We start from the raw sequence: 72,089 nt of genomic DNA, 5'->3' as shown, positions 1-72,089 counted from the left end.
CAACAAAATGTTCAGACATTCAAAAAAACATGTTTTCTCATACATTCACCCCTGTGAACGCACGCACGCACACCCTAGCTCTACTAGCACCTCCGAGAGACTGAGCCGACATATCATCTTGAGAATGACAAAGTCGCCACAATTGCCTTCGTAGTCAACGGGAATGTCGCCTCCCGTTGAACGCACATCGCCGGAAGGACTGAAATAAATTCAGAAAAATGCGAGCACCAATGTCAAGTCTAAAACATAAACTCTAGTGGGCTGGGGTCACCATTGTCCTCCTAACCATCCATTCATAGGCTGGTTACGCCCTGTTTTAGACAGTTCACTAAATTGTATTTGCACAATTTTTAAAATAGTTTATAACATATAAAAATAATATTTGTACCACATTAACTTTTTATAGAACTTAAAAGATGTTCAAACATATATTCAAAAAAATTGTTCAACGTGTTTATTTAATAACAATTCAATGTGTTCATGTTGTATCGCTTGGATGGCTTTATATTTAAAAGCGGGGCGAAGGCCTATTCTGAGATGTAGAATAGTGAGAGTTTTGCCAGAAAATACCCCTCAGAACCTGTGTGTGGGGGGGGGGGGGGGGGGGGGGGTTGGGGTCAATGAACCTCATATGAGAAAAAAAATAGCAATTCAGGAAGAAGTAAAAAAATCCGAATTTTTTCAAACAAACTTGACCAATGGCGTACTCATATAAAAAATTCGCCAAAGAAAAATTTCCATCAGAAATCTTGGCGAAACCTGACAAAAAGATTGATTAGTAACTCTAATATAGTGTTGATTTTATCTTTTTCACCAACAATACCATGAAAGTTATTTCTTCACAAAAAGTTGAAAAACTGCCAAGCTTGATCAAGTTTGAGCCAAAAACTTTCATCATTTTTCATCCTTCTTTGTAATTACTATTTTTTGTAAGCGGTGTACGTACCACCAGGTTCCAAACGTTTCCCTCTGAGTTTGGCCTCAATATATTCACTGAAGAAACATTGACTGACCAATAGAACTGGCTCAGGTTTATCGAAGAATATTTTTGTGAAGAATGACAACGGATAACTATTCTTGTTTATTATTCTATTGAGAACCTCACATCAACAGGGGAATATAAACTGAGAATGATAGAAAACAGATATATGCTCAACAGTAACTTCCATCTGCACAGTAATTTAGCTGACACATTATCACATTTTATCCTCATATTAATCGGCCTCGAGCATGATTCACTGGAATCTTGAACTTAAATTTCAATGCCAAGACGTTAAAGGATCTTCTCTACATGGATGAGCAATCTATGCCAGGATCCCTTTTCACTGCTCAGGGTTCACCATACCCCATTCAGCTCAGCACTTGGCACACCATACATTTATCCAAATGGATGCTGGGACCAAACTGGTGTTCATAATTGACTGCATAGAGCTATGGAACCTGGTCACTGTGTCCACGTCATGTGAACTTTGAGATTTCCAGGAGCTCTGCCCAAATTTGCTTTGTTTGAATTTCTGCTTGCATGGACTTGTCGAATTCGACAATTATGTCAAGTCCGATTATCCTTGTCTGTGCAAACATCTGCTTCTACTTCAACATTTCTCTCAGCCGCCCTCTTCATTTGGATATTTCCTGCTAGCTGACTTTGTTTTACTGCGGTGGCAGTAGAGACCTTTGGTATTGAGTCTCTAAAGTCAACCCTAACAACTGATTTTGACTCCTCGAGGATGGCAGACGTCAAGGGTCTCAGGACCTGCACTAGTTTCAGAACTTTCAGTGTTTGTTCAAAGCCGATTTATCCCCTGGAACAACATCAATAGCTAGAATACCTTTGAATTTCGTCAGGCGCTTCTCTTTGAGAGTGCACAGACAACTCCTGAGTTTCGGCTTCCCTACTTGATGACTTAAGTGGGGTAACAGCCAGGAAGAGTGCAAAAGCAATAGATGCACAAGACATTAGGATTAGTACAGTATGTGGAATTAGCACAGGGGTTTCAGTGTTCCCTTTCAGGCTGTTTGTCCAGTCGCTGTCACCGAACAGGATCTCCGCCGCGAAGATGATATTTATAAACAACGTAAGACAAAATGCAAGGGAGGCTAATATTTCAACACGCAGAGATACCCTGTAGTTTCCCATTATCCAACTTGATGAGGCGATGCGGAAAACAGGAATAACAGATGAAGGCAGGGTAAACGCCTGGATTACTGGACACAGAATGATTAACTGATATACCCCTTCAGAGCCTGCTACCTTTGCAGAATAGATAGCAGGAATCATGGAAAGAAGCTTAAGTAGCACATGATGCGCAACCAGAGACAGGTTGGCGCCAAAGAAATGCTCTGTAACTACATGGCTAGCAATAACAGATGTCAGTGCGATGATGTGGCTCGAAAAGAGAAGAACCGCTAACAACACAAGTGGTGCCATGGAACTCGTAAATATCTGCAGAAAACAAGAATCCAAATAAACTAAAGACTTCTTTAAACACGCCATTAAAACACCAAAAGTCATGTTTGTGATTCGAAGAGTTGGATTGATACTGTGGAGACAGGACTCACAAACCTCGTTCATTAGCTCGACAGCATCGTGAAAGGTGTGGATCACATTGTGACTAGATTCCGCTGCTGCTGAGCTCAACAGAACATAGTTCACAAGAAAAACCCCAGTAAAAGTAAATAATATTGAAAAAAGGTGGTCATGAAACAGGGCACCCAGTGTATGAACATGAGCCCTCTGAACCTGCATATATGACATTCAAATTAACATGAAAGGATACCTCAAATAAGAAGGAATAAATAGTAAAGTGGGATCCACATCCCATCAGGTGTGCAAAGTGCAAAGACAGTGCTCTTGTCCCATCTTCCGGAAAAAGAAGTATGCATCACCTGATATGTTTCAAAATATCTCTGAACCACCATAACCAAAATTTTAATGGTTTTTTCAATCTTGAAATAGGTGTATTAACAACGTCATAAAAAGCAGAAAATAAACAATGCTAGTTTTGCTATCATCATTCATTATGAACAACTCCATATGACTCACCATGAGTACATGCATCACCATTTGCAGAAATAACATGACCTTTCTTAATGGAAAACTTTGACACTAGTGCACCTTCAGATGTAAATCAATATTCATGGACAAGTTTAACAATGTATGAGCAAGAAACACCGTGAAATACCTGAACAATGGACGAATGGACATAAAAATTGTGTGACATTATGTTTGCGCCCATAAGTGCCATCAGTGAGTAAGCACTTTCTCCACTCAACTTAGGGAACATCACATTCACATGGAGAGGAATCTCTGGTTGGCTGATTAATAAACCAAGCACAAAACAAAGAATCGTAAATCCAGCTATGCATGCATTTAACGTTCCAGCCATCCTCTTGTCCTAGAATGAGCAGAAATAATATAGCATAAGCACACAATATTAGAGGAACTAGAACAAGTCAACATTTTAAGAATTAGTGGATGCATGGTTAGTAATAAACTTACCCTGGGGGATAAAAGATATGGCAATACATTAATTACAACACATGCAAAAATAATGGACGTGATAAAGTCATCCACATCAAACACAAGGTTGTATCCAACTGCTATGCCCAAAATCTGAAACAGCCAAAATAATAAATATTCAGAATTAGATGGGAATCCTCACATCCTCACAACTTAGTTAAAAAGTCAATACGCATAATATGGCAAAATAAATATGGTACAATAGGGTATTGACAAAAACAGTTATATTGAAGTTTGTGTGCATACGTACCATGGTTAGTTCGGAAGTAAACAAAGACATCCCTGCCTGGAGACCAAGGCCAACACATATGAACTGGCTGTACTCCTGGCTGGAAATCTTGAAATTCATGTAAAAACATTCCAAGTAAGAACAGATGGTGGTTGTAACTGAAAAGTATGCAAAATCCAAGGTAGTATCTTGCAAAAAGAACCTACAGAGTCTTTCTCTGCAAGAAAAATGCAACATCTTTTGTCACGTTGGGATATTTGAGAAGGATGGTGTTTTGGCTCCCAAGCTCATGTGCAAATAATTAAGTACATGACATCCGACTTTTTCTGGCAACAAGCATGTTTATGTGTCCTAAGAGCATCTACAACCGGACTACCGATAACCGCCCCAAACACCTGAGCGGGCTGCCCAGTCAGTGCCCGGACAAGTTTTGGCCACCCAACCGGGCTCCCCATAGCCGGGCCAAACACCTGGAATGACTTGCACCGTCCATAGCTTGCAAAAACGTCTTATATTGTGGGGCGGAGGGAGTATTCATCTAGGAGCATATGAGCTCAGGCTCCGAATTGAATTTCCATTTCATGAAGAAATTAATTTGTGGTTCTCTGGATTAAAAAGAAAGAGAATATGTAGTCGCCGACCTTTTTTCTTGCCGTACCACAAATCGTTTATTCAAGAAAAACTGAATGTAATTAGAACACACGAACGTATTTTCTTTTTGCCAAGAATCAGGTTATTTATTAGTGGATTTTTATAAAATTTACTATTCATCCGGGGGTGTATGAGCTCAGACTCAGAACTGAATTTTTGTTTCCGTAAAGAAATTCATTTATTTTTTCTTAGAGCACCCCAAATATTATTTATTCACGAAACTTTGAAGGCAGTTAATTAGAACACGCGAACATAGTTGTTTGTTGCCAAATAAATTCTGTTTTTTAATTATTAATTATCTCTTCGTTCCAAGTTAATTGATACAGAGTTAGTACGACTATGGAGGGATTAGTAGGTTTTTAATTTTTTTTTGCAATTGACCTGGGGACAGCCGGAGCATATCAGCTCGGGCTCAGAACTAACTTCCATATTTGAGACTGATCCCTTCTCGGAAACAAGAGTAGCAGGAATTAGGGAAAGAATTGGGTATGTACCTCTGCAAGATTCTTGCCGGTGACCATGCCGATGCAAGTAGAGAGATACTGATTCAGAACCGCCGAGAAGTTGAAGAAGAGCACCAGCAGCACGAGGTCGTACCCGAAGCGAGCCCCGGCATCAACCGCGGCCACCCACTTGCCGAGATCGATGTACCCCACCGAGATCAGCAGCGCCGTCCCGAGGGTACGGGAGACATGATGCCGGCCATCTCCGCCGGCGAGGGACTCGACGCCGTGCACAGCTTCCATCGCGTCCGCCGCGGCAGCACCAGCAAGTTGGATGGAACACCAGCAGAAGCAGAACCAGTCGAGCAAGTTCACAGGGATCGATATATATCTTCAAGCAGGTGGGAGGAGGCGTGTTCGGCTGAGAGGGTTCGAGGGTGATGGCGTGGGAGTCTGAGACGAGCGGGGAATGTAGTGCGGTGATCGGCGAGGAGAAAAATAAAGCAAGGGGATAAGGGCGGAGGCTGGACGACAAGCGGCGAGGGTATTTCCGGTACAAACCTGTGGAGCTTTTGCCGCTACAAACCTACAAGCCACGTGGGAAACAGCCATTTCGTATGGAGGTGGCTGACTAGTTTATGCTTTCGCTGGGGTTCAGGGTGAATGCCACACATGTGACGCAGAAAAAGCCTCCACCGCTATTTGGTAATTAACCTTCGGGAACGGGAGTTTACACGAGGAAGTGCTAGGAGGGATTAGGTGTGGGAAATACTATATGTTTTTACTCTCGTTTAGCTGATTTTTTCGCGAATACGCGAAAGGCTTGCGTATCATTGCATTGATAGAAGGAATGGAGTTTAAATGTTACTGCGGTAGTCTCGCAAGCACATACGCAACAGGCGGTGTGAGCAAGATGTGCAAAAGCGCGTAAGAAGGGTAGGCGCAACCCTAGTACAACAGCCTACGTCTCGTCGATTAGCTGACCAAGGCCCTTTGGCCCTTGCGCGAGCCCATGCTCTAGCGTACGAACCGAAGGCTTGTCCTGATTGAACACGCAACCATTGCGGTGCTTTCATAGCCTCCATGCAGTGAGGATGATCATGGAAGCTAGGCCACAATGGAGCGAGTTAGGGGAGTCGCGGATGGAAGTAGAGAAACAGTCGCGGAACTCGTTTTTCGGGCTGGGAGGGAGTATGTGGTGTGACACCAGGAGAGAATCTCATGCCATACTTGGCAGGAGAAGGAGCATCCAGCGAGGAGGTGCTGCATCATCTCAGGCTCTTGGTCACATAGCAGGCACGACGGCGCGTGCGGGAGCCCACGGCGAACCAATCTATCGGTAGTCCAGCAACGACCCTGGTAGGCGAGCCAAAGGAACATCTTGACATGCAGCGGCGCCCAAGATTTCCAGGTTAACCTCCACGAAGGCTCGATGGTCGAGCCAGAGAAGAGGGCCTGGTAACAGGACCTGGCGGAGTACGCGCCTGAGGTCATCCATCGCCAGGAGATGCGATCCGGAGTGTCAGAGAGGATGATGTCGTGTAGCTGGCTCCACAGTGAGATGTACTGGAGAAGCGCCTCAGGACCCAGGATTCCATGGATGACACGGATCCAGGAGCGGTCGTGGAGGCCATCGTGGACAGACAGGCCTTGCGCCGACGCTTGGGGACCAGGGCATGCAGGAGTGGGGCGGTCTCAGCAATGGAGGAGCCCTGAAGCGAATGATCATCCCGAAACCTGCAGGTGTTGCCATCGCCGATGATCTAGACTGTGGAGGCACGGACTATGGAGTGCACCTCGGGCGCGCACGGGATATGCAGATGCTGCCAAGGTCGTGAGGCGTCGGTTTTGCGAAGCCACAGCCAACGCGCCTGGAGAGCGAAGCCAAATCGCTGAACATCAGGGATGCCCAAGCCCCCAAACGCGAGCGGTCGAAAAACACGACCCCAACTCATGAGACAATGCCCACCATTTGCTGTCTTGCGTCCATGCCAGAGGAAAACGCGGACCGGTTAATCTTCTTCAGGATGGGGGGGGGGGGGGGGGGGGGTCAGCGCCATGGCTATCATGATGTGAGTTTGCATGGCGGAGAAGACGTGGCACAAGAGCGCAAGACGCTCACCACGGGAGAGCTTGGAAGCCCACCAGGGAGAAAGCTTTTTCTCCAGCTTTTTGATGTACGGTGATACGTCTCCAACGTATCTATAATTTTTTATTGTTCTATGCTATTATATTATCTGTTTTGGATGTTTTATATGCATTAGTATGCTATTTTATATTATTTTTGGGACTAACTTATTAACCCACAGCGCAGTGCCAGTTTCTGTTTTTTCCTTATTTTTGAGTTTCGCAGAAAAGGAATATCAAATGGAGTCCAAACGGAATAAAACTATATGATGACTTTCCTTGGACCAGAATACACACGTAGGACTTGGAAACCAAGTTGGAAGAGTCCCGAGGCGACGGCCAGGTTGTAGGACGCGCCCCGGGGGGGTGGGGGGAGGGACGCCCCCCTGCCTTGTGGGTCCCTCGGAGCTCCTCTAACCTATTCTTTGGCCTATAAATTCCCAAATATTCCCAAACCACCAGAGGCGCCCACCAAAATACTTTTCCGCCACCGTAACCTTCTGTTCCCGTGAGATCCATCTTGGGGCCTTTTCCGGCACCCTGCCGGAGGGGGATTCGATCACGGAGGGCTTCTACATCAACCCTATTGCCCTTCCGATGAAGCGTGAGTAGTTTACCACAGACCTACGGGTCCATAGCTAGTTGCTAGATGGCTTCTTCTCTCTCTTTGATTCTCAATACCATGTTCTCCTCGATGTTCTTGGAGATCTATCCGATGTAATCTTGTTTTACGGTGTGTTTGTTGAGATTGATGAATTGTGAATTTATGATCAGCTTATCTATGAATATTATTTGAATCTTCTCTGAATTCTTATATGCATGATTTAATATCTTTGTATTTCTATTCGAATTATCGGTTTTGTTTTGCCAACTAGATTGGTTTTTCTTGCAGCGGGAGAGGTGCTTAGTTTTGGGTTCAATCTTGCGTGATTTCACCCAGTGACAAAGTAGGGGTAGCAAGACACGTATTGTATTGTTGCCATCAAGGATAAAAAGATGGGGTTTTCATCATGTCATCTTACTTAAGGCGTTACTCCGTTCTTTATGAACCTAATACTCTAGATGCATGCTGGATAGCAGTCGATGTGTGGAGTAATGTAGTTGATGCAGGCAGGAGTCGGTCTACTTGACACGGACGTGATGCCTATATTCATAATCATTGCCTTGGATATCGGCATACCTTTGCGCTTTTCTATCAATTGCTCGACAGTAATTTGTTCACCCACCATATTATTTGCCTTCAAGAGAGAAGCCTCTAGTGAAACCTATAGCCCCGGTTCTATTTTCCTTCATATATTTTCAGATCTCTATACCAAAAATACCTTGCTGCAACTTATTTACTTTTATTTACTTTTACGTTCTAGTAATCTTTTATATATATATATATCTCTATCAGATCTCACCTTTTCAAGTGACCGTGAAGAGATTGACAACCCCTTTTTCGCATTGGGTGCAAGTGTTTGATTGTTTGTGTAGGTGCATATATTGGGGACTTGCATGTTTCTCCTACTGGATTGATACTTTGGTTCTTAACTAAGGGAAATACTTATCTCTACTTTGCTGCATCACCCTTTCCTCTTCAAGGGAAAAACCAACGCAAGCTCAAGAAGTAGCATACGGCTGCAACACGTTGGAAGAAACCTTCCGGATAGAAAGAGGGAGACCCAGATATTCGGCGGGGAAGTCCACCATGGGGCACAAGAAATTGGCGGCAATGGACTAGCGGTGCAAGGGAGGGCACCAAATCGGCAGGGCGGAGCATTTCGCCAAGTTTGTGTGCAGCTCGGATGCCATGCCAAAGTTTGTGTGCATTTCGCCAAACGTCATGAGGATCTCGCGAGCGGCCGCCAAGTCGGACGCGTCGGGGTGGCAGAAGAGCATGACATCGTCGACGTGTACGGAAAGGCTAGAGGCCATATGCCGATCGGAGAGCCTCTTCATGACACTGGGGTCCATGGCCTTGCGGAAGAGTTGATTCAGGACGTCGATCACCATGACGAAAAGCATGGGCGAGATAGGGTCTCCTTGACGTAGGCCTTTACGATGGAAGATAGGCGGGGCTGGAGCACCATTGATGAGCACCCATGTGCTGGCCGTGGATAAAAGGATACTGATCCAGTTCCTCCAACGGTGCCCAAAACCAATATGCTGCATGACCTCGAGCAGGAACAGCCAGGAGACAGAATCGAACGCGCGCGTGATATTGAGCTTAAGGAGCACGCACGGATGGTGAAGGTTGTGTAGCTGCCGCGCGGTCTGCTCAACCAACATACAGTTGTTGTGGTTGTTGCGGCCTGCGATGAAGGTGCTCTAGTTGGTGGAGATCATCTCATGGAGCCGAGGGGCGAGCTGGAGGGATAAAACCTTGGCCACGAGCTTGTCGGTCAAGTGGATGAGGCTGATCGGGTGGTACTCGGAGAGGGCGGCCGCTTTCGACGACTTGGGGAATAGAGTGATGAACGCCTCGTTCAGCTTATGGAAGCCCATGCCATTAAGCTCATGAAGCTTGTGAAAAGCCTCGATCATGTCGCCCTTGACCACATCCCACGCGGCACAAAGAAACTCAGCACTAAACTGGTCCGGACAGGGAGCCTTGCCCTTGGGCATGCAGAAGACCGCTTGCCACACCTCGTCACCTCCTCCATGGTGAAGGGAGCCTTGATGGAAGACAACTCAAAGGAGGGAGCGTTGATCGCGCCAAGAGCAATGGAGGTGGTCCTAGAGTCAGTTACACGAAGCGGGCTCGAGAAGTGCAAGAACGCAACATCCGAAATGCTCGCCGCGTCAGCAACACCGATCGAGTCGCTGACACGTAGCTCGAGGATGTGGTTCTTCTGATTACGATGGGAGGCGCGCAAGCAAAGGAACGCGACGTCCATGTCGCTGGCCTTGATCCAGGAGAGACGCACGCGCTGGCGGGCAATGGTCATGTCGAAGCTAGCAAGGCCAAGGTACGCCCGCTTCAGGCTGGATCGAAGCCAGGTTTCCAGGGGCGATAGATGCATGCAATCTTGTGCCGTGTCAAGGCGCACGATCAACTCACGGGAAGTGGAACTGGGTGGCAACATGGCCAATTCAACGCGAGCTCCAACATTGGAGGTGGCGCGCGGTGCACTTAAGGCGCGAGAAGAGGCGGCGGAAGGGATTCAGGTCCACCGGTGCGGCATGCCACGCTTCAGAGACTGCGTGGTGCAAGCTATCGAGGGTTGTCCAGAAGCGCTCGAAGTGGAAGCGCCTGGGCCCTGGGGAATGCCGGGTGCAATCCACGAGAAAAGGAGCATGGTCAGACGCGACGGAAGACATGCACCGTAGGAGACAGTGGGGGTGCGTAGTTTCCCATCCGGGGGAGCAGAGGACACGGTCGATGTGCACGAACGTGGGTGGGACCCTCTTGCTGGACCAAGTATAGCTCCGACCATGGAGGTAAATATCTCGGAGCTCCTAGTCAGCGAGGAAACGTCTGAAACGGCGCATCGGACGGTGGCGCAGCCTATCATTATTCTTGTCGGCAGCTGAGGGTATCATGTTGAAGTTGCCACCGACGAGCCAAGGCCCGATACGGGAGGCGCGGAATTCATGCAGCTCCTGCAAGAATTCATCCTTGGCCGCTTCGACCTGTAGCCGTAGATGCCCGTGAACCACCATTGGGTGACGCTGCCTGACATGGAGATGCAGGCGGACAGGTGGTGCACCCCGACGAAGGGTTAGAGAGAGAGATATCGGCGGAGCACCAGGCGAGAATGATACCACCCCTCGTGCCGTCGGCCGGGAGGGAGAGGAAGTCAGCGAACTCGAGGCCTAAGGTATCTGTGATAAGGGACGATGAGACCACAAAAAGCTTAGTTTCCTGGAGGCAAACAAGCGTCGGGCGCACGGAGGCAGGGCTGTTGAGCCCATGCACATTCCAAAAGACTACCCGAAGGTTGCAATCCATAAAAACAGGGAGGTGACGCTGTAGAACGGGTGTAGTCAGACCGCGATGAGGCAGTCAGAGCCCAAAGAGGCACGTGCCTCGCCCATCTGTAGAAATCTGTCAGGGCCTGGACAGTGTCAGTAGCTAGCGGCTTGGCGAAATGCAAGGCGGACTTAGCCGAGAGCTCCAGTACGAGCAGCTCATCGTCGCGAAGTATGCTGAGGCGGTGGAGAAGGACACGCTTCGCTTTGGACTCAGAATCCAGCCCTCGGCCTACACCTAGGGCAAGAGGAAGCTGCGGTGGGGGTGAAATTGGGAGGCATCGCGTTGCGACGGCGGGTGGTGAGTGTAGCCAAGATTGGCACGATCGGAGCCTAGACCAGACTGGGGAAACTGTCAAGCTCGAGGGCGGGGGTTGGAGGTATTGTGCATGGGCTACTTTCGAGGGAGCTGGATTCCAGTTGCGAGCGATTAACGCACAGGGCAGGGGCGGCACCGCGCAACAGTGGATCATGGTGGGGGCACACGTCCATCTCAGGCCCGGGCGGCATGGTCCCCAGGTTGGAATCATCATGTAAGGGTTCCTGTCGGGAAATTCCGAGGGCGCCGGGGAGGCGGGGACGCGCGTCGGGCTAAGGCTAGGGCTCGGCTGATCCCAGTGCAAAAGGCGTCGCAGCAGCGGGCTCCTGGTCAGAAGAGGGCGACTGACAGTCCAGGACAGGGGACGCGGGACTGTAGGGCCTGGACGGCTGGGCAGGGAATCCGAAGCAAATAGTTTCTCTCATTGATATAGTACGATGGGAATTTGTTTCGGATACAGCATGAGCACGACTTAACATGATCTTATGAAAATAAATCCTGGGAATTGGATCCCTAAACTATCATTCCCCCTCCCACTTAAACTCCTGTTCTCTTCAACTAATCAATGGATTTTTAGTCTCATCACCCCTCAACTCCAATTTCCATCTCCAGTTCTCTTACAACTCACCAATTCAAGCTCATGGTAGTATTTGAATATGGCAACCGTGTTTCAAAATTGTATTTCTTGTTAGGTATGCTTTTACCCAGATGAGCGAGGACATAGTGTACAGATAGGCCCTACACCCTGTAGTCGATGCCATGCTGTGATGACGTCACAAGTCCAAAACTGAAATCATGATCGATGTTGGCTCATTGTAAATCTGCACTGATAATTTGTTCTTTTAGTGGTTGATCATCATGGATTTCTATCGAACATTTCAGTTAAGACAAAGGCAGCTATATTTCTATGGGCAGTGCTAGCCACAAGTCGACCCGCTGAATCCTAAATTGCTCTCCTCCTACGCCGTAAATTACTCTTTTCCTTGGTCGTTGGATCTCAGCACACGCGCATGAAAAAGGGAACGGTGGCCGCTAGAACGTGCAGCAGAGAAGTAAACAGTAAAAGTCAACCCCCACGCCTGTCCTCTCACTCCATTCTGTCCCCTTTGCCATGCTCTCAGTACTCGCCGGCGAGCTTGCAGTATACGCCGCCTCGGTCGCCGACCATGGGACGCATCGATGAGCTGGCAAGGATCACCTCTACCTTGATCACCTAGGAGTTCACTGGCGTCTAACTGCGGGACGGGCAGCGACATCGGCCCTCCACCCCCAGCGTCGTATGGAATGAGCGACATCGCTGGCGATCACCCCCATAACCGTGACTCTAATGCCAATTGTTGGGGTTTTCTTCGGCCCTCCCTCGCGCCAGAGCTCTCTCTCTCTCTCTCTTTCACTCTCCGTGCTCTCGCTCGAAATATCAGAGGAAGAAGAAGGACATGAGATAGTGAACAGGGATGGTTTTCCGGCGCTCAAACGCCAGCCACTCGAAGTGCCAACTTTCTTCCCAGAGCACGAACTCTGTTGCCTCAGCGATGACAATGATCAGCTCGGGGCTTTTATACCTGGGTCTGCACTGGGGCGTGATCCCCACGCCTCCTACGTACCCAGCCAGGCGCCCGATCAGACTGCTCCGCCCGCGGCCACCACATGCATAGCTCGCGGCGAGCCCGCAACGATCACACCCACCTCGCGATTCACTAACCGCCTAGACCTAGTGCTGCACACTCCCTCTGGACGCGCACACACACGCACACCCCGAGCTACATCACGCACGCACACATGCACGCTATCTGGACACGCCCAGATAATGGCCATACACTAGTTGGACAGAGCATGTACAATGCCCAGACACAGGCTTGATGCGACCACGGACCGCACCCGAGACGCCCAGTGTGCGCGCACACACACACTGCACATGCCCGTCGTGGCTTATTTGCTAACAGATCTCAGCACACCCACACGGAAAAGGGAACAGTGGCCACTCGAACATGCATCACAGAATTAAACTGTAAAAGTCAACCCCCACCGCTGTCCTCTCACTCCATCATGTGTAGTGCTTAGTCCCCTTCGCCGTCCTCTCAACACTCGCCGGCGAGCTTGCAGTATTCGCCGCCTTGGACGCCGGTCACAACACCCATCCACGAGCTGGCAAAAACATGTCGCCACGGTCGCAGTTTGTAGCACCATGGCTTGCCCCCGTAGTAGCTCCAATAGTCAGCAGTCGTAGCAGAAATGTTTGTTTGTCCCAGCAAAAAATGGCTCATGCTCGCCAATCATGGCAAAAACGGCATGCTGATCCCAGGAAGAAAACTCGCCGGTTGTAGCTCAGTATCATGTCGGTTGCAGCACCTTGGCTCGTCGCTGTGTAGACAACACCTCACTCCAGCATCGGGGGTTTCCAGTTGCAGCACCGGTCGCCATCGTCTGGTGCTGGTTGCAACACTCGTCATCGGGTGGCACTGTATCCAACAACGGCGGTTGGCAGTTGCAGCTCCGGTGGTTGCCGGTTGCAGCACCCATGGAAATCCCCATCGCAGGCGGTTGCAGCACCCGTGGAAATCCCCGTCGTAACCGCTTGTAGCATCCCGTGGAAATCACCATCGCAGCTCGTGTGGTCGTGGCCCCATCCAGCGCCTCTCGTAGTACATGCTCGCCGTGGCGTGACGGAATGACCAGGACAGGCTCACGACGTCTCCGGGGAATATGTTCATGCTGATGTGCCCGAAGTGGGAAGGAAAGCTGAGGAGGTGGCTCATCCGCCATGACAAGGATGAGGGTGGGGCGAGTGCGATCATGAAATCAAGACGTTGCAGTGGACTTGCTAGAGTGCGAGGTGGGATGGGATTGCGCCGGGAAGAAGGTGCTCAGGAAGAAAGTTGCGCTGATGCTAGCGTGCGAGAGGAAATCTGAGGAAGAAGGTTCTCTAGATAAAAATGGATGTATGAGAAAGATCAAGAAGGGATAAGGCAAGCTTCTACTCCCACTTGGGTTCGGTGGGCCAGGTGTCGTAAGCTGAGTAGGTGGGGCGACACGCGCGTGAAGTGACCGGTGCTTCGCGAGACTGGTCGCCTGATCATGGTTACTATGATGAAGCATTTTTTTCTTTTAATATTGTTTCAAATCTCTAGTCCACAACGGGTAGATCTATAGGGCATACGCAAACACCTACTTCACAAGCAATATATTGATCAAATTCGAAATTGATTCACCCTCGGAAACACTCTGGTGTGAATTTTCTAGTTATACTTGAAATAAGTGAACACACTTCTAAGGGCAACTTCAATACGGCTCATGAAAGCACTCGCAAATGTCCGAACTGGATGGTCCAGGAACTTAAACTCATCTGCCGGGAGGCATCTAATTTGTCCAGACCGATCACCAAATTGGAGGAAGGTGTGGGGGAGTCCGGGCGTCCTCCCGACCCAATGTTAGTTGGACCACATCTTCGCGCAACTCATGTGTTGCACTTGGCGTTTTCCTCTCAGTCCACCACGCTCACTGTCAGTCATAATGCACTATCCTAATTTGACGACTACTGCTGGCTTGTCGACACCTCGCCCGATGTCTGCTGACATTTGGTGTTATCTGTTTGGTGCTCCCCATTGGAGTTGCCCTAAGCTTTTGAATCTCAAGAGCAAATTAGACTTGTTGGATTTCCATCTTGAAGGTGTTGCTATCAGAGAATTCTTTCGTACTTCATGTGTTTCCAAGGGTGATCGTGGTGTTGATGCTTGTTTGCTTGTTGTGTGTCTTTGGTCACCTCTACTCTCTTTATTTTCTAATTTTCCTTTTTCTGTCTGTGTGCATACTCAATGTCTCGACTAGCTCCAGACATTGTATCGTTGTGATGACGAGATGGAATTGGTATCATCTTGATTTTAATATATTACCCTTTGTTGAGAAAATATATTGCTTTCTCTTTCTTCAGCCACCACATCGCACATGTAAGTAACATCATGTTGCTAGCTGCATTTTGAGTATGGACTGCAACTTTAGACATAGTGGTACGCCATTATAGTTGTGTGCTTGACTGAAATTTATATATAAATAAAATGAAGCAACTCAAAAGTAGAAGACTGAGGTAATAAACAGACCAATGGTTCACCTTAAAAGAAGCAAGTACTACATATTTTCGACTGTTTGAAATGCACTTAGTGTTCACACGACATCTCCACACAGGAAGACTTGCTGACCCTAGCGCCAGCTGCCATGTTCTTGACAAATGATGAGGTCAAACCAGAGTCCTAGTACATCACAGTACATATGATGAAGTACAAATGCATAATGTGTGTTACAAAGCAGACTATCCATCAGCTTTGATCAGCAGGGTCATATGGGTAGCTTGGGTAGGGTAGGAAAGAGGCAAGGGCAATGGCAAGTCTGTTCCATGTATCCGATCAGATGCTCCGTTGTCACCGTGTCTTCTTCAGCCATCTTCTTCATCTGCTCCTTCATCAACACCAAGCTACCGTTAGCCTTTGCCACGTGTTCCATCATCACTCTTTCAACCTCAGAAATTTCAGGGCTAATTAGTGCACGCAGCTCATCCCGAAACTTCGCTTGTGCACTTAGCAGATCATACTGAGAATGATATTTTGCAAATAGCATACATTCTTCCCTCGATGCCTCAAACTCAGCCAACTTAGCTTCATAATACTCATGCACTTCCTGCACCGGCAGGTTAATTGAGATGAGAACTTGTGATATGTATAATCCACATCCAGCAAAAGAAAACCTCTTCTATATACACCAAATTATACAACTTAATAGCACTTGAATTTTTAATGTCCATCACCAACCAGATGAAAATCCTGTGGTTTATAGGACGTTGGTAGGTTGAGTCGATCTAGAATGGGGGATGTAAACATAACATAACAAGTCCCAGCAATGATAGCCTCCATCACTATGCGTTAACAATAATGTGCTCAAAATTTAGAAGAAGAAAAATAATGTACGGCAACTCTATGTCAATGCCACTAGTCGCACCTGCAATTCTGCTTATGCCAATACTTAGGTCTAATTATGAAAATTTCATTACTCCATTGAAACTTCTTACATCTTCCGAGATTAGGGAGAAGACCAATAATGAAAAGAGAAGGTTGCCTTTTTGGCAAAAAAATACTAACACGTGGGGCCAGTAAACCGGTTTGAAGGATGGTAACGGCCCAAGAGCAAAGGCGGTGGCAAAAAGGAATGACATTTTCATAAATGGCTGAAAAGCAACATCGTCCTACTGTATCCAAGTATTAAAAGTATAACCTGAACACTTTCATGTCTCAACTATAAACTATCATTGAACATACAACTTGAGCACACCTACAATTCTAAGTACAGGTATTTCTTTAAGATGCGCGTTGGGATATAAGTGATGTGGGTATAGGCAAACGAACAATCAACATAGCATGGAGTGTGAGGGACAGCTGTTAATGATTTAGAGACAATATAAACTGATGTGGACTGGTGATAGAGACAACTATTGTTTCTGCTATACGAGAAAACAAAGAAAGCAATAGTCCACAATGCAACACCCAGTGAAAGTACAACGGACAAAAGAATCAGAACCTGACACAATGGTGCATGGAGGTTGATAAGATTGCCTTCGAATTCTTCCGCACATTGAGGGCACTGGTTAATATGCATTCATAAGTAGAGAAATCTCAGGTTCCCATGATTTGATTCATGAATGTAAGTTAATATGAAGTACATACAGAATGTGGCATGTTACCTTGAGATTCTCATTCCTTGAAAGCTGATCCCTGAGCCACCTTATTAGGCACGACCAGCCGTAGACATGCCCACAAGGAATACAACTGCAAGTTGGAGATGGGAGATGATCTAGAGAACACAACCCTGTCTATGGATACTGTATAAAATCTAGTAACCCCAAGACAAGAAAAATGAAAAACCTCTGATCTGGTCACCAAATGAAGTAAGCACCATGAAAGGTCCAACAATGACTGCCCTCCTACACTATATGATCATTTGGTGCCACATCCTCAGCATCCTCAACCCATACCCGCCTAATATGCATACACAGTGATCACCTATCTCGATCATGTCAAATGGATAATGAATTCGTGATCCAGAATAATTCAACAATGGATTGCAACTATGCCTATAACAATTGTCTAGTTGATGGCGAGAAGGAAACATTATTACTAATTCAATCGCTATAGCTAACCTATCATAAACTTAAATCTTAACATTACTCAAAACACAAGCGTTATTCCTCTCGGTGAGAAAAAAAAAGGATCAGAAACAATGGATTGTTAAAGCTGTTGCATGATGTTAAAAAATCAGCTGCATCCACTAGGAGTAGTTGTAATGATCCCCAAGTGGTGGCTACTGCATATATATATATATTGTCATGATAAAATTCGAATCCCAACATGGAGATGGTATTAATCAAAGCAGGACATTACTGAAGTTATTTCAGTGAGCTAGCATATGGGGCTCACTTTCAGCACAATATTAAGACGTCAGTTTAGTAGCATATACCCAAAAAAATCAACAGTGTAAACCATATTCCTCACCAGATGTGATGCTCGTCTGTGGAGGTCCACGGTTCCATGCAGATAGAGCAGGTTGGCCGTGCTGGTGCCTTAGCATCAATGCCTTTCCCCCCTTCAGCTGAAGCCTCCATGTTCGCACTCACCAGCATCCTATTTGCTTCTTTGTTGGAGATGTTCGCATTATATTCACCAAAGTAGCTACTCTCTCTGTATGAGCCATCGGTCTGCTCGCCCGGACCAGATAGAGTATGATTTAACTCATTGCCTCTGCCATCCCGTTCACTAGCTTCCACGGCATGGGGACATGGCCCCTCTCTGACCATAATTTCGACATTGGCAATCTCATCCCATCCTTCCATACCAGGTGCTGGTAAGGACGAGAACACGCACGACACACAAATCATCAGCTGAGGGCAATTCTGCTCCATGAAGACTATCATATCCTTTGGCACCATCTTTTCTTGTTCAGCCATCTTCTTCAATCGCTCCTTCATTAACATCACGTTGGCCTTAGCCATTGTCACCTTTTTGTTTACTATTCTCTCCATCTAAGCAACCCGTTCTCTAAACCATTGTTGAATCTCAATACACGTTGCCCTTACTGCAACAAATATATGTTCGTAAAACGCTTTAATTTCCTGCAGTTCAGGTCAATTGAGCAAAATAAGAATTTATGAGATGTAATCAACATTAAAACTAAAGAAGCCTCCTAACAACGATACTAGTTATAATAATAAAAACATTAAGGTGGATACTGCTACAGTTGATTATATGTTTATAACATTTTTTCCTATGCCTGGTTACCAATTCAATAGGACCTAATATAAAGTAATTTACTACATCGTTACTACTATGCACTCCCTCTGTAAATAAATATAAGAGTGTTTAGATCACTTAGGTAGTGACCTATACGCTCTTATATTTCTTTACAGAGGGAGTACTAACTAGTAAGGGTGAACATGTTCAATTGCAATATCATGCATAAGGATGGTTTTAGAAGACATCCAGAATGAAAAGGATGAACCTAAGTGCTTCACTTTGTAAGTAAATCTAAATTCAACAGGTCGTATCCAAAAGATAAACTGAATGAGGTCGAAAGTCTCCAACATGATCGTATCCAAAAGATAAACTGAATCAGGCATATATACATGCATATAAACTGAATGATGATTAGGTCGAAAGTCTCATATATACATGTATTAACTAAAAAAATAGACAAAACACCACAACTTCTCCAACATGATCGTATCCAAAAGATAAACTGAATGATGTTTAGGTCGAAAGTCTCCATATATATGAGAAAAGGCATGTATATATGCCTGATTCTTCTCTATCGCAGATTATGTTTCCTCTTTGACTCAAATCTGATACATGCTACCTATTGTAAGCCGTAAGGCCGGGATGAGGTGACAACTACTTGTTGATCCCCTAGATTATGAAAGGATCCTATCATGCATCCTTGTTTTCTCAGAAGGGTTATGGACATAAAAATTTGGTGTCTCATGTTGACCATTTTTGTTCTTGTCGGATTTTAGCAGCAATGAGACTAACCAGGGTGATGGTAGAGAAAACTAATGTTTCTACTATTGGAAAGCCACAAAAGATAGCACGTAATGTGAAAAGGTTCTAAGAGATTTTGCAGCGCTCCACCTTACCACACTAAAGCTAAGGCAATATTAAAATCTGAGCAATTGATTGATAGGCCATTGTTAAAATTTAATGGCCATTAATGGTCAACTTCTGAACATGGTCCAAATTGATGATTTTTCATTATGTTTTAGATACTTACTCATGGATAATTAACTGTAAATTTCAAACAACTAATATTCAGAAGTACATAGGTAATGTTTCAATTTATTTTTTTGAAATAGATTATCTACATATCCAGATTAAATTGCTAAATAAGTCAGATATTGAATTAACCAGCAAATTCTAAAATTAATACTAACTTTCAAAGTACCAAATATATGTGTTTCTTTAATAAGTAAAGGTTTAAATTGGAATGGGGTATCATTTTGCTGCCAAATTGTACTCATGCAAGACCCGAATTGTGAGAAAGAAATAGGGAGAAATGGATGCTATTGATTCTAGTGAATTATTTGTTTCCGTTCCCAATATCTTGATTCTATGTAATTTTTCGCTATTAGTGGGGGTTGAATATGAAAAGATACTATTATTGCTTATAGAATTGAACCAAAAGGTCCGGTTATCTCATAAAAGGTAGGAAAAATATCATCATATATATAGATCAACATAAACCAACATCCTACATCTAAAGTGGATGTCTTTAAAAACAAACTCGACACATCTATAGATGTACAGCGGATGAAAGAAACAGAACCTCAGGACTGCAGCAACCCTCCAAAATGTTTTCCGGTGCGTAGAGGTTGATTATAAGCTTCTCCTCGAATTGTTTGCCACACTGAGGGCACTGGTTAGAAATAAATATCAACAGTCATGGATAAGTTGAGAATTTCCATTCAGATATCGGATATATATCTTTGATATAGTCTGTTCGCTGAGTATATGCAGACCCACTCACACTACCTTGGCACTATTCTGGCCAGAACGACCCAGCAACTTCTCCATACAAGATCTGCCGTACACATGCCCACAAGGAATGCAACTGCATTTAGAGATAGATGATGATTAGTATTCCAAAAGTATCACTAGTCTCATATAGTTAGAATACAAGCCATGCATATGTATGTAGCGTGAGTGCATCTATTTGACATGAATAATAGAAACTAATATGCGATGCTATAGCGGAAGCTAAACCATTTAACGGATTTTGAAAAGAAAATATGGACCATAAACAAGGAATTTTTAGATGAAACATAGATCCACAAGCTCATAAATATTTATTGTGGTCGGGTGTTCAGTGAAGGGCCAGAGTCCTGATTAGAGCCCTCGTTCCAAGATGCACCTTCCAGCGAAGCAGACATCTCTAAGACACCGAATTAATTGATGGTCCGAGAGGTGCGAACTGGCAAGGGCCACGACGTTCACGCTGGTTCACTGATTAGGTCTTGACTCGAGCTGCCGCCTGATGGAGAACGGCACGGCTTCTTTTCTGGCGATTTGACAAGCAAATTTTCAAATAGCAGCGCTAAGCTCCTCCGACTGCTATGGATTTTAGCGGAGGTTATCAGCCCTTTTGCGCTTGTGCTGCAATAGCCGTAGAATTTACGTCATTGTAGCGAAAACTCATCTAGAAGGCTATTGTGGCGCCCACTACTTTTTCTTCAAGCATAGAAGAGAAAGAATAGAATATCATTGTTAAAATTCTGAAGGGAAAGTTTTTGAGGTCCTGAGATTAGAGAAAATATAGTATTTGGCCCTCCCAAATATCTGTATTTTCTGATTCGCCCCCAAGAAGATCTTGGCTAGCTCCGCCACTGCAGGGGACTATAGAAAGGGAATGCAATCCTCTTCAATATCAGATTAGCAGTGGTGTATGGACCTTGCAAAATCAGATCTCATGCCATATCTAATTAGCCAGTGCAAAACAAATACGTTACTCTGTGCTGATAAGCCCCAATCCAAAAGGAAGCCAGCGTGATGGTACTAGGACCATGTCCCCCGCAGAAAAACCATGAAACCCTAGGCCCCAACAGAGACGCAACATCACCGCCCGAAAAAAGAAGCAGCAGCGAAATTGCACTAGGCTGTGGGAGTGGAGGTCCTCGCTCGCTCACCACATGCGATGAGGGCCGTTGCTGCTCCAGGGCTCCGTGCAGGCGGCGCAGATGGTCGCCGGCGACGGCGTCGCCTTGGCCTCACCGACGGACGATGCTTGGTTTGACTCGACAGCTCCGACGTCTCCTGCTGCGCCGGTGGTGTCCGCGGCGTGCGGACGCAGCGCCTTGACGTCGGCGATCTGCTCCCTACCAGATGTGGGCGGCGGGGACGACATTGGAGGGAGGCAGAGGAGTAACGGAGACGAGGTTTTTTTGGGGGGAGGTCGAATTCGGGAGGAGGGGGTGTGGAGTGGGGTTTCTTCTTTTGACGGGAAGGACTGGAGTGGGGTTAGGTCAACTCCACGGGGCCGGCTCCATATCGGCTCATATGTGTGCGTTCCTGTGGGCTTATTTTTCAGACCAAAAATCCTTTTCAATGGGCTCCCTGCTCCTATATTATGTGGATGGCCCATTCCCCTAATTTGAAGAAATTAATTCTCAAAAATTGAAGAAACAAGGGACTTTGTCCACCGCCATGTAGGACTGGGCCTATATGCACGTGAGATTTCCCGTGTCTCTCTCATGCATCTTCATTCTAAGCCTGACCCAGATCCCTCCTACCGCACGCCCTCGCCGCAATGTTTCCCTACTCACAACTGCATTGGCTTTGTCACTGCCACGTTGCCCCCTCCCGGTTCATTATCTGGATTCGTCTGACCCAACTATGCCGGCTCAAGCCCTCTCACCATGATCCGATCTCACCGACAATGTCCCGATCCCACTGGATACGTCCCAAAGTAGTCCTCCACTGCTACCCTCGCCGCACACACCACATGTTTAGTCACTTTCGGGTTCTGATCCTCCTCGAGTTCGTCCGTCTGGTTGTAGTCGACGGAGCTCCGACGTAGATTCCTGCCATCTCTTTGGGGCGGTGAGGTTAGGATTTCTCGTCTTGTGGCGAGATTTGGTGTCAGATACTTCAGATCTATGCAAGGGTTCACGGGCGACTACTGCGGCTCCAAGGCGCTGGCCCTTAGGGGCCACGTGCATGAAGACTTTCCATTTGTTATGGACAAGGTCAAGCCGGCTCCAGTTGGGGAGCAGCGACAGCGGCGCATCGATGGCTCGTTCTGGCGACAGTAATGGTTGTTTGGGGTCTTGGAATCTCAATATAATTTTTATTATGTTCGAGATACTTTGTACTTCTTCTAAACTCTGATAATAGATCTGAATCATTTTCACACAAAAAAGGGAGTCGATTGCTGAACATATATCTAATTCTTTCAGTACACCATATACATTTTAGTGTACATATGAAACATTTTTTTTGGAACAGGTTACACATTTTTCGAATATACAATGTACATATTCTTTTAATAGATGTTTTGAAAACTTTTTTGAATAAAAGAAATACATTTTTGACATGCACGTTGAACATTTTTTATGGCGATAAACTTCTTTCTGTAAATAAATGCTTAACTTGTTTTCAAACATATGTTTTTAATGTCTACTTTTTCTGGACACATTTGAACATTTTATGTATACATTAGGAACAATTTTTTATACATGCTTATTATTTCCTAGTACATGATTAAAATTCTCTAAGTCTTATATTATTTTATGTAAAGTTTTTGTATAAAGATTGTACATTTTTTGTATACATTAGGTACATTTTTATATGCTTTTAAATATGTAAAAAGACATGATTAAATTTATGAAAATCTATAACATTTGGCTTCTCCCTTCCCCATACACATTGTAAAAACTTTTAACATATCAGGAACATTTTTTATATACACGTTTAATATTTTTTAAATACATGGGTGACATTTTTTTAATATATAAGTTCTGATGTATACTATTCTGAAGCACAAACATTTTGCATACATCAGGAACAATTTTTATGTACTCATTTCACATTTTCAAAATACATGATTAGTATTTATTTCATACACATTTTTTATATTTTCTAAATTGTGATTAACATTTTTTAAATACCATACAATATTTCAATACATAGTTGCCATTTTCTCTGTACGCATTTTAAGATTATTCAATGCTTGATAAAAAATTCAAATAATAGATTTACATTTTTTTGTACATGGTCAACATTCTTTTGTGCACATTCATTATTATTCCAATGCTTGATTAACATTTTTTCAAATGCAAGATTAAATATTTTCCTATACATAGTATACATTTCCTCTATGCACATATAGCATTTTTCAAATGCTTGACTAACATTTTTCAAATACCTATTTAGACCTTTTTCAAAACTTGATTAACATTTTTCATAATAGATTATCAAATTTTCATCCACATTGTATTTTTTTGTAAACATGAGAAACATTTTCTCTATATACATTTAGCATTTTCAAATGCTTGATCAAATTTTTTTAAATATTTTTATGAAAAGTATTCATTTAATATATTTATTTCGAATAATTGGAAGTATAAAAGAGTTTTTAAAAAGCTGAAAAATAACAAATCCGAGGAAAAACCCGAGTCGGTCGCGTCTTGTGCACCTGGGCCGGCCCATCTCGCGCCTTCCTTTAGGCGAGGCTTCCCTCTGTCTCGCTTAGAGCGAGACAGTGTTAGGAGGCTTGTAGGAAGGATGTCGAGCGGGCATTTGGTATGCTCCAATCTATGTTTGCTGTTGTCCCGTACCTCGCTCAGATCTGGTCAAAATCACAAATGTGGGAAGTGATGACTAGCTGTGTCATCTTGCACAACATGATCATTGAGAGCGAGTAGGAAGAGCCAGTGTTTGACACTGAAGCATATTACAGGAAGGGTCCTCTTGCAACTGTTGATCACTAGGTACCGGCATCATGGGCTGCCTTCCTCAATATGCGATCCGAGACCCACAAGTGCATCTAGAACTGCAGCACGATTTGGTCGAGCACCTATGGAGGCTCAAGGGCAAGACCTACACTACCATGAAAAACCTTACACACAGAAGCTTATCAATAGCGCGGGCTAAAATGAGGCACTACTACTCATAGCAGTAGCGCGTGTATACAAAGAATGCTACCACTATACATGCCACACCGTTGCCAACAGGCTAGATATAGTAGTAGCGCCCCTGTGGGAACCGCGCTACTGCTAACTAGATAGGAGTAGCGCCGGGTCGTGGCTCGCGCTGCTACTAAGCCGGCCATATCCCCCCGCCCCGCCCGTTTCCTCACTCTCCCCGTCTCACAGTCACCATCGCGGCCGTTCTCTTCCTGCCATCGCCACCGTCGCTGCATTGCCGCCGCCGTCACCGAATTGCCGCCACCGTCGCCGCATTGATGCCGGCGTCGCTGCCATCCCCGGGCTCGGTAAGCCTCCTCCTTCTCCTCTTCCTCCTCCCTCCTCCGTCCTCTAGCAGCCCCTCCTCCCTCCTCTGCCCCACTCCTCCCTCCTCTAGCCGCCTCTCCTCCTCCCCTCATCCCTCCCCCTAATCCTTCCTCCTCTAGCCGCCCCTCACTACTGCAGGATGCTGCTAACGGGACACTACGATCAGAGACCCTTTGACAAAACTATGACGCGACACTACGGTGATGTAAAAAATGTCAAAAAAGATGCAAAACGTTTGCGATGGCGGAGCCATCAAACACGGTTCCGATTTTAGTTGCCTGTGCGATGCAGGGCATACGGTTCAGTTCAATTAATTATTTGCGATGAGGAAGTAGTATAGAAATGGGCAGCCAGATGAAGACGTGTGCGATATACAACATACAGTTCACTCGGATTAACTGTTTGTGATGAGGCGGAACAATAGAATCGAGCAGCCAGATGAAGGTGTGTGCGATTGAGGGCATACGCTTCAGAATGATTAACTATTTACGATTAGGCAACAGAACAGAAACTGTCAGCCAGATCAAAGTGTCTGCGATTGACGGCATATACTTCACACGGATGAACTGTTTGCGATTATCCACAACAAACAGAAACAGTTAGACAGATCAACGTGTGTGCGCTAGACGGGCACACATTCTAATTAAAAGAAGCATGCACGATGGTTATAACAAGCGCTTACGGTTGTTGGAACAAGAGGTGTGCTGACATTTCCTAGTGCGGCGCACCCTATAGTGCAAACGCCACGTACGCGGTCGAGAAAGCATGCCCACATTACGCCATCCGGGAATAGTGCCGCACTTAGAAAGTATAGAACCGTCAATAAATTTTGAGCCGGCGTCCCGTCACATAGGGGTGGCTAGAGGAGGAAGGAGTAGGGGGAGGGATGAGGGGAGGAGGAGAGGCGGCTAGAGGAGGGAGGAGTGGGTGGAGGAGGGAGGAGGGGCAGCTAGAGGAGGGACGAGGGAGGATGAAGAGGAGAAGGAGGAGGCTTACCGAGGCCGGGGGATGGCGGCGACGCCGGCAGCAATGCAGCGACGACGGCGATGGTAGGAGGAGGACGGTCGCGACGATGACAGTGAGACAGGGAAAGTGATGGAATGGGGAGGGGGGATAAGGCCGGCTTAGCAGCAGCGCGGGCCACGGCCCGGTGCTACTACTATCTAGTTAGCAGTAGCGCGGTTCCCACAGGGGCGCTACCACTATACCTAGCCTATTGGCAACGGTGTGCCATGTATAGTGGTAGCATGTTTTATTCTTGCCGCGCTACTGCTATGCACATAGCAGTATTGTTCTCTGTATACACGCACTACTGCTAATGAGCAGTAGCGCCTTAGCCTGCGCTACTGATAAGCTTCTGTGTATAAGGTTCTTCCTAGTAGTGATGGTGCAAATCAAAAGTACTACTAATCCAAACTAAAGTGATCAAGTTTGATTAGTAGTACTTTGAATCTGCACCATGTTGCCTCCACTTAGAATCTAATCCACGTCTCTTTCACCCACTCATATAATAACTCATCATGATCATAAAATCATATGATGAGACTAATGTATAAAACATGTACAAATTCAACGCCAATACGCAGAAGAAAAAAATACAGGAAATTTTAGTAGTAGCGCTGGTTGACCAGACGCTACTGCTAGGTAGGTTTAGCACTAGCGCTGGATGGACAAGCGCTACTACTATGTATGATAGTAGTAGCGCGTGTCCGACCCACGCTACTGCTAAACATTAGTTGTAGCACCGTAGCAGTAGCGCGGGTGCCCATGCTATTACTAGGCTTTTCCCTAGTAGTGTTAGTGGAGTAGCAGTCAGGAATAGTGCAAAAGCAAAAGATGCACAAGACATGAGGATCAGTAAAAAGTGTGGAATTACCATAGGGGTTTCAGTGTTCCATTTCAGGTTGTCTGTCCAGGCGCTCTCACCAAACAGGATTTCCGCCGCGAAGATGATATTTACAAATAACGTAAGACAGAATGCAATAAAGGCTAATGTTTCAACATATAGAGATATCCTGTAGTTGCCCATTATTGACCTTGATGAGGCAATGCGAAAAACGTGAATGACAGATGAAGGCAGGGGAAATGCCTGGATTACTGGACAAAGAATGATTAGCTGATATATCCCTTCAGAGTGTGATAATCTTGCACAATAGATAGCAGGAATCGTGGCAGGAAGCTTAAGTAGCACATGATGCGTAAATAGAGACAGGTTTGTATCAAAGAAATACTCAATAACTACATCGCTAGCAATAACAGATGTCAATGTGATGATGTGGCTTGAGAAGAGAAGAACTTCAAAGAACACAAGTGGTGCCATGGAACTCGTAAATATTTGCACGAAACAATAATATGGAGAAACTCGGGGGGAAAAATCAACATGCCATTAGACCCCCACAAGTTATGGTCTAATTTTAGGAGTTGCATTGATGTAACGGAAACCAGACTTACAAGCCTTGTTCATTAGCTCTACAACATCATGAAATGTGAGGATGACATTGTGACTAGATTTCGCTGGTGCTGAGCTCAACAAACCATAGTTTACAAGAAAGACCCCAGTAAAAGTGAAGAATATAGAAAAAAAGGTGGTCATGAAACAGGGCGCCGAGGGTACGGACAAGAGACCTTTGAACCTGCATATATGACATCCATTTCATAACTAAATGATAACTCAAATAAGCAGGAATATATAGTAAAATGGCATGTTTTATGAATGACCATCTCATCATGGTGTGCAAAGTTCAAAGGCAGTGCTGCTGCCGGGTCCCTCGGGAAAATCAAAATTTTAATGGCCGAAATGTACAACACTAGTTTTGCTAGCATCAATCATTCTGGACATCTTTAACTACGTATGGGCGAGAGACGCTGGAAAATACCTGAACAATGGACAAATGAACATAATAATTGTGTGATACTATGTTTGTACCCATAAGTGCCATCAGTGAGTAAGCACTTTCACCACTCAACTTAGGGAACATCATTTTCACATGGACAGGAATCTCTGGTTGACCGATTAATAAACCAAGAACAAAACAAAGAATTGTAAAGCCAGCTATATGCATGCATTTAACGTTCCAGCCATCCTCTTGTCCTAGAATGAGCAGAATAATATATCATAAGCACACAGGGTCTTAGTGGAATTCAAACAAGTCAACCTTTTAAGAATTAGTGGGTGGATGGTAGTAATAAATTTACCCTAGGGGAGTAAAGATATGGTAGCACATTAACTACAAGACATGCAAACCAAAATATTAAATGTTCAGAATTAGTTAATTAACAAGTCAATGCACATAACATGGCAAAAAATAAATATGGTACAATAATATAGCGCTTGCAAAAAATAGTTATGTTTGAAGTTTTTTCACATACTTAGTTCTGAATTAAACAAAGGCATCTCTGCCTGGAGACCGAGGCGAACACTTATGAACTAGCTGTGTGTGTGTGTGTGGGGGGGGGGGGGGGGGGTGGGGGGGTCTTGAAATTCATGTAGAAACATTACAATTAAGACCAGATGGTGGATGTAACTGAAAAAATACACAAAATCCAAGGGAGCATCTTGCAAAAAGAACCAACACAGTCTTTCCGCGCAAAAATAAAAAATGTAACAGTTTTTAAAATACTGAAATTCAGTTCTGAGCACGAGCTCGTATGCTCTCCCAGATGAAAAGTAATTTTAATAAAAAAATCAACTAGTTAATAGTGTGTTCTAACAGTGTCCAAATTTTGCGAATAAATAATATTTGTGATGCTCTCATGATAACAAATCAGTGAGCACATATTATGTTTGTTTTTACTGAGAGCACTCTGAATTTAATTTCTTCATGGAAACTGAGTTTAGTTCTGTGCCCGAGCTCATATGCTTTCGGGTAAATAGTAAATTTGTAAGAATCAGCTAATCAATATATAATATGAATTCTTTTTGACAAAAAAATATGTCCCAGTGTGTTCTAACTGCGTTCAAGTTTTCGTGAATAAATAACATTTGTGGTGCTCTAAGAGAAAAACAAATTGGTGAGCACATATTTTATTTCTTTTATCCAGAGCACCACCAATTTTAGTTCTTCATGGAAACAAAAACTCAGCTCTGAGCCCGAGCACATATGTTTTGTATGAACAGTAAATTTTAGAAAACTTTACTAATATATAAATAAACTTATTTTCTTGTCAACAAGCAAATATGTTTGTCTGTTCTAATTGCATTCCTTTTTTGTGAATACATAATATTTGTGGTCCTCTAAGAAAAAATAATCGGTGAGCACATCTTATGTTTTTTTTCATTGTCTAGAGCACCTCAAATTTAATTTCTTCCATGGAAACATAAATTCTGTTCTGAGCCCGAGCTCAGATGCTCCTGGATGAATAGTAATTTTAGAAAAATCTACTAATAAATAAATAAACTGATTTTTTTATCAACCAGCAAATATGTTTGTGTGTTCTAATTGCATTCAGTTTTTTTTAATACATAATATGTCTGGTCCTCTAAGAGATAAAATTGGTGAGCACATCTTATGTTTCTTTTCTTATCCAGACCACCTCGATTTTTTTCATGGATACATAAATTCTGTTTTGAGCCCGAGCTCATATGCTCCTGGATGAATAGTAATTTTTAGAAAATCTACTAATAAATTAATAAACTAATTTTTTTGGAACGAAATGAATATGTTCGTGTTCTAATTGCGTTCCTTTTCTGTGAACAAATAATATTTCTGGTGCACTCTATTAAAAAAACAAATCGGTGAGCACATTTTATGTTTCTTTTTTATGCAGAGCACCACAAATTTAACTTCCTCATGGAAATTTTCACAGGGTTAGAACACATAATCATGCCAGGGACTCTGGATGCGGCACACAGCTTCCGTGGCGCCGCGCCGGCCGGCCGCAAAAGACCTTAGATGCAAACAGTCAGTCCAGATAGTTATCCATAGGGAAGCTGGTAGGGACTGAAGACATAGACAGCGAACCTTGAGCTTCGGTGGGAAGAGACGTGTTCTGCAGAGATGGACGGTTTGAGTGTGATGGCGTAATGAGGTGATCTGTGAAGGGAAGAAAGAAGGAAGAGGATAAGGCCGGAGGCTGGAGGCAAATTAAGCGGTGAGAGTATTTCTTGTACCTTGCGCCTGAATGAATGGGAACGAAATCTGTTGGGCCGTTTCTATGACTGGATCGAGCAGTACAGTTTTTGCCGCTAGAAACCTGCAAGCCAACTGGGAAACAACCATTTCGTAGGCAAGTGCACGACAACTTATGCTTTCAGTAGGGTCTAGGGTGTATGAGAGGGACACATCACACATGTGACCCAGAAGGACCATCGCAGCCTATTTGCTAAGAGCATCTCTAACAGCCGCCCAACATGCGGCGTGTTAAAAACTACTTGACATCGCGTCCATCGCCTGGTTTGCACTAGTAGAAAAAAGGTCTAATGTGAAACTCATTAGTCCCGGTTTGTAATTGAACCGGCACTAATGTGACCATTAGTGCCCTTTCCAACGGCCAGGCGGGCGGCGCTCATTAGTACCGGTTAGTGGCGAACGTTTAGTACCGGTTCGTGCCACGAACTGGTACTAAAGAGGTGGTGGCCTTTAGTACGGGTTGGTGGCTCCAACCGGTGATAGGGGGAGTGTCTTTAGTACCTGTTGGAGCCACCAACCCATACTAAAGGTGGTGCGCTGTCACCCGCAGTGCACAATGTTTAGTCCCACCTCGCTAGTTGAGAGGAGCTCACACCGGTTTATTAGCCCCGCCGCGGCTACCGTGTCGAGCTCCTCTCTAAGCAGGCCTTTGTGGGCCTATTGCAAGTCTTCTCCCTGTGGGGCCTACTGGGCTGTACGGGCCTGCATCCTGGCCCAACTAGAGATTGGGTTTCTAGTCATATGCAGGCCGTGCCGGCCCAGTAGGCTGGCTGTTTTTGCTTTATTTCAAAAATAAAAATAAAAAAAATCCTTACCAACCGGGACTAAAGGTCCCCCAGACCACGGCGCGCCTCGTGCCACATGGTGGGCCTTTGGTCCCGGTTCGTGTTGAACCGGGACTAAGGGGGGACCTTTAGTCTCCACTCTTTAGTACCGGTTCCAGAACCGGTACTAAAGGTCCTTACGAACCGGTACTAAAAGTCGTTTTTCTACTAGTGTTGGCGCGGCGGGCAGTGCTGGCTCCAGCAGCTGCGCTAAAATGCAGCGCGCGCGCGTAGCTCCAGCAGCGCGCAAAAATACAGCGCGCGCGACTCGCCGGTGCATGCTATATGTTGTATTTTGGACACAAAATGAATTTCAAACATTCAAAATGCAATGAACATGGCATAACTAATTTCACACAAACAAGTTGATGAATAAAAGTTCATGCCCACAAGTTCAAATTCATGCCCACAAGATCATCCAACCAAGTTCAAAATGCAAACCAAGTTCATGACACAAACGAAAGGCACATCAACAATCAAGCCTCGTCCTCGTCTTCGTCCTCATTTTCCTCCGATTCATCCGACTCCTCCGAAGACGATTCTTCCTCCTCCTCATTGTCGCGCGCCGCATCATGTGAAGCTCGAACGATGTTGGCAAGAACTTCAACGGCATCTTCATGGAAAGGTGTGTGAGGCACACCGGAAGACATTCCGCCCATGGCGGTCGGAGGTGCACCCATGCCTCCTATGAGAGACGGAAAACTCATGCCTCCCATGCCGGCCATGGCGCCCGGAGGTGCTCTAAAGCCACCCATGCCTCCCATGGTCTCCATGGTATCTCCAAAGCCACCCATGGCACCCATGCTGCCCATGGTAGTTCCGAAGCCACCTATGCCTCCCATGCCGCCAAGGCCACCACCACCCATGGAGCGAATCATGGCTCTTTTTTGGATCAAGGCTTCTTCACGGGCAAGATTGATATACTCCTTTTGCACCTCATTGAGGATAGATGTGTCCAAGAAAAACAAGTGCTTCTCCCAATCCAACAATCTAGATCGCTCCTCCATGCTGACCTTCCTCTACTCCAAAGCCACCTTCCTCTCCTCGGCCGCCACCCTCCTCTCCTCGGCCACCAACCTCCTCTCCTCGGCCGCGACATCTTGGTTCCTTGCCATTTTCCTCACCTCGTTGGCTTCTTTTCTTGCCTTCACAATAACTTCCATAGCATTTTTGAGCTCATCATCTCCTTTCCTCTTCTTCTTTTCTTTTGCATCTTTCTTGGTTCCATCCGGTCGTTTTGGCTTCGAGTATGAAACCGAGTTGGGTGTGGGGCTTCTCTTGCCGTCATCACTTGATGCGTCCTCCTCATCATCGTCATCCAACTCAATTGTTCGCTTGTGTTTGTTACTCAAATCGAAATCATCTATATCATCACGCTTCTTCCATTTCTCATCATCCTTCAATACGTCCTAGCAATGAGGCAAGGTAAATGGCCTTCCTTTCTTGATCTTCCCCTTCTTCGTCCTCTTCTCCTCTCCTTTGAACAAGTTTTGTGCAATATTGTACTACATGAAAACAAAACAAGTTAGCACTCAAACACCAACAACAAGCATGACGAACAAGGATGAAATTGCACTTACTCTATCGTCCTCATTAGTGCCACTTGGGTTCAACTTGTCAACCGCCTTTTGTGCGGCCGCCCATTTTTGACAATCCTTGTTGATTGTCGACCACCGGGAGCGAAGAGATCGATCGGAGCGGTCAATTCCACTCTCGTTGCGGACATCAAAGTGTTCCTTCATCTGAAGCCAATAAGCATCTCTACTTTGATCTCCTTCAACGGATGGATCCCTCGACACTTGCAACCAAGTATTGCATAGTAAGATGTCTTCAACGTTGGTGTAATTGCCTGCTCTTCCTTTCGGTGCGTCGGCAATGCCCTCACCATCCTCGTCCACCTCGAACTCATGGTCATCGAAATGCATGTCATTGGTTTGAGACCAATGCGAATTGTTGGAGCCAACACCCATAATTGACATGTATGCCTCATCGTTGAGACTACAAAGTATATAGAACAATGCAAATAAACTATCTATATTTATGCATCCAATGCGAACCAGAGGAGAAGAGGTCATTACTTTGAGCTGGTGTGCTTCCGTGGGAGGACACGTCTTCTGCAGAGATGGCGTGGAGGGAGTCCGGAAAGAAGTATAGGTAATGGCGTACCACCGTGATCTCTGAGAGGGCAAAGAGGAGAAAAGTGAAGGAAGAGGATAAGGGCAGAGGCTGGACACAGATTAAGCGGTCAGGGTATTTCTTGTTCCTTGCGCCTGAATGCATCTGTTGGGCCGTTTCTACGACTGGATCGAGTAGTACAGCTTTTGCCGCTAGCGAACTGGCCACGTAATAGCGGTCAGGGTATCCAACATTTTTGTAACAGGAAGACATCTCTACTCTATTTGCTTATGTAGCCAGCTAATAAGCGACTCTCCATTAGCACGTTGACTCAAAAGTTCATTAAATCAAAATCACATCTCTAAAACTTTGGATCAACATCTAATCATCTTTGAACCGAACTCACCACAGACTGCAGTTAAATGTTATTTAACTCACACTTGCTAGCTACGTCACGTGGCTGAGTGGTATTACATGAGTGTGATACATAAAATTTTCAAGCACCTGAACATTAGGAAATAAAAAAATAGAACAAGAACCTGAAAAATACACAAGTGAACATGGTTTCACGCGCACCCACATTAATACTAAATTCGAAGGATACTAGAGTGGTATTACATGAGTGGGATATCAAACTTGGTTGACCATTCTACTCACATGCGAATTTTCCGAAGAAATGACACCCGTGGTATGAATTTGGTCTGGTTTAAATGAAATAAATTTGGTCCGGTTTAAATGTAATTAATTTGGTCTGGTTTAAATGAAAATTATCAAAATTATTTGGTCTGTTCAATACCATTTGAAATTTATGTTGACACGGTTGACCGGGCGGCTCCCGTATCACTGTCCGTGGACGCATCCGGACGCTTCGGCAGACATATACCATCTCTGTTTTAGGGGTCTGCGTTGGAGATACCTTAGATGAGCGTGATACATAAAATCTTCAAGTACCTGAAAAATAGGAAATGAAGAAAAGAACAAGAGTGCGAAAATACAGAAATGAACACGGTTCCATCCGCACCCACATGAGTATTAAATTTGAAAAAAACTAGAAAAATTCCAAAAAATCAGAATTATTGGGGTATGAAACTTGGTTGACCAATCTACTCACTTGTGAATTTTGCGAAGAAATGAAACCGGTAAAAATACAATCAGAACCAGACAAATACAATTGGGACCATACTATTCATCAAATTCTATTTTTAATATAGCTTTGATTTTGTCATTTTTGCCCTGGGTAGCACAGAAGTCTCTTTTAGGTGAAACTTCATACGCGAGTACCGGTGGTGTATGTTACAAAAAAAATCCAATTATTTTATTTCATGTATTTCTTTCTAATTTACTATTCATAAGGGTGCGTGTGGAACCATGTTCACCAAATTCCTGTCCAACATGAGTGTACCTAAAAAAATAAGTAGGAAGTACCACATATTTCTGATAGTTTGAAACACCATTAATGTTTATACCACATCTCGACCCAGGATGACTTGGTGGCACCAACTCCAGCTAACTAGCTAGCTACCATGTACTTGATAAAAGATGAGGTCAAACCAGAGTGTCCTCGGACATCACAGTAAATATGATGAAGTAGAAATAAATAATGTGCGGTAGAGTATGGTAACCATTCACCAGCTTTGATCAGAACGGGCATGGGGGTCGGCTGGATCGAGTAGTACAGTTTTTGCCGCTAGCTAACTGGGAGACAACCATTTCGTATGGGAGTGCACGACAATTTATGTTTTCAGTAGGGTTAAGGTGTATGGGACACATGTGATGTAACCCAGAAGGACCTTCGCAGCCTACTTGCTAACCTACGGACTCATATGTAGGAATGGAGGGACTAAGAAGTAGTGCATATTTCTGATAGTTTGAAACACCATTACTGCTTATACAACGTCTCGACACAGGATAACTTGGTGACACTAGCTCCAGCTAACTAGCCAGCTACCATGTACTTGACAAAACATGAAGTCAAACCGGAGAGTCCTCCGACATCACAGTAAATATCATGAAGTAGAAATACATAATATGTTGTAGAGTATGGTAAGCAGTTCGCCGAGTTGCACAAAATAAACCATTCACCAGCTTTGATCAGAAGGGGCATGAGGGTAGGCTGGGTAGGGTATGGAAGAGTTGATGGCAATTCAGTTCCATGAATTCGACAAGATCCTCCGTTGTGGCCTCGTCTACTTCAGCCATTTTCTTCATCTCCTCCTTCATGGACATCAATCTAGCGTTAGCCAGTGCCACGTGTACAGTCGCCACTCTTTCCATCTCAGCAAAATGACTGTCAAGTAGTGCACGCAGTTTTGCATGATGAAGCTTGCTTAGCTCTTCGAAGTGAGAAGTTAATTCTGCATACCGCATACAGTACTCTATCGATACCCCGATCTCAGCAAACTTAGATTCATAATACCCATGTACTTCCTGCACAGGCAAGTTAATTGGGCAAAAGAAGACCCTGTGAGATATAATCAATATCCAGCAAAAGGAATATATTCAACATGTTACAACTGAGTATAGCAATTGAATTCTTAATGTCCCTTCAGCAACCAACTGAACATAAGGCGGTTTACAGGACATTGGTTGGTTGAGTGGTTTAAGAATGGGGATGCAAAGATAACAGAAGAAGTCCCAACCATGATAGTTTGCATCACTACTTATTAACACATAATGGGCTTAATATCTAGAAAAACAAATGAACATTTTATGTCAATGCCGCTAGTCGCTCCTGCAATTCTGCTTATGCCACTGCTTTTGTCTAATCATCAAAATGCCATTACTACGACGAAACTACATGCATCTTTGCCACTGACATCTCAATCTCATCTTGGCCATTATCTTCCATTTCACGAAACAGGCTTCTGCCCGCTTTATAGATAGGTAAACGATTCTAACCGGTCAGTCGGCCGAACCTTCAGCCGGTCGACTCGTTCATCATGCGCGCAGCACTGGCATACTTGAGTCGAGCCACATCATCCCCGTAGGCCCGCGCAACCGCCCACCCCGTGTCTTTTCTACCTTGCCACACATTTCGACACTGAAACTGTCCCCCTTCCTGATCCTTTCTTCCATCGCCGCTCTAGCATTGCTACTACCGCTCCTTCCCCTGGTCGCCCCTTCCCCTAGAGCTGCTGCATGGACGTGCCCCCATGAAGCCGACCGTTGTCGTGTTTGTCGCCGCGAGCGCCGTGGTGGAGGCTTTAAGAGGTCAACACAGGGAGCTACAACCAGCGCAAAAAGAAGCTACAACCGGGCGCTGCATCCTGTGATGCGCCATTAGCGTCAATGCTCGAACCGAAGCAGCGTCCGGCAGATCACCGGTCATGCGTGTTATAACAGCGGCCGTCACTTTTTTTTAGTGCTTCAACTAGCCGTTGAAAAATCTACACCCGGCCATCGAACAGCTGCGACAACGGCGACCTGCAGGGATGCAATGCTCCTGGAACTGGGGTAGCGTGATCCTAGAACCAGTGCTGTTTTTGCTACGATGGCAGTAATTTTTTGCTGGAACTATGATAGGTTTTGCTCGGACCGACGGTGGTTTTTGCCATGAGTGCCGTGATTTTTGCTGAAATCGGTGATTCGTTTTTGCGGGAATTGATGATTCATTTTGCTGGAACCAGCAAATGGGGATGATGAGATGCTTGGATGATGGTTTTTGTTGGGACCGACGGTGGTTTTTGCTGTGACCGGCTGTGTTTTTCGCTGGAACCAACATTTCTTTTTTGCTCAAACCAACAAATGGGGGTGATGGGATGCTGAGGGTGGCACACATGGTGAGCTTAAACCGGCGATGCCCGGTGTCTCGATTTTGAACCGGCGACAGACGGTGCTTCAACGGTGATGGTAGGGGGATGAGGTAGCACACGCAATTGCTGCCATTACAGGGGGCAGGCTCTACATCAGCGAGACAATGTGTGCCGTGATGGCCTCCGGCGGCAAGATTCAAACGGCAACAGTGGCGACCATAAGCTGCAACTAACAGCGTCAGGCCAGCAGCGCGAAGAAGCTGGCGTTGCCGAGGACAAAGGCGATGATCACTATCGATCCAGCCACGATGAAGGAGATGATAAGGGGAAATCCAACGGTGAGGGAGTTGGGGGCTGAAATCAAACGGCCGTGCGGCGACCGGCCAAAATTTCGGCCGGTCCACTAGCGCCTAGCGGCGACCGTTATATAAAGCACAAAAGAAAGTACACGGCAGAATGATACGTCCTAGACAACCTAACACATGACTACTTTGCCGAGAACTAATAGAAGGCCCGGATAGAATGCCATGATATGTCCTAGACAACCTAAGATCCACGATAACGCCCGCAGGAGCGCAAATGGCGCAAACCGTCGCCACCACAAGGCACCTAGGACATCAACGACGAGCACAGACCTCTAGATCCTTTTCCGGGCGCCACCACTATCAACAACAGAGTTCGATCCCGAGCCCCCCGCCACTACAACTCTCGCCCCCGTACGACCATGTGGCCTAGCCACCGCCATCGCCACCGACAGGATGCCCACCGAAGAGGGAAACATGCAGACCACCACCTAGGGCAGCCGCCCCGGCAATCAAGACTCAAGGCTCCAACCATCCACATCCCAGCACACTAACCACGGTAGGAAGAGAAAAAGTCACCTCCTTCCACTCCTTCCCCGTCGTCAGCCATCAAGTCCACGTACAAGCCTCCACTAAAGGAAGCGCGTTTGCGGTTCCACCTAGCCCTGCTGGATCGGGGGAGGCACTACTCAGTTACTGCCGACGGCTGCCGTCGAGCAACCCTCGGCCATAGCAAACTGGCCATGGCTCGGCCGAGCTCACATGACGCCATGCCCTTGGCTATGGGCGTCAATCCGTACGACAACATAGTGCCACCAGTACACCCCGCGTCCCCCAAGGGTGCCCGCACACCATAACGCCAGGGCAGCCTCCAGAACACGCCAGAGCACAACATCACACCACCACCACAACATCCGCCTGCAGCCAGTCTCACCCATTGCACCCAATCCCGACTCCGCACACCTGCCCGCACGCGCATCGAGAAGCCGCCATCCACCTCCAAGGACCCTACTGGATAAGGGTCGGATTCCCGGCCACCCTCGCTCCACCCGTGCTGCACCCAAGTACCACACACACCATGCGTCGTCCCGCCCAGGCTCCACCATACAGGAGCCCCAGGTAGCTCCCAGCGCCAGCGTCCAGATCTGGCAGAACCAGGTCGATCCGCCATGGCCGCCCACCACGCACCATCCAGGCAAGGTCGATGCCACCGCCCGAGCGCCGCACCACGACGCATGCCGCCACATGGAATAACGCCACCATGCGCCTCTCCCCGGAGACCACGACAGAGAACAAGCGACCCCCGACAACACCTTCCCCACCGCTGCATGGCTTCGTCGGCAACTCCGGAGGTGGCAGCGGCTACAGTTCCCCCATGTCACTAGATGCGGGCGACGCTCGGGAGAGTGGAGCATTTTTCGTATCTTCTATTTCTCCGTTAGTGCGACATGTATTGACAAAAATAACTCTACCAGAGAGAGAGAGAGAGAGAGAGAGAGAGCCATAGGGTGAGGGCTAGGGGGGGGGGGGGAAGTTAGGTGATGGGGTCCACCACAAAAAGCCAAATTTTACAAAAAAGGGTCTACATTAATGGTGTTGTTCCAAAGCTTTGTGAAAGAAAAATTGAGCGGGCAACTAGACGAAGGTGGAGATCCGCTACGCCGACGGCGGGGAAGAATGCCCCAATTTGGATACTAGTATGCAGGGAACATGACGATAGCTAGGTCATCTTCCTCATGACTATGTGTGTACTCTAAAGCAATGGCCTAAAAGCAACAACAGTGCCAAAAAGCAAAGGCATTTTCATATATAGCTGAAATGCAAAGGCATGGTGAAAGTTGCATAGGAGACTATTATCATTGACAGAATTTTCTCGTCACTATTAATGTCTAGTGTAAAAATTATATTTACAAAATATAACTTTTGTTGTTAAGACATCCAGTGTTGATAAAACTTTGTTGTTAAGACATCCAGTGTTGAAAAAAAAATCTGAACACTTCATCAACTAAAAGCTATTGTGGATCAGGCATACAATTTCAGCAAATTTATAGTGCCAAGTACATCGAAAATCATTTTCTGAGCCCGGGCTCATCTGCACCTGTGTTGAATAAAAAAATCAAAACAAATACTAGAAAAATTCAAAAAAATCCATCTTTTCCCATGGTAGAAAATTTGATGCGAGGTCCGCCCCAATTTTCAAATCATTTGGACAACTGAGAAAATTTCGGCAAAAAAGACAAATTCGGGGTCCGTAAAACAGTTTACTGTTCATGTACTGTTTTGACCCGATTTGTCTTTTTTGCTGAGAGCTGCTCAGATGTCCAAATGAGCTAAAATTTGGAGGGATCCTCATGCAATAAATTGTCTATAATGGGAAAAAAATTAGAATTTTTTGAATTTTTCTAGTATTTTTTGTCAATTTTATTTTGGCCGGGTGCAGATGAGCCTGGGCACATGTCATAACTATCAGGTCATATTTTCTTTAAGAGATGGATTGATACAAGTGCTGTCGCCATGGCAAAGTCAAATGCAACAACCGACATAGCACAAGTGTGTGGGCCAGCAGTTAATGGATTAGAGGCAATAGGAGCTGATCCGGACTGGTGATAGAGGCAATTATTGTTCCTACTATAAGAGATGCCAAATAAAGCAATGATCGACAGTGCAACACCCTATGAGAGTACAACAGAAAAAAGAATCAGAACCTGACAAAATGGCGCATGGAGGTCGATAGGCTTGCCTTCAAATCCTTCCCCGCATTGAGGGCACTGATTAGAAAGATAAATATTTGTGCATAAGATTAGCAATTTCATGTGCACATATCATCATGATTCACGAACATCTGTTAATATGACGTATGTATCCAGTAATGCATGTTACCTTTACACTCCCATTATCAGAAAGCTGGTACTTGACCCACCTTATGAGGCATGACCAGCCGTAGACATGTCCACAAGGAATGCAACTGCATATGGGAAATAGGAGAAGAATTAGAGCAGCCGCATTTATGAGTACATGTGTAAAATCTAGCACCAAGAAAAATAGAAGAAATGATGGCTGATCTTATCACCAAGACACAAAATACAACAAGCACCATGAAAGGTCCAACAAAGCTCTACCAGCGGCAGTTTGCTATCCTACACTAAGTGATCGCCTGCTGCCACCTCCTCAGAACCTCAACCCAACCTTCCTAAACTACATACACTGAGATCACCTAACTCAATAATGTCACGTGGATAATGAATTCATGATCTGCAATAATTCAACTAGAGGAAAGAGATTAAGCCAAAATTGAAACTATGCCCTATAGTAGTTGCCTAGTTGATGGTGAGAAAGAAACAGTCTCACTGATCCATTGGCTACAGATAACCTATCATAAGATTAAATCTAAACTATTGCTCAAAACACAAAATGGTGCTCTTTTCAATGAGAAAAACATATCGCAAAAATAATGGAATGTGAAAGCTGGTGCATTATAAAAAAAATCAAAGTACATCCACTAGTAGTAGTAGTTACTGTGATGACCCACAAGCGATGGCTACTACGTATACTGTGATGTTCACATTTCAATCCCAACATGGGGAAGATATAACCAAAGTTGGACACTTGAAATATGCTTTCGCCCCACTTTATATATAAAGCAACATCCGAACAGAGTATAGAGCTGAATTATACAAAATGGTGAGGCAGCCCCCACAACACCGATCTTAGGATAACCGGATCACAAAACGCCACCGGAAAAGAAAATAGGAAGAACTGAATACAATGTCACACTACGCCCTAACACACCTAAGCTCCATGGCAAAGCGCTCAGGAGGAATAGCGGCGCAAAGCGTCACCACTCCCGAGTCCAGAACAGACAAGGGTTTTCACCCGGAACCCTAACTCGGATAGAAGCACCTCGACAACGTCTTCAGAAACGGAACGACGCCCTCGAGCGTCACCGTGCCACCACAAGGTCTTCATGGCAAACTCGATGAGACCAGCTCCCTAGGTCCAGATTGTGGCGTCGTCCCTGCAAATGAACGCCTGAGCCGCCCACCACTGCACCTTTCATCGTCACGACCAAGAGGGATAACCACCACCACCAACATGGAGCGCACCGGAGATCCATCCATGTGGACCTCCATCCGGAGCCGCCTCCCTGGCATCCATATCCGAGAAACCGCCAATGACCGCCAACAAAGCATCCCAACCATGGTAGAAAGAGTGAAAGGAGACTTCTTTCACTCCTAGCCCGACATCAGTCCCGAAGCCTGGGAGGACACCTCCACCGTAGGAGGTGTCCACGCTTGCATCCCCCGTCAGTCCCCGTGGACCGGTGGTTAGGGGGGACACGGCCCCGTGACTACCAATGGTCGTTGCCAAGGAAGCTCACAGCCCATTGCCGCGGAAGCCAAGCTGGCTGACCATGTAGTAGTATTCCGACAGCCACCGACGACCACCGCACCTACGAGAAGGACCTCGTCACTCGTGAGTACGTACCACCCAGACCATGCCTAACCCAGCCTACCGGGAGCGAGACCTCCGACCCGCCTCCGGTCCAAACTAGTCCACCTGAGCGCGAGCCCCAAATCTGGAACAGCCATCACCACGCGAGTTGCTGGTGCCGGCCGTCCGGCACCAGGCCGGCGACATGCATCGCTAGCCGTTCACCAGGAGAAGAGGGGCGACCACGACGCCCCTACGCCACCAACAACGATCCGAAAGCCACCACAACACCACCGCGCCCGCCACCAGCAGGCAACCCCCATCGCCACACCAACGGAGGCAGGCCACCGCCGCCAGAGCCACAACAGCCACGCCGCCAGCACCGGTGGCCACCACGAGGCTCCCCTGGATCTCGACGAGGCGGATCTGGGCAGAGGGGATGGGGTGGTGGGAGAATAGCTCCGGCTGCTAGAGTTTTCCCCCTCGGTCGATCGCGGGAGCGACGCGAGGGGGGAAGGGGAGAGCATCAAAGCAAAACATCACTGAAGTTATTTCAATATGAACACAAGATCATGGTCTCTTGGTAGACAAAGGTCCCGTTCAGTAGTATGTACCAAAAATAAATAAACCGATAGTTGAAACTATCTTCCTCACCAGATGTGATGCTCTCCAGTGGATGTCCAAGGTTCCATACAGATAGAGCAGGTTGGCCCTGCTTCTTGCTTGCTCTCGACGCATTCACGACCTTCAGCTGCACCCTTCATATTCGTACTCGGCAACATCCCATTTGCTTCTTTGTTGGAGTCATTGACATTATAGTTCTCAGAGTTGCCACTGTCAGCAAAGTGCCTGTTGTCCACGTCCTCAACCACTCGTCTATATGAGCCATCGGTCACCTCACCAGAAACCAATGCGGTATAGTTCCCCTCGTTGCCTCTGCCACCCTGTTCATTGACCTCTACAGCATGGTTATATGTTCCCTCTCTGGCCACTATTTCGACATCTGCGAGCTCCATGTCGTCCATACCACGTGTCGGCGAAGACGGGAACAAGCACGACACACGAATCATCAGGTGAGGGCAATTCTGCTCCAGGAACTCTATCACACCCTTCTGTACCATCTTTTCTTGTTCAGCCATCTTCTTCAATCGCTCCTTCATTAACATCAAGTTAGCCTTAGCCATTGTCATTTTTGCATTCACTGTTCCCTCTATCTGAGCCACACGTTCTGTAAATAGTTGTCGCATCTCATCATATGTAGAATCACTGGATGGTTCCTCAGCAACAATATAGTCTGGATGTTCCCTAATTACTGCAGCAAATATAGGCTCGTAGAACTCTTGAATTTCCTGCAGTGGCAGGTCAATTGAGCAAAAGATGAATTTGTGAGATATAATCAATATTAAAACTAAAGGAACATCCTAACAATGATGGTAGTTGTCATAAAAAATCTTGATTCATGTGGAAAATGTTACAGTTGATTATATGTTTAGAGCATTGTTCTTCAGTGTCTGGTTACCAAATCAAAAAATGAAGTAATTTACTTTTTCAGTACTACTAAGTACTAATTAGTTAGGGAGAAATCTTCAAATGTAATATCAGGTATAAGGGTGGGTTTAGAAGACATCCAACATGAAAAAAGATGAATCCAACCTCCTTTTCCAAACAAAAAAACACAGAATGGTGAAAAGATCAACATGTCATTTTAGGCCCGAAAAAGGACAAAAGTGCTGCAACTATAAGTGTTGGAAAACAGTATCAACCGAAGCACGCCCGAGTCCTACGGCGGCTCAGTCAGCACCAGCACCAGTTGCCACGGCCACCACAGCCAATGCGCTTACCAAATGCACGTTGCGCTGGCCCTTCGCGCCTAACGCGCTCTATTGTAAGTTGTAACTATCTGATATACATGTATATAATGCATTGCCTTATAATGATAATGTATTCGGAGAATTCACAACTCTTCCATATGGGCAAAGAAAGATATGCTACTTTCCCACTAGGCTTAGCAGTTAATACTTGCATTTTCTGTAATAAATTTATTTGTGTAACTATGCCCACTTGCCACAAGCGAAATCCACCCTTGCTTAGAGGGGACTGTATATATAGATGTATTGCTTAATTTTTTATTTCAAATACCAAAGAGAAACTAAATGATGTTTAGGTCAAAAGTTTTTCATATGTAATCAGAACTCAAAGTGAGAGACCAAGGACTGTGAGAAAAGCATTGTTGGCCCTATTATTCCCCATCGCAGATTAGGTTTCTCCTTCAAATCAAGTTACATACAGGTTCCCTCACAAAAAAGAAAAGTTACATACACATTACCTATATATTCCTGCTGTAAGACGTACAAGATGAGTGGAAACTATTTTTAATTTCCTTGATTATGAAGATTCAAGACTGCTACCATGCATCCATGTTTTTCTCCGCAAAGGTTATTAATGTAAAAATTTGGTGCCTAATGCTGATCTACTCTTGTTTGTTTCCTTGCCGGTTTCAAAGAGAAAATAGACTAAGCAGAGTGATGTTAGGAAAACTATCGTTTCTACTGTTAAAGACCCACAAAACAGTGATGCAAAATATGAAAGAGTTAAGATATTTTATAGTGCTCCACCTTACCACACTAAAGGTAATACAATAGTTAAATATGAGCAATTGATTGACAGGCCCAGTCCTCAAAATGTATTGAAGAAATTATCTATCCATTAATAAGTTGTACATGAAATAGCATAGTGTTAATCAGAATGTCCTTCCATATCGAGTAGGTGACTGATACCATTAAAAATTGGTCGGGATTGAGGTTAAAATCACACAATTTAATGCCCAACTTCTGAACTTTGTCCAAACAGATACAAATTTTATTACATTCTAGATATTTAATCCTCGATAATTAACAACAAATATCAAATAGCGCATACTTTTAAAGTTCATACGCATTGTTTCAATTTATTTATTTTTGAAACGGATTAAACTACAAATTAAGTCATATATTAAATAAACTATCAAATTTGAAAATTGATCTGTGTTACCCTCAGCAACATCTATAGATATGCACAATGGATCATCATAAAAAGAAGCTTCATACACGATAAAAACGTTAGATTTCAACTTCATATATACATAGAGAGAGATAAATCAATGTCCTACATCTAATGTGTGTCACTATAAAATATAAATATAAACTCGGAACATCTCTATGGAGATGTACAATGGATGAAAGAAACAGAACCTCCGGACTCCAGCAACCCTCCAACATGTTTTCTGGTGCGTAGAGGTTGATGATAAGCTTCTCCACAAATCCTTTGCCACACTGAGGGCACTGGTTAGAAAGAACAACATTGATGCATAAGTTGACCAATTCGATGTAGGTATCCTCGATTGAATCTGTTCACTGAGTATGTGCAGAATCACTCATGGTACCTTGGCACTCTCCTCGCCAGAACGACGCAACAACTTCTCCAGACATGATCTGCCATACACATGGCCACAGGGAATGCAACTGCATGCATGTAGTAGATACAAAGGACATGATCAGTGATCCCTAATTCTCACAAGTCCCGTAGTTCCTACTTGAAGCCATGAACGCACATGGTGTATGCATCTGACATGGAAAAATGGGAACTAATATGCCTAAAATAAAAGAGCAAAAACAGCAGAATCAGAGTAATGTTCCCCACAAGAATAATAACAGATGCAAGCTTCTTCAGTATCCAATTAGTAGCGGTGTATGTATGGCCCCCAAACCCAACACAGAGACGATACTGCGCTACTAGCCCCCAATCCATTACAGAGACGATATACACTGTGCTAATGCTAATAGGCAATCGACCCCAATCCCAATCCCAAAGGAGACCCACATGGCTGCCCGCGAGGCCGCGAGACAGAGAAGACAAAAATTAGCAACAAGAATGCACTGGGGCCGTGGGGGTGGAGGCCCTCGCTCACCAGATCCGATGCGGGCCATCGGTGCTCCAAGGCACCATGCAGCCGGGGCAGATCGTCGGCTGGACCTCACCGCCGGACGAATCGGCACCACCGACGTCTCCCGCTGCGCCTGTAGTGTCCGCGGAGTGAGGACGCGGCGCGTCGAAGTCGGCGGCCTCCTCCATACGGACCGACCGCGGCGGGGACGACATTCTATGGAACCGGAGTAGGAGCGACCGAGGATTCCCTGGGGTTCCGATTTCGGGAGGAGGGAGAGTTGGGTGGGGGTGAGAACGACAAGCGTCTTTTGACTCCTTCCTTCGTCACTAAGCTTTGGGACAGAGTTGGGTAGGTGGGTATTAATTCTGCTACAGTACAACTCCCTCTGTATCACAAAATATAAGCGTATTATATATTTTTTGCAACCATTGAAGACTCGTAGCAAGACGCGTCCAACAACGCCAGCTTTTAAGAATAAGAGAGTTTTATTGCATCGAGCATCGCCAATAGATGATTTAAATGTATAAATAATCACTTTTTACATCACCAACACCTAAAAACGAAGCTCCAACAGGTGGTGTATATGTAAAAAAATACATAACCTATTGCAAAAGATGTAAAATACTACACTTGAAGATGTAAATATACATGACCCGCCGCCGCCTGATGTGAAACAGCCAGCCGCGCGCGAAGCCCCAACTGCCATTGGGAAACTTCCCACCGCTCACCGCTCACCCACCTGTCTCCTGTCGCCGATGGAAACACCACCGTCGATGCGCGTCTGTCCATCCACGACCCCACCGCGACCCCGCAACCTATTCCCACCGCTAGCCGCGCCGCCATAGCCAACGATGACCCGCCGATTTGGATCCGCCCTGCCGCCATTTTCTCGGGCGATTCGCCTGTTCGTTGGAGCTCCGGCGGCCGTATGGCTCTAGAGCTCATGGCCGCCTTACGTGTTAGCGCTGCCCGACACCGGAGCTAGCAGTGGCAGCTGCGCGGACCACCGCAACCCCATCGAGTAGGCGGTTCTTTGGTCGTTGCCGCAAGCGGAGTCCTCCGGCAACCAATAGCCATCCAGAAGTCGTTGAAGCAGCCGTCTCCCACCCCTGACGGCATACGTGACTACCGTCAAGCCTCTGACCAGCCACCGTCTGGTTTCTTCCACCTCGCACACAACGTGTTCGACAAAATTCCAGCAAGGTAAAATTTCATGGAAACTGGGTGTTTTTTATCGGGCATGAAGATATAGTTCGACGGTGATTTCTGTCTTGTAGATGAGCTCATGCCAATCCTCTTTCATGGACGATTCCTCATCGAATGAGGAACTCGATTTGACTGAAGAAGAGGACATTGTTATGCTAGTGGCGATGCACAAATGCACAACAGGAAGAAGCCGGAGCACTGCGGTTCCATGTTTGGCCGTGAGTTCATTCGAAGAGAACGTGCTGAAGTGCACGAGAGGTTGATGCACAACTATTTTGGTACACCACCCGTTTTTTCATAAAGGTACTTTCGTCGCCGGTTCAGGATGTTCAAGGATTTGTTCATCCACATTTGCAATTCCATGAAGCAACATGATCCAGCCTTTCAACATTGTGCTGATTTGCTTGGAAATAGCACTGAGCGGAAGGTCACTCGGATTTGTGCATGATGGTCTATGGTGTTTCGACAAACTACATTGGTGACAATTTGGCAATGTCAGAGAGAACTTCTATCTTTTATGCCAAATAATTTTGCAAGGACTATGATACAAGTGTATGGTCCAGAGGACTTGAGAGCACCCAGTGCTCGGGACACTCAGAGGCTTTTGGAGATGAACAAAGCCCGTGGGTTTCAAGGTATGCTTGGGTCTATTGATTGCATGCAATGAAAGTGGAAGAATTGTCCTAAAGCATGTCATGGACAGTGTGAAGGACGCTCCAAGGATGCCCCATCATTCTTGAGGTCGTTGTCGATCAAGAGATATGGATTTGGCATTCATATTTTGGGATACCTGGATCTTGCAACAACATCAATGTGCTCGACCGGTTGATACGTCTCCAACGTATCTACTTTCCTAACGCTTTTCCTCTTGTTCCGGACTCTAATTTGCATGATTTGAATGAAACTAACCCCGGACTGACGCTGTTTTCAGCAGAACTACCATGGTGTTGTTTTGTGCAGAAATAAAAGTTTTCGGAATGGAACGAAACTTTGCGAGGAATTTTTGTATAATAAATAATAATTTCTGGAGCCAACACCTACCGGAGATGGGCACCTGGGTGGGCAAAACCCACCAGGGCGCGCCTCCCTCTCCTGGCGCGCCCAGGTGGGTTGTCCCCACCTGGTGGCCCCGCTGACCTTGAAACCGACGGTATAAAATCCTATTTTTCCAGAAAAAATCAAGGAAAAGAATTATCATGAGACGGAGCCGCCTTCACCTCTTTTTCTTCATCGGGAGGCCAGATCTGGAGTCTGTTTGGGGCTCCGGAGAGGGGGATCTTCATTCTTCGTCATCACCAACCCTTCTCCATCGCCAATTCCATGATGCTCCCCATCGGGAGTGAGTAATTCCTTCGAAGGCTCGCTGGTCGATGAGGAGTTGGATGAGATTCATCATGTAAACGAGTTAGTTTTGTTAGGGCTTGATCCCTAGTATCCACTATGTTCTAAGATTGATGTTGCTATGACTTTGCCATGCTTAATGCTTGTCACTTTGGGCCCAGGTGCCATGAACTCAGATCTGAACCATATATGTTATCATCATTATATCCATGTTTTAGATCCGATCTTGCAAGTTATAGTCACCTACTACGTGTTATGATCCGGCAACCCCGGAGTGACAATAGTCGGGACCACTCCCGGTGATGACTGTAGTTTAAGGAGTTCATGTATTCACTATGTGTTAATGCTTTGTTCCGGTTCTCTATTAAAAGGAGGCCTTAATATACCTTAGTTTCCAATATGAACCCCACTGCCACGGGAGGGTAGGACAAAAGATGTCATGCAAGTTCTTTCCATTAGCACGTATGACTATTTACGGAATACATGCGTACAGTATATTGACGAACTGGAGCTAGTGCCATATCGCCCTAGGTTATAACTATCTCATGATGAATATCATCCAACAAGTCACCGATCCAATGCCTACGAATTTATCTTATATTGTTCTTGCTGAGTTACTACTGTTATCATCACTGTTACACTTGCTACAAAATTACTGCTATCACTGTTACCGTTACTATTGCTGTTGTCACTACTATCAAAACTATCATATTACGTTGCTACTGATTATTTGCTGCAGATAATTAATCTCCAGGTGTGGTTGAATTGACAACTCAACTGCTAATACCTTCAAATATTCTTTGGCTCCCCTTGTGTCGAATCTATAAATTTGGGTTGAATACTCTACCCTTGAAAACTGTTGCGGTCCCCTATACTTGTGGGTTATCAAGACCCTTTTCTGGCGCCGTTGCTGGGGACCATTGTTGTGGAACGTAGTAATTTAAAAAATTTCCTACGCACACACAGGATCATGGTGATGCATAGCAACGAGAGGGGAGAGTGTTGTCCACATACCCTCGTAGACCGAAAGCGGAAGCGTTAGCACAACGCGGTTGATGTAGTCGTACGTCTTCATGATCCGACCGATCAAGTACCGAACGCACGACACCTTCGAGTTCAGCACACGTTCAGCCCGATGACGTCCCTCGAACTCCGATCCAGCCGAGTGTTGAGGGATAGTTTTGTCAGCACGACGGCGTGGTGACGATGATGATGTTCTACCGACGCAGGGCTTCGCCTAAGCACCGCTACAGTATTATCGAGGTGGACTATGGTGGAGGGGGGCACCGCACACGGCTAAAAGATCAAATCAATTGTTGTGTCTATGGGGTGCCCCCTGCCCCCGTATATAAAGGAGTGGAGGAGGGGGGAGAGGGCCGGCCCCTATGGCGCGCCCTGGAGGAGTCCTACTCCCACTGGGAGTAGGATTCCCCCCCTTCCAAGTAGTAGGAGTAGGAGTCAAGGAAAGGGAAGAGGGAAGAGAAGGAAGGAGGGGGCGCCGCCCCTCCCCCTAATCCAATTCGGACTAGTCAATGGGGGAGGGCGCGCGGCCTGCCTCTCCCTCTCCCCTAAAGCCCAATAAGGCCCATATACTTCTTCCCCCGTATTCCCGTAACTCCCCGGTAATCCGAAAAATACCCGAACCACTCGGAACCTTCCCGATGTCCGAATATAGTCGTCCAATATATCGATCTTTATGTCTCGACCATTTCGAGACTCCTCGTCATGTCCCCGATCTCATCCGGGACTCCGAACTACCTTCGATGCATCAAATCACATAAACTCATAATACAATCGTCATAGAACTTTAAGCGTGCAGACCCTACGGGTTCGAGAACTATGTAGACATGACCGAGACACGTCTCCGGTCAATAACCAATAGCGGAACCTGGATGCTCATATTGGCTCCCACATAATCTACGAAGATCTTTATCGGTCAAACCGCATAACAACATACGTTGTTCCCTTTGTCATCGGTATGTTACTTGCCCGAGATTCGATCGTCGGTATCTCAATACGTAGTTCAATCTCGTTACCGGCAAGTCTCTTTACTCGTTCCGTAATACATCATCCCGCAACTAACTCATTAGTTGCAATGCTTGCAAGGCTTAAGTGATGTGCATTCCCGAGTGGGCCCAGATATACCTCTCCGACAATCGGAGTGACAAATCCTAATCTTGAAATACGCCAACCCAACAAGTACCTTCGGAGACACCTGTAGAGCACCTTTATAATCACCAGTTACGTTGTGACGTTTGGTAGCACACAAAGTGTTGCTCCGGTAAATGGGAGTTGCATAATCTCATAGTCATAGGAACATGTATAAGTCATGAAGAAAGCAATAGCAACATCCTAAACGATCGAGTGCTAAGCTAACGGAATGGGTCAAGTCAATCACATCATTCTCCTAATGATGTGATCCCGTTTATCAAATGACAACTCATGTCTATGGTTAGGAAACATAACCATCTTTCACAAACGAGCTAGTCAAGTAGAGGCATACTAGTGACACTCTGTTTGTCTATGTATTCACACATGTATCTTGTTTCCGGTTAATACAATTCTAGCATGAATAATAAACATTTATCATGATATAAGGAAATAAATAATAACTTTATTATTGCCTCTCGGGCATATTTCCTTCAGTCTCCCACTTGCACTAGAGTCAATAATCTAGTTCACATCGCCATGTGATTTAACATCAATAGTTCACATCTTCATGTGGTTAACACCCACAGTTCACATCGACATGTGACCAACACCCAAAGGGTTTACTAGAGTCAGTAATCTAGTTCACATCACTATGTGATTAACACCCAAAGAGTACTAAGGTGTGATCATGTTTTGCTTGTGAGATAATTTTAGTCAACGGGTCTGTCACATTCAGATCCGTAAGTATTTTGCAAATTTCTATGTCTACAATGCTCTGCACGGAGCTACTCTAGCTAATAGCTCCCACTTTCAATATGTATCTAGATCAGGACTTAGAGTCATCTAGATCGATGTAAAAGCTTGCATCGACGTAACTCTTTACGACAAACTCTTTATCACCTCCATAATCGAGAAATATATCCTTATTCCACTGAGGATAATTTTGACCGCTGTCAAGTGATCTACTCCTAGATCACTATTGTACTCCCTTGCAAAACTCAGTGTTGGGTATACAATAGATCTGGTACACAGCATGGCATACTTTATAGAACCTATGGCTGAGGCATAGGGAATGACTTTCATTCTCTTTCTATCTTTTTTCTGTGGTCGGGTTTTGAGTCTTTACTCAATTTCATACCTTTGCAACATAGGCAAGAACTCCTTCTTTGACTGTTCCATCTTGAACCAATTCAAAAGCTTGTCAAGGTACATACTCATTGAAAATCTTATCAAGCGTTTTGATCTATCTCTATAGATCTTGATGCTCAATATGTAAGCAGCTTCATCGAGGTCTTTGTTTGAAAACTCCATTCAAACACTCCTTTATGCTTTGCAGAATAATTCTACATTATTTCCGATCAACAATATGTCATTCACATATACTTATCAGAAATGTTGTAGTGCTCCCACTCACTTTCTTGTGAATACAGGCTTCACCGCAAGTCTGTATAAAACTATATCCTTTGATCAACTTATCAAAGCGTATATTCCAACTCCGAGATGCTTGCACCAGTCCATAGATGGATCGCTGGAGCTTGCATATTTTGTTAGCACCTTTAGGATTGACAAAACCTTCTGGTTGCATCATATATAACTCTTCTTTAATAAATCCATTAAGGAATGCAGTTTTGTCTATCCATTTGCCAGATTTCATAAAATGTGGCCATGATTCGGACAAACTTAAGCATAGATACGAGTGAGAAACTCTCATCGTAGTCAACACCTTAAACTTGTCGAAAACCTTTTGCGACAATTCTAGCTTTGTAGATAGTAACACTACTATCAGCGTCCGTCTTCCTCTTGAAGATCCATTTAATCTCAATTTCTCGCCGATCATTGGGCAAGTCAATCAAAGTCCATACTTTGTTCTCATACATGGATCTCATCTCAGATTTCATGGCCTCAAGCCATTTCGTGCAATCTGGGCTCATCATCGCTTCCTCATAGTTCGTAGGTTTATCATGGTCTAGTAACATGACTTCCAGTACATGATTACCGTACCACTCTGGTGCGGATTGTGCTCTGGTTGATCTACGAAGTTCTGTAGTAACTTGATCCGAAGTTTTATGATCATCATCATTAAGTTCCTCACTAATTGGTGTACGCATCACTGGAACTGATTTCTGTGATGAACTATTCTCCAATTCGGGAGAAGGTACAATTACCTCATCAAGTTTTACTTTCCTCCCACTCACTTCTTTCGAGAGAAACCCCTTCTCTAGAAAGGTTCCATTCTCAGCAACGAATATCTTGCCTTCGGATCTGTGATAGAAGGTGTACCCAACGTTTTCTTTTGGGTATCCTATGAAGACGCACTTCTCCGATTTGGGTTTGAGCTTATCAGGTTGAAACCTTTTTCACATAAGCATTGCAACCTCAAACTTTAAGAAACGATAGCTTAGGTTTCTTGCCAAATCATAGTTCATACGGTGTCGTCTCAACGGATTTAGACAGTGCCCTATTTAACGTGAATGTAGTTGTCTCTAATGCATAACCCCAAAACGATAGTGGTAAATCGGTAAGAGACATCATAGATCGCACCATATCTAATAAGGTACGGTAACGACGTTCGGACACACCATTACACTGTGGTGCTCCAGGTGGCGTGAATTTGTGAAACTATTCCACATTGTTTTAATTGAAGACCAAACTCGTAACTCAAATATTTTTCTCCGCGATCAGATCGTAGAAACCTTATTTTCTTGTCATGATGATTTTCCACTTCACTCTGAAATTCTTTGAACTTTTCAAATGTTTCAGACTTATGTTTCATCAAGTAGACACAACAGGAATCAGCTATTTTGCCGTCTGCCACGGCGGACGGCAAAGGCACGAACGGCGGACGGCAAAGGCCTTTGCCGTCAGCCCCGGACGGCAAAAGGCTCCGGCAAAGTAGGCTACGGTAAACAGCTACTTTGCCGTCTTCTTTCTGGCGGCTGACGGCAAAGGCCCTTTGCCGTCTGCCGCGGACGGCAAAGAGGGCGGACTACAAAAATTGTGCTCTCAGTCCGTTAACTGGCTAACGGCAGGCCTTTGCCGTCCGCCGCGGACGGCAAACTTTCTAGTGCCTTTGCCGTCTGCCATATGATGTCATCTACACGTCACTACATGGCAGGCCTTTGACGTCCGCCGCTGACGGCAAACTCTTTGCCGTCTGCCACTGTAGGCAAACTGACCAAATGGGTCAGCTCCCAGGAAGCACAGCTGGATGCCACGTGGCTTCTTTGCCGTCCGCGGCAGACGGCAAAGGGCCCGTTGCCGTCGGTGGCAGACGGCAAAGAGCCTGCAATTGGGTCTTTTTTCTGTTTTTTATTAAATCCAACAATTTTCACAGAAAATATATATGGCATATATAGATATATTTCACAAGGCAGAGTTCCATCACATAAGATATATATGACAACAATTTTCACAGCAAACATATAAGATATCCAACATGCATAGTTCCATCATACATAGTTCCATCACATAACTTCATCACATATGTTCCATCCAACAACCAAGTTCCATCATACATAGCATAGTTCATCCAACTACCAAGATACATGCATAGTTCAATGATACAAAAGAAACAGAGAAAGGGATAAGGAGCACTCCATCTATGCAAGCTTTCGTCAAGTGAATGAAATCTGCAAAATGAAAAATAAGAAAGTTAGAAATAGGTGACTAGAATAAGAAGACTAGAACAAGAAGAGTAGAACAAGAAGAAGACTAGAACAAGAAGAGTAGAACAAGAAGAAGACAAGAACAAGAAGAGTATGTCATTTATGAGCTAACTTACGTGAAATGGATCATATATGAGCTAACTAAGTTGAAATGGGTCGTTTATGAGCTAGCTAAGGTGAAATGGATCATTTATGAGCTAACTTAGTTGAAATGGGTCGTTTATGAGCTAACTAAGGTCAAATGGATCGTTTTTGAGGTAACTAAGGTGAAATGGATCGTTTTTTAGCTAACTAAGGTGAAATGGATCGTTTTTGAGCTAACTTAGGTGAAATGGATCATTTATGAGCTAATTTAGTTGAAATGGATCTTTTTGAGCTAACTTAGGTGAAATGGATCATTTAAGAGCTAATTTAGGTGAAATGGATCGTTTTTTAGCTAACTTGGTGAAATGGATCGTTTATGAGCTAAATTAGTTGAAATGGATCGTTTATGAGATAAGCTAGGTAAGATGGGTCATTTTGGAGTTAACCTAGTCGAAATGGGTCATTTTAAAGCTAACGTAGGTAAAATGGACCATTTAGGAGCTAATCTAGGTAAAATGGGTCATTTTTGAGCTAACTTGGATGAACTGGATCATTTATAAGCTAACCTAGGTAAAATGGGTCATTTTAGAGCTAACTTAAGTAAAATGGATCGTCTATGAGCTAGCTAAGCTAATTAAAGCTAAGTCTAGGTCTTTATGCATGTGTTAAGCAAAACACTAGATAAACTTACCAAGATCCAGGAGGTGTAGGAGCGGGGTGGCTCGTGTCGGTAGCTGGAGAAGGATCGTGCGATGCTTGTCTGGAGTTACGCTGCACCAAAGATCATTTCCAATGTCTTGTTAGCATGATGACACTCAAATGTTAAGACTAGCAAGTAATGTCCATTCAAATAAAACTCACCGTGGTCCCAGGAGCAATCACTGGCATCGGCGGAGCGGTCTGACCTGTCTTCTCGCACACAGACTGCACATTTGGTTTCGACGACTCAGTCATACTAGTTAGTAATGAGACAAACACTACATGAATGTTTTGGCTAATCTGCAGAAGAAACTTACCACAAGGAGCTCGTACATGGCCCTTGCCTGCATGTCATTCCGTGCCCTCTCCTCCTCCATCATCTTTGTCGTCCTCTCCTCCAACTCCCGCTGCCTCTCCGCCGCCTCCGCCAGAAGTTTCTCCGTTCTATCTCTCTCACTCTGTATAGCAGCCTGCAACACCACTCACATGACCATTTGTAATCATTGATGGAAGCGCACACAATGTAATGGAGAAAGATAACTGACTACGTATCACTAACCTTGATGGCGAGTTGCACTGGCCGTTCACGAGGCCTTATCTCAGGAGCGGAGCTCGACTAGCGCGCCTTGATCTCCGGGAGAGTGCTAGGACAATGGATAAGTCCATCTCCAATGGCTATGGAGCCATGGGACCTCCCGCCACCAGATATCATCACCAGCTCTGGATCAATGGGACCCTGGCTCGGGTTAAAGTCCTCCCCTTTCCTCGCCTTTCCCTCATCTCTATATCTCACGGGCTTGTTGTGGGAGGAGATGTTGGTGAAGTTGTTTGCATCATCGAGGTCAGACTGAGAGAAAGCCTTGACTTTCTTGAAAGAGGCAGTGTGGGCCATGGCATACAGGTCGTATACCTCTGGCACCTTATCCACCTTATTGTGGCGTGCCTGAAAGAGAGAAACAATGAAAATTAGTAATTAAAGGGCTCAAGCTAGCATGATGAATGAATTGCATGAATCATGAAGCAAACCACATACCCAGTTGCGCCCGAACTGATATAAGTTGGAGCTGCCTTGATGGTGTGGCACACCTTCCATTTGGGCACATTTGTCCTTGGCCTCGTTGTGGAGGGCTAGCCATTCTTTTGAGCACCACTCATCGACCAACACCTCCCAACAATCCATCCGATCCGCACACCATCTCGGAGGCGCCTAAGTTAGCAAATAGAAACTTGAGTGCTACGGCTAAGAATTACTAAATGAAGGAACTTAAGTAGAAGGCCTTAAGAATTACCTTCATGTACTGCTCCTTACTCAGGAACTTATCGCGGCACGCCGGCTTAGTCTTCTTGATACCACGCAAGGCGTAGTAGTCTCGAACAGCCTGCACCCGAGCCTCGTGCCGTAAGTTCTGGAGTAGGCGCTTGCAGACGTTCTCGATAACATGTGACGCGTCCTCCTCGTATCCCTCCTCACACCTGTAGAATGTCTGCAATCAAATGAGACAATATTGATTAGTACAATTAATAACTAGCTAGTTGAAATTTTTTAAATGTGTAAAGGAGAAATTACCCAGAACTTTCTGATCACCATGTCTGCCCTCGTGTCGCACACGACACCGTCGATAATCTCATCCGGCGGGGCCGGGGCAGCCACGTAGTGCTCCCAGCTCAATCCAAGCTCTGGAAGCCGACCCTCACCAGGCAACGTGACAAACCCCGGGAAGTTTTGCCGGCAAAGAACTCCAAGGACGGAGTTGGGCCGGCGGACACTATGATGGTGGTCCCAACCCCTGCAGCATGACAAGGCCAATGCATTAGTTATTTGAAGAAACGTGAATGCACAAGGTACAAAAATATTAAATGCACTTACGTACCTCTCCCCATCAGGGAAAATCAACCACCTCTGCTCGCGGGTCGCCGGCACGGACGGGAGCCGTGTAGCACCACGCTGGTAGACGGTAACCCCCTCCTCCTCAAGATCAGTCGGCTCGCCGCCATCATCAGCATGGCCACTCGGCTCCTCGGGCTGATCCGGCCAGGTACCCCATCCGGACGTGTGCTCCTCCGGGGTCTCGTGGGCCGAACTCTCATGGGCCGAAGGCCAGTCGACCCGAGGCTCGTGGGCCCAAGACCCGTGGACCGGAGGCTCGTGGACCGGAGTCCGTGTAGCCTCCTCCTCGGACGAGTCCACCCTAGCAGTCACGTGCTCGGGTGAAACAGCTGGGGGTGGCGGCGAGGAAGGCGCCGTAGCAGTCACCCTACCTCCTCTCCCGCGACCACGTGCCCCACCTCCTCTCTTCCTACCTCGTCCCCTGCTGGGCACCGCGGTCGACGAAGAAGGGCCCGGCGGTGTGGCCATACTGTCCAGCAACGCTCGGCGGAGAGGTGCGTCTGGAATGGAAGACCTCAGACCACGCGCCGATGAAGAAGGGGCCTTGGCGCGCTCCCAACCAGCGCCCACCATCTTTCAACACCTGCCATGACAAACAGTAAACGAAATTAGTACAACATAAAAAAAAGACCGACATGAATAATAATATGTGTATCACTTAAGTGTATCATCATCAAGTACAACATTAAAAAATTTAATAGCTGACACTACTAATAATCTCGATCAGTATCATCAATAAATTCATAATCATCATCATCACTATAATCAATGACGGGCTCATAGGGTTCAGTGGCATCAACATGTGCAAGGCCACCTTGACGTAATCGGTCAAGCAATGACAGGTCATCCGCAGCAGTATCCTCTTCTTGTTCCTCCTCTGGGGTGATGTCGGATTCACTGTCGCTGTCTACTTCAATGTTTTGGGGTGAAGTATAGCGGTTCTTGAAACGCTTTTTGGAAAGACGTGTCTCTTGGAAGAATTCTCCTTCATATGTGTCTGGGTTAATGTGAGGTTCATAATCCTCTTCCTTTGGGGGAGATAGTCTAGCACGTGGCGGCACTTCATAAACGACATCCCAACCTTTCAGATTTGGATTAGTTTGGCAGGCCGACGGTAGATAGAATACTTGGGTCGCCTGTTGAGCCGTAATATAGACATCAGGAACATCTAAATGGGTGCTTTGGTTGATTTCAACTAGCCCTATATGTTCATGAGTCCTTCTAGTCTCCTTCGGCTGAAACCAATAACATTTGAAGACTACGACATTCGGTGGGTTTTCACCATAGAATAGAAGTTCATAAATTGCTTCAACTCTCCCATAATACTCGGTACCTCCTTCGCCGATAGCAGATACACAACAATTTGTAGACTTTCGGTCGGCCATAGATAGCTCTTTGCCATAGGTACGAAAGCGATACCCGTTGATGTCGTATTTGTCAAATGAACGGACCTTATAGTCAAAACCATTAGCGACTTGTCTCAATTCGGCGTCCATAGACTCTGAATTAGCCTACATGTTTAATATGAAAGGATTGTTGCATTACGCACAAATTAGCGAATGAAACCGGGATAGCCGCCTACAAATTAGCCTACAAGTCTAATAGAAATTACCGTTTGTTTGAACCAAGAGATGAAACCGGGATAGCCGCCTCCTTGCTTTGCGAGAAGCTCATACTCTTCGACAGAATCCTTTTGGATCACCGCTCCATACGAGAATAAGGCGACGTATCGACTGTATGAAATATCCAGGAATAAGAGCAGTTCAAAGGAAATAGAAGTTGCGAAACTATGTACCGAGAATTTACTCGATGTACGGCCGCACTTCTATCAGGTTGTTGAAGATATACAACGAAATGGTCCGCCATTGTTCGTTATCCAAAGATACTGGATTTGAAACACTGGCTGGTGCGAGATTCCCTTTTTATAGGCTGAGGTTGGATCCACCCGTTTTAGGGTCGTCAGCATTGTACCGAGGCTTTGGATTATGCAAATGACGATTTTTGGCTTCGTAGTGTGCTGTCACGAAGTTTGCCGCCTCCTCAGTGATGAATGCCTCAGCCATCGATGCTTCAATTCTATGTTTATTTTTACATTTTTGTCGAAGCGTCTTCTGCATCCTCTCAGTTGGGTAGCACCAATGATTTTGCACGACCCCCCCAATCTTGCCTCGGTCGGGAGATGCAAAATCAAATGTTGCATTGGATTAAAGAAGCCCGGTGGAAAGATCTTCTCTAACTTGCAGATCAACTCCGGCGCCAACTCTTCCATTTCTTCTAGCACGCCAGGCGATAGTTCTTTCGCACAAAGAACACGGAAGAAATAGCTGAGTTCTGCCAGTACTAGCCATTCATCCTCAGGGATGAAGCCACGCAACATCATCGGCATTACCCGCTCAATCCATATGTTCCAATCATGACTCTTGAGACCAAATATCTTCAATTTATCAAGATTTGCTCCCCTCTTTAGATTCGCTGCATACCCATCGGGGAACATCAACTGTTGTTGCACCCACAAGATAATTTCCCTCATAGCTGGCCTTCCAAGATTGAACCATGCCTTTGGCTTCGTCCAGTTCTGCTTTCCTTTCGGTTCTTTCATGTTTTGTAACGGCCTATCACATAGCGCCTCCAGATCGACTCTAGCCTTAGTATTATCCTTTGACTTCCCATCTATGCCGAACAATGTACCAAAAAGTGCCTCGGCGATATTCTTCTCAGTGTGCATCACGTCGATGTTGTGTGGGCAAAGGAGGTCTTTGAAGTAAGGCAGATCCCATAAGCATGTTTTGTGAGTCCAGGCGTGCTTAGAATTATACCCCTTGAAGTACCCTGGACGCTCTGGATCTGGCTCGAGAGCGTTTAACTGATCCAGGGTCTGTTGGCCTGTCAATGCAGGTGGTGCAGAGTTTTTGACAACTCTACCTCTGATGAAGTTCTTCTTGTCTTTCCTGAACTTATGGCGAGGATTCAGGAACTGTCTATGCATGTCGAAGCAAGAAAACTTGCGACCAGCCTGAAGCCAACGAAACTCAAGAGCTCCCTTGCATGTGGGGCAGGGGAACCTTCCATGCACACACCAGCCAACGAATAGCGCATACGCCGGCAAGTCATGCGTCGAGTACATGTACCGGACACGCATTATGAAGTTCCGTTTGCTATAGGCGTCGTATGTCTTGAACCCATTATCCCAGGCTTCTTGCAATTCGTCCTTAAGCGGTTGCATGTACACATTCATATTTTTCCCCGGATAGTTGGGCCCTGGAATTATCAACGTCAGGAAAATGTTCTTTCTTTGCATAATCTGTCCGGGGGGAGATTGAGTGGAAAGACAAATACGGGCCAACAACTGTATTGGGCCGCCGTCATACCAAACACACTGAACCCATCCGTGCTGATGCCGACTCGAGGATGCCTCGGATCTGCCGCTTTGTCACCATGTAATTCATCAAACTTTTTCCACGCAACACCATCCGATGTGTGTACAATCATCAGATTCCCATCTGCATCTAGTTCGGTTCTTTTGCCCGTTTTGTGCCATGTCATCTGTCTGGCCGTCTCTTCGACCATGAAAAGACGTTGAAGTCTTGGTACGATTGGCATATACCGAAGAACACTAACGGGGATTTTGGTCTGTGTCTTCTCACCCATACCGTTGTCTACCACAACATACCTGGAAGACTTGCAAATGGGACAATAGTTCAAGTCCGCATAGTCAAGCCTAAACAAGACACATCCTTTCTCACAGGCATGTATCTTATCATAGGGCATCTTCAGTGCACGGAGGATTTTGTCCGACTGGTACAGGTTTGCAGGCATTACATGGCCTTTGGGTAGAAAGCGTCCAAATATTGTCATCATTGCATCGTAGCATTCTCTGCCCAAGTTGAACTGAGCCTTCAGAGCCATTACTTGTGAGATGGCATCCAACTGACAAAGCTCAGTGTGCTCATGGAGCGGACGTTTTGAAGACTCCAACATTTCATTGAAGGCCTTTGCAGATTCCTCCATCTCCTCGTCCGAATCCCGAGCATCATTGAAGTCTTGCACCATGTTTTCCATCCCAGTACCATGCTCGTCGGTGCGACGACGATCCACCTCAGCTCGGTCACGTTGGGCAGACTCACCATGAAATGTCCACACCGTATAATCGGGCGTAAAACCACTCTTCTGCAGGTGTTTGCCCATTTCAGCCTCTGTCCTCTTTTCCCAATTGCCGCACCGTAAACAGGGGCACCAGGTTTTCCTCTGGCCATTTGCAAATGCGGCTCGCACAAACCCCTTGGTTTTTGTGAACCATTCAGTGCTCCATTTGTTCTGACCAGTGTGACCGGTGTACATCCACGCACAATCACTCATCTTGACTTTTAGAGCTACTAGACACACAAAAAATATATATATATAATTCACCATGTATATATTCATCAGTTGATCTACTTTGTCAATTTTATTACATCCATGCAACCTACACTCTAATAGGTAATGATAGGTCCTAATCCCACCCGAGTATGTTTAGATTGGGTTCATTTTCCCATGCTATGCTCCGGATCCTACGCAAAATTTCGGCAGCACCTCCCCGCTGTTCTCCTTATACACGTCTCTGCAATAAACAGAGAGGATGTGTACCCGGAGAACAACAGGGGAGGCACTGACGAAATTTATGCGTCGGATCCGGAGCAAAGCATATGGGAAAACGAACCCAATCTAAACATACTCGGGCTGTCCATGGATAGCGTTGGACAATTCGAAAGAATCAAGGTTATAAATATGCAAATGCATGCATATTTATAACTATGACGCTTTCGAACGGGAGGCACATATTGGTTACGCATACTGATGATTCAAGACACATATATAGCTAGCTATCAAGTTTCATCGGAATAGATCAAATAATTAATGGGGGAGGAGGACATGTCATTTGTGCTCACCCACGAACGAAGGGGCAGAGCTCGTCAAACGCACGGCGAGGTCGTCGAACACCAAACCTCGCAGCGATGAAACAACTGCACATTTAAAACTACCCGATCAACACAATTATATATGATGTTTTTCATAACAAAATCGAAAGATATATGACCTAACTAATAATTCACAAATATATGACCCCGTCGGCTTCTGGAAGGCCAAAGAACACCTTTTTGGGAGGTGTCGGGGGTCGGGGTGTCGTGTCGGTCTCGGGGTGCCGTGTCGGGGTCGGGGTCTCGGGGTCGGGGTGTCGGGTCGGGGTGCCGGGTCGGGGTCGGGGTGCCGTGTCGGTGTCGGGGTCGGGGTGTCGGGTCAGGCTCGGGGTCGGGGTGTCGGGGTCGGGGTCGGGGTCGGGGTCGGGGTCTCGGGGTCGGGGTGTCGGGTCGGTTTGCCGGGTCGGGGTCGGGGTGCCGTGTCGGTGTCGGGGTCGGGGTGTCGGGTCAGGCTCGGGGTCGGGGTGTCGGGTCGGGGTGCCGTCTCGGGGTCGGGGTGTTGGGTCGGGGTGCCGGGTCAGGGTCGGGGTGCCGTGTCGGTGTCGGGGTCGGGGTGTCGGGTCAGGCTCGGGGTCGGGGAAAAAATGTCGGGGTCGGGGTCGGGGTCGGGGTCGGGGTCGGGGTTGGGGTCTAGGGTGTCGGGGTCGGGGTGTCGGGGTCGTGGTCTTCTTCCTATTCTTCCTTTTCTTCCTTTTCTTCCTTTTTTTCCTTCTTCTTCTTCTTCTTCTTCTTCTTCCTCCTTTCCTTTTTCCTCTTCTTCTCCTCCTCCTCTCCTCTTTTTTCTTCTTCTTCTTCCTCTTCTTCTTTTTTCTTCTCCTCCTCCTCCTCTTCTTCTTCCTTTCCTTTTTCCTCTTCTTCTTCTCCTCCTCTCCTCTTTTTCTCTTCTTCTTCTTCTTTCCTCAAACTAAACTAAACCTAAAACTAAACCTAAAACTAAACCTAAAACTAAAACTAAACCTAAAACTACAACTAAAACTAAATCTAAACTAAAACTAAAACTAAAAAGGAAAAAAACAGAAAAAACAGAAAAAAGGAGGGGGGCTCACCTGGGGTAGGGCCGGTGAGGAGGAGGCTGTTGGAGGAGGGGGCGGGGCGGTGGAGGAGGTGGCCGGGGCGCGGGGGCGGCCTGGGGCGGCGGGGGGCCGGGCCCGGGGCGGTGGGGCGCGGGGCGGCGGGGGGCCGGGGCGGGGGGGCGCGACGGGGCTGTGGGCCGGCGGGGCCCCGGGGCGGTGGGGCGGCGGGGGCGACGGGGTGGCGGGGGCGATGGGTGGTGGGGCGACGGAGGGCGACGGGCGGTGGGGCGGCGGGGGCGACGGGCGGTGGGGCGGCGGGGCCCCGGGACGGCGGCGAGTGGTGGGGGCGGCGGCGGCGGGGTGGGAAGTGGTGGCGGGGCTCGGCGAGGAGAGAACAGAGTAACGGGCGGGGGGGGGGGGGGGTACGGGCCGTTAGGTAGTGCCCTCTTTGCCGTCCGCCTCTCTTTGCCGTCCGCCCTTTTGCCTCTTTGCCGTCTGCTGGCAGACGGCAAAGAGGTGGGCCGTTAAGTTTTTTCCAAACGGGCGGGGGCTGGGGGGCCACCTCTCTCTTTGCCGTCTGCCAGCGGACGGCAAAGATTCTTTGCCGTCTGCTGGCAGACGGCAAAGAGCTCGCAGATGGCAAAGAGCTTCTTTGTCGTCTGCCATTTCTTTGACGTCTGCTTTTGGGTAGCTGATGGCAAAGAGCTTCTGTGCCGTCAGCTAGCAGATGGCAAAGAGCTGGCAGATGGCAAATTAGCTGATTCCAGTAGTGAGATATACCCATATCTGCTCAAATCATCTGTGAAGGTCAGAAAATAATGATACCCGCCGCGAGCCTCAACACTCATTGGATCGCATACATCAGTATGTATTATTTCCAATAAGTCAGTTGCTCGCTCCATTGTTCTGGAGAACGGAGTCTTAGTCATCTTGCCCATAAGGCATGGTTTGCAAGCATCAAGTGATTCATAATCAAGTGATTCCAAAATCCCATCAGCATGGAGTTTCTTCATGCGCTTTACTCCAATATGACTTAAACGGCAGTGCCACAAATAAGTTACACTATCATTATTAACTTTGCATCTTTTGGCTTCAATATTATTTATATGTGTATCACTACGATCGAGATCCAACAAACCATTTTCATTGGGTGTATGACCATAGAAGGTTTTATTCATGTAAACAGAACAACAATTATTCACTAACTTAAATGAATAACCGTGTTGCAATAAACATGATCAAATCATATTCATGCTCAACGCAAACACCAAATAACACTTATTTAGGTTCAACACTAATCTCGAAAGTACAGGGAGTGTGCGATGATGATCATATCAATCTTGGAACTACTTCCAACACACATCGTCACCTTGCCCTTAACTAGTTTCTGTTCATTCCGCAATTCCCGTTTCGAGTTACTACTCTTAGCAACTGAACCAGTATCAAATACCAAGGGGTTGCTACGAACACTAGTAAAATACACATCAATAATGTATATCAAATATAGCTTGTTCACTTTGCCATCCTTCTTATCCGCCACATACTTGGGTGGTTCCCCTTCTAGTGACCAGTCCCTTTGCAGTAGAAGCACTTAGTCTCAGGCTTAGGTCCAGACTTGGGCTTCTTCACTTGAGCAGCAACTTGCTTGCCGTTCTTCTTGAAGTTCCCCTTCTTCCCTTTGCCCTTTTTCTTGAAACTAGTGGTCTTGTTAACCATCAACACTTGATGTTTTTCTTGATTTCTACCTTCGTCGATTTCAGCATCACGAAGAGCTTGGGAATTACTTTCGTCATCCCTTGCATATTATAGTTCATCACGAAGTTCTACTAACTTGGTGATGGTGACTAGAGAATTCTGTCAATCACTATTTTATCTGGAAGATTAACTCCCACTTGATTCAAGCGATTGTAGTACCCAGACAATCTGAGCACATGCTCACTGCTTGAGCGATTCTCCTCCATCTTTTAGCTATAGAACTTGTTGGAGACTTCATATCTCTCAACTCGGGTATTTGCTTGAAATATTAACTTCAACTCCTGGAACATCTCATATGGTCTATGACGTTCAAAACGTCTTTGAAGTCCCGATTCTAAGTCGTTAAGCATGGTGCACTAAACTATCAAGTAGTCATCATATTGAGCTAGCCAAACGTTCATAACGTCTGCATCTGCTCCTGCAATAGGTCTGTCACCTAGCGGTGCATCAAGGACATAATTCTTCGGTGCAGCAATGAGGATAATCCTCAGATCACGGATCCAATCCGCATCATTGCTACTAACATCTTTCAACTAAGTTTTCTCTAGGAACATATCAAAATAAAACAGGGGAGCTAAACGCGAGCTATTGATCTACAACATAGATATGCTAATACTACCAGGACTAAGTTCATGATAAATTAAAGTTCAATTAATCATATTACTTAAGAACTCCCACTTAGATAGACATCGCTCTAATCCTCTAAGTGATCACGTGATCCAAATCAACTAAACCATGTCCGATCATCACGTGAGATGGAGTAGTTTCAATGGTGAACATCACTATGTTGATCATATCTACTATATGATTCACGCTCGACCTTTCGGTCTCAATGTTCCGAGGCCATATCTGTTATATGCTAGGCTCGTCAAGTTTAACCTGAGTATTTCGCGTGTGCAACTGTTTTGCACTCATTGTATTTGAACGTAGAGCCTATCACACCCGATCATCACATGGTGTCTCAGCACAAAGAACTTTCGCAACGGTGCATACTCAGGGAGAACACTTATACCTTGATAATTTAGTGAGAGATCATCTTATAATGCTACCGTCAATCAAAGCAAGATAAGATGTATAAAAGATAAACATCACATGCAATCATAATATGTGACATGATATGGCCATCATCATCTTGTGCCTTTGATCTCCATCTCCAAAGCATCGTCATGATCTCCATCGTCACCGGCAGGACACCATGATCTCCATCATCTTGATCTATATCGATGTGTCGTCACATGGTCGTCTCGCCAATTATTGCTTTTGCAACTATTGCTATCGCATAGCGATAAAGTAAAGCAATTATTTGGCGCTTGCATCTTATGCAATAAAGAGATACCAATAAGGCTTCTGCCAGTTGCCGATAACTTCAACAAAACATGATCATCTCATACAACAAATTTTATCTCATCACGTCTTGACCATATAACATCACAACATGCCCTGCAAAAACAAGTTAGACGTCCTCTACTTTGTTGTTGCAAGTTTTACGTGGCTGCTACGGGCTGAGCAAGAACCGTTCTTATCTATGCATCAAAACCACAACGATAGTTTGTCAAGTTAGTGGTGTTTTAACCTTCACAAGGACCGGACATAGCCACACTCGGTTCAACTAAAGTTGGAGAAACTGACACTCGCCAGTCACCTGTGTGCAAAGCACGTCGGTAGAACCAGTCTCGCGTAAGCGTACGCGTAATGTCGGTCCGGGCCGCTTCATCCAACAATACCGCCGAACCAAAGTATGACATGTTGGTAAGCAGTATGACTTATATCGGCCACAACTCACTTGTGTTCTACTCGTGCATATAACATCAACGCGTAAAACCAGGCTCGGATGCCACTGTTGGGGAATGTAGTAATTTCAAAATTTTCCTATGCACACATAGGAGTCAACGAGAGGGGAGAGTGTTGTCCACGTACCCTCATAGATCGAAAGCGGACGCGTTAGCACAACGCGGTTGATGTAGTCGTACGTCTTCATGATCCGACCGATCAAGTACCGAACGCACGGCACCTCCGAGTTCAGCACACGTTCAGCCCGATGACGTCCCTCGAACTCCGATCCATCCGAGTGTGGAGGGAGAGTTTTGTCAGCACGACGGCGTGGTGACGATGATGATGTTCTACCAATGCAGGGCTTCGCCTGAGCACCGCTACAGTATTATCGAGGTGGGCTATCGTGGAGGGGGGCACCGCACACGGCTAAAAGATCAAATCAATTGTTGTGTCTATGGGGTGCCCCTTGCCCCCGTATATAAAGGAGCGGAGGAGGGGGGAGACGGTCGGCCCCTATGGCGCGCCCTGGAGGAGTCCTACTCCCACCGGGAGTAGGATTCCCCCCCTTCCAAGTAGTAGGAGTAGGAGTCAAGGAAAGGGAAGAGAAGGAAGGAGGGGGCGCCGGCCTGCCTCTCCCTCTCCCCTAAAGCCCAATAAGGCCCATATACTTCTTCCCCCGTATTCCCGTAACTCCCCGGTACTCCGAAAAATACCCGAACCACTCGGTACCTTTCCAATGTCCGAATATAGTCGTCTAATATATCGATCTTTACGTCTCGACCATTTCGAGACTCCTCGTCATGTCCCCGATCTCATCCGGGACTCCGAACTACCTTCGGTACATCAAATCACAAAAACTCATAATACAATCGTCATAGAACTTTAAGCGTGCGGACCCTACGGGTTCGATAACTATGTAGATATCACCGAGACACGTCTCCGGTCAATAACCAATAGCGGAACCTGGATGCTCATATTGGCTCCCACATATTCTATGAAGATCTTTATCGGTCAAACCGCATAACAACATACGTTGTTCCCTTTGTCATCGGTATGTTACTTGCCCGAGATTCGATCGTCGGTATCTCAATACGTACTTCAATCTCGTTACCGGCAAGTCTCTTTACTCGTTCTGTAATACATCATCCCGCAACTAACTCATTAGTTGCAATGCTTGCAAGGCTTAAGTGATGTGCATTACCGAGTGGGCCCAGAGATACCTCTTCGACAATCGGAGTGACAAATCCTAATCTCGAAATACGCCAACCCAACAAGTACCTTCGGAGACACCTGTAGAGCACCTTTATAATCACCTAGTTACGTTGTGACGTCTGGTAGCACACAAAGTGTTCCTCCGGTAAACGGGAGTTGCATAATCTCATAGTCATAGGAACATGTATAAGTCATGAAGAAAGCAATAGCAACATACTAAACGATCGAGTGCTAAGCTAACGGAATGGGTCAAGTCAATCACATCATTCTCCTAATGATGTGATCCCGTTTATCAAATGACAACTCATGTCTATGGTTAGGAAACATAACCATCTTTGACAAACGAGCTAGTCAAGTAGAGGCATACTAGTGACACTCTGTTTGTCTATGTATTCACAATGTATCATGTTTCCGGTTAATACAATTCTAGCATGAATAATAAACATTTATCATGATATAAGGAAATAAATAATAACTTTATTATTGCCTCTAGGGCATATTTCCTTCAAGCATAGCTATATTTGTTGAGTCACTTGGGATTATTATCAATTTATCACCATGAAGAATCTGAAGGATGCTAAGACTAAGATATTTCCCTCAAAGACGAGGGGAGGTAAGGAACTGCCATCCAGTTCTGCTTTAGATTCACCTTCAGTTATAAGTAAACTTGCAACACCACCACATGCTATCAATTTTAATATGTCGCAAGTTATTGATGATGCTACTTCTGCTATGGATAATGCTTATGATGATGCTAGTACCTTGCTTGATAATGACGATGTGCCACTTGGTGAATTTCTTGATGAACAAATTGCTAGAGTAATACAACATGATGATGTTGAATCTGATGATGAGCTTGAAACTGAAACTCCTGAAACACCTGCTAGAACTAGCCTTCCTAGATATGAATTGCCTAAGGTACCGGAAGGTTATGTTATGAATGAAGAGACAACTAGAGATATTCTTGCTTGTAAGGATAGAGATGATCTAGAGAAATTACTATGCAAGTATAAAGAAAAATCTCTGAATACTAGAATGAAATATGATCCTAAGTTTGCTACCTCACCTATCTTTATTGATGATAAGGATTATGAATTCTTTGTGGACCCAGAGTTAATTACTTTGGTTGAATCTGATCCTTTCCATGGTTATGAAACTGAAACTGTTATGGCACATCTTACTAAGTTGAATGATATAGCCACCCTTTTTACTTATGATGAGAAAACTCGTTATTACTTTATTCTCAAATTGTTTCCGTTCTCATTAAAGGGTGATGCTAAAGCTTGGTACAATACCACCGCCTAAACCCAGTCTCAAGAAGAGGGGTATATTATATCGCAGTCCTGAAGACATGCAAGAGGCAAAGAAATCTATGAAGAAAAAAGGTATTAAAGCTGAAGATGTTAAAAATTTACCTCCTATTGAAGAAATACATGGGCTTAATACACCACCACTGCCTAAGGTGTAGAGGTAAATTCTTTAATGAAGTTCAATGATAATGATAATCCTCGCAATATGCATCCTAGCCAATGCCTTTATAAGTTTGAGAACTACATTAGAAAACAAGATCACTTCAATGCAAATGTTATGAAGCAATTGAAATACAATTCTGATATGATTGCTCGCTTTAGTGACTTGTTATTTAGAATTTCAAATGATGTTAGAGGTGTTGGAAAACATGCTTCTATGGTTCAAACTCAATTAGAACAAGTTGCTAAATCTCAAAGAGAATTGCTTGATGAAATGAATAATAATATACATGACTTTGCTGTTAGAGTTGCAACTAGAGGAGGTAAAATGACTCGGGAACCACTTTATCCTGAGGGACACCCAAAAAGAATTGAACAAGACTCACAAAAAAATAACACTAGTGCACCTAGTCCTTCTAAAAAGAAAAAGAAGAAGAAAAATGATAGGACTTTGCATGCTTCTAGTGAACCTGAAATAGAAAAACCTCCTGATAATGATAATGAAACTTCTATCTCAGATGCTGAAACTCAGTCTGGTAATGAACACTCACCTAGTGATAATGAAAAAGATAATGATGAGGTTCATGAAGACACTCAAACAAATAATAAAGAACCAGATAATGATGTTGAGATACAACCACCTGTTGATCTTGATAACCCACAACGTAAGAATAAAAGGTACGATAGAAGAGACTTTGTGGCTAGAAAACACGGTAAAGAAAGAGAATCGTGGGTTCAAAAACCTATGCATTTTCCAACCAAGTCAACTAAAAAGAATGATGATGAAGAATTTGAATGATTGGCTGAAATGTTGAGGCCAGTCTTTTTGCGTACTCGCTTGACTGACATCTTGAAAATGCCTCCTTATGCAAAGTATATGAAAGACATCATCACTAATAAGAGAAAAATACCGGAAGTTGAAATCTTCACTATGCTTGCTAATTATACTTCTAAAGATGGAGTACCTCAAAAACTTGGAGATCCGGGAATACCAACTATACCTTGCTCCATCAAAAAGAATTATGTAAAAACTGCTTTGTGTGATTTAGGAGCTGGTGTTAGTGTTATGCCCTTCTCTTTATATAAAAGACTTGATTTGAATAAACTCACACCTACTAAAATATCTTTGCAAATGGCTGACAAATCAGCTGCCATACCTATCGGTATCTGTGAGGATGTGCCCGTTGTTGTTGTTGCTAATGTTACTATTTTGACTGACTTTGTTATACTTAAGATGCCCGAGGACGACAACATGTCGATTATCCTTAGTAAACCCTTCTTGAATACTGCAGGGGCTGTTATTGATTGCAATAAAAGCAAGGTCACTTTTCCCATCAATGGTAATGAGCATACGATGCACTTTCTGAAGAAACAATTCCAAGTGAATGGTATTAATGTTATTGAAAAATCTCCGACAATCACTATTGGAAGTTTTCAAATACCTCTACCTACTATCAAAAAGAAATATGAAAAGCTTATTGTTGGGGACATTCATATCCCCATTGAGGTAAGTTAGTGTTTACGAAAGTTCTTCGGTTTCATGCTAATCGAAAGTGGTTGTTAATAAGACCTGATCAACCTTATTATTGAATCATTTTTGAGAGGTATGAAGTTGATGAATTTAGTAAACACTACCTTCTGTCCCTACTTTTTGTTTTCTGTTTTTATTAGTTAAATAAAATAAAATGACATGCTTTGTCTGTTTTTTGAATTTCCCGTGCAATAAAAAATAACCCAAAAAAAGTTCTCAGAATGCCCTGAAAATTTAATACGATTTTTTTCTAAATATTTCTGAATTTTTGGTGCAAATAATATCAGAGTGAGGTGCACCATGTGGGCACAACCCTCATGGGCGCGCCAGGACCCCCAGGCGCACCCTGGTGGGTTGTGGTCCCCACGTGGGCCCCCTCACTTATCCCTTCATCCCACATCATCACTTACCTCTAGAAAAAAATCTCCATTTCTCTCTCTCCCGAGTTCTTGCTCTCAAACCCGCGGATTTCGATCTCTTTGCTCGAACCTCCGTTTCTGAAACTGTTTCGGGGGATTGTTGCTTGGTATGTGACTCCATCATTTTTCCAATTAGTTTTTGTTTTAGTGGTTTATATTTTGAATAATTAGCTACTCTTGGTGCTACTGTAGATGAGCTTGCACGTTAAATTCTTAGAGTCCTAAGTAGTTTGAATGCTTGTTATGGCCTCTATGCATCCCTATGAGTAGTTTCTATCAATTTTGCGAAGTTTTGATGAGAAAAATTTGTGGACTAAATTTTTTAGAGTTTTTGTTCATAGGAAAAAGATGAAAATCCTTAGGAAGTTTGCTTCTAAGAAGAACTCCAAGGGTGTTATTGGGGAGTCATCTGACATTGATCTCCATCCTCGGAGGTTGGCGGCGGTACGACCGTGCGAATGGCCACATACCCAGTTCATGGAAGAGGCTGAAATCCTTCAGGAGTTCACGCAATATGCTGCTAATGCCGGCCTCACTGACTTCCTCGCAGATGAGTGTGAACAGCATCAAATCCTCACAAACATCTTTGTTCAAAGTTTTACTTTCCTTCCTAGGAATAATCCTCCTGAAGTGAGTTTTGATTTATATACTGAATTTTGTAACATATGCATGATCCCTCTGATGGGAGCATAGCCGAGCCTAAGCCGGCTGAGTTTGAGGCCTTTTATCACACCTTGATAGTGGGAGATGAGAGAGGGGTGTCGGCTATCACTGCCGCTGGCTTGCATTTTCCTGCTGTTCATTACTTTGCTCTTTTCATTGCAAAATGCATGCTTGCTAGAGAGAAGGTGGGTGCACTCAGTTCACCAGACCTTACTGTTTTACGTCGTGCACTGGAGGGCGACAACACTTATAACTTGGGAGCTATTGTGGCTCGTCGCCTCCACATTAATAAGTCCAAGGGTAAAATACATAGTGGGATTTTTGCTACTCATTTGGCGGCTCACTTTAATGTTGAGATACGCCATCATGATTACCCTCTGACCAAAGTTTACCTAGACCGCACAGCCATGGATCACCACTATTTCACTAATAAAAATTCTCCTGACATTCCTATTCCTTATAACCTGGTTTTTAGCATTGAAACTCGTGATATTATCCCGTTGCCTGCTCCTGCTTTGTTTGATTCTGTTGCTAGGGGCGGATATAGGATTATGCCTACGGACATCATCGCCCACCGGAACGCTCAGGCTGCTACGGAGGCAGCGGAGGAACTGACGGTGTCCTGGACACGGGGGTACTCACCACGTCGTCTCCCGACCAGCTGGATTGGGCCGAGGACCCCCCATGGCGGTTCGACCATGGGCCACTTCGGGCAGGCCCATGCCGCATACAAGGAGGATCTCACGAGACTTGGCGCACAAGACGAGGACTCTCCTAAACCCTAGGCCTCTGGTGTGTTATATAAACCGAGGTCAGGCTAGTCAATACACAATATAATATTCATTACTACAATCTCGTGGTAGATACATGTACTCTGTACTACACCCATATGAATGCAATCAAAAGCAGCATGTAGGGTATTATCTCTTCGAGAGAGCCCGAAGCTGGGTAAAATCCCGTGTCCATGTTACCATCGCTCCAAGACGCCTAGCTTAGGACCCCTGCTACGA

The 72,089-nt window shown here is 45.4% G+C and overlaps 3 protein-coding genes and 1 pseudogene across 5 annotated transcripts; all 4 read right to left on the bottom strand.

The window, feature by feature from the left end:
• Positions 1-1,058: 1,058 nt before the first annotated feature.
• Positions 1,059-5,314, bottom strand: LOC109742969 (protein ETHYLENE-INSENSITIVE 2). 2 transcript variants are annotated; one of them, XM_020302068.4, is made up of 7 exons: positions 4,895-5,313; positions 3,771-3,857; positions 3,500-3,613; positions 3,183-3,395; positions 2,564-2,740; positions 1,830-2,443; positions 1,059-1,753 (listed from the first exon to the last, which is right to left on the bottom strand). In XM_020302068.4, exons 1-7 carry the CDS (start codon positions 5,144-5,146, stop codon positions 1,747-1,749), a joined length of 1,464 nt encoding a protein of 487 aa, XP_020157657.1. In that variant the 5' UTR covers positions 5,147-5,313; the 3' UTR covers positions 1,059-1,746. The 2 variants fall into 2 exon arrangements, with proteins under 2 accessions (XP_020157657.1, XP_040243656.1); XM_040387722.3 differs by having other exon boundaries at positions 1,830-2,740; positions 4,895-5,314.
• A 9,743-nt stretch (positions 5,315-15,057) lies between these two features.
• Positions 15,058-21,745, bottom strand: LOC120963170 (uncharacterized). 2 transcript variants are annotated; one of them, XM_040387721.2, is made up of 7 exons: positions 21,454-21,745; positions 20,303-20,381; positions 20,097-20,186; positions 17,777-18,393; positions 16,969-17,053; positions 16,806-16,868; positions 15,058-15,911 (listed from the first exon to the last, which is right to left on the bottom strand). In XM_040387721.2, exons 4-7 carry the CDS (start codon positions 18,301-18,303, stop codon positions 15,573-15,575), a joined length of 1,014 nt encoding a protein of 337 aa, XP_040243655.1. In that variant the 5' UTR covers positions 18,304-18,393; positions 20,097-20,186; positions 20,303-20,381; positions 21,454-21,745; the 3' UTR covers positions 15,058-15,572. Both variants share the same exon structure in this region, with proteins under 2 accessions (XP_040243655.1, XP_073353348.1).
• Positions 21,746-26,509: 4,764 nt separating this feature from the next.
• LOC109742960 (protein ETHYLENE-INSENSITIVE 2-like) lies at positions 26,510-28,014 on the bottom strand (annotated as a pseudogene).
• A 6,668-nt stretch (positions 28,015-34,682) lies between these two features.
• LOC120963169 (uncharacterized) lies at positions 34,683-45,549 on the bottom strand. The gene is made up of 7 exons (XM_040387720.3): positions 45,277-45,549; positions 44,752-44,830; positions 44,561-44,650; positions 41,985-42,679; positions 39,780-39,864; positions 39,605-39,667; positions 34,683-35,272 (listed from the first exon to the last, which is right to left on the bottom strand). The coding sequence occupies exons 1-7, from the start codon at positions 45,465-45,467 to the stop codon at positions 34,937-34,939; spliced, it is 1,539 nt and encodes a 512-aa protein (XP_040243654.1). The 5' UTR covers positions 45,468-45,549; the 3' UTR covers positions 34,683-34,936.
• Positions 45,550-72,089: the final 26,540 nt, after the last annotated feature.

Source organism: Aegilops tauschii, chromosome 4, assembly GCF_002575655.3.
Source record: "Aegilops tauschii subsp. strangulata cultivar AL8/78 chromosome 4, Aet v6.0, whole genome shotgun sequence".
NCBI lineage: Eukaryota > Viridiplantae > Streptophyta > Magnoliopsida > Poales > Poaceae > Aegilops > Aegilops tauschii.
This window is presented reverse-complemented; position numbering and strand designations above follow the sequence as displayed.

Excerpts from the sequence above, each read along its gene's own strand:
- LOC109742969 (XM_040387722.3), bottom strand. The coding sequence starts at position 5,146 with ATGGAAGCTGTGCACGGCGTCGAGTCCCTCGCCGGCGGAGATGGCCGG. Across the intron at positions 3,614-3,770 it reads TTACTTCCGAACTAACCATG|ATTTTGGGCATAGCAGTTGG; the intron begins GTACGTATGCAC and ends TGGCTGTTTCAG. Across the intron at positions 3,396-3,499 it reads CATATCTTTTATCCCCCAGG|GACAAGAGGATGGCTGGAAC; the intron begins GTAAGTTTATTA and ends TGCTCATTCTAG.
- LOC120963170 (XM_040387721.2), bottom strand. The coding sequence starts at position 18,303 with ATGGAGAGAATAGTAAACAAAAAGGTGACAATGGCTAAGGCCAACGTG. Across the intron at positions 17,054-17,776 it reads ACAGACGAGCATCACATCTG|TTGTATTCCTTGTGGGCATG; the intron begins GTGAGGAATATG and ends TCCAACTTGCAG. Across the intron at positions 16,869-16,968 it reads CAAGGAATGAGAATCTCAAG|TGCCCTCAATGTGCGGAAGA; the intron begins GTAACATGCCAC and ends CATATTAACCAG.
- LOC120963169 (XM_040387720.3), bottom strand. The coding sequence starts at position 45,467 with ATGTCGTCCCCGCCGCGGTCGGTCCGTATGGAGGAGGCCGCCGACTTC. Across the intron at positions 44,831-45,276 it reads GATGGCCCGCATCGGATCTG|TTGCATTCCCTGTGGCCATG; the intron begins GTGAGCGAGGGC and ends ACATGCATGCAG. Across the intron at positions 39,865-41,984 it reads ACTGGAGAGCATCACATCTG|TTGCATTCCTTGTGGACATG; the intron begins GTGAGGAAGATA and ends TCCCATATGCAG.